The 71,888-nt window shown below is 30.9% G+C and overlaps 8 protein-coding genes and 1 pseudogene across 14 annotated transcripts; 6 read left to right on the forward strand and 3 right to left on the reverse strand.

The window, feature by feature from the left end:
• Positions 1–14,429: 14,429 nt before the first annotated feature.
• LOC114412969 (nodulin-26-like) lies at positions 14,430–18,788 on the forward strand. Its single transcript, XM_028377091.1, has 5 exons — positions 14,430–14,650; positions 15,102–15,326; positions 15,696–15,893; positions 18,294–18,355; positions 18,461–18,788. The coding sequence occupies exons 1-5, from the start codon at positions 14,534–14,536 to the stop codon at positions 18,672–18,674; spliced, it is 816 nt and encodes a 271-aa protein (XP_028232892.1). The 5' UTR covers positions 14,430–14,533; the 3' UTR covers positions 18,675–18,788.
• Positions 18,789–19,159: 371 nt separating this feature from the next.
• On the forward strand, positions 19,160–22,274 carry LOC114412970 (nodulin-26-like). Its single transcript, XM_028377092.1, has 5 exons — positions 19,160–20,050; positions 20,275–20,499; positions 20,969–21,166; positions 21,516–21,577; positions 21,825–22,274. The coding sequence occupies exons 1-5, from the start codon at positions 19,934–19,936 to the stop codon at positions 22,033–22,035; spliced, it is 813 nt and encodes a 270-aa protein (XP_028232893.1). The 5' UTR covers positions 19,160–19,933; the 3' UTR covers positions 22,036–22,274.
• A 741-nt stretch (positions 22,275–23,015) lies between these two features.
• Positions 23,016–25,577, reverse strand: LOC114412971 (seipin-2-like). Of its 2 annotated transcripts, none has more exons than XM_028377095.1 (2): positions 24,364–25,577; positions 23,016–24,260 (listed from the first exon to the last, which is right to left on the reverse strand). In XM_028377095.1, the coding sequence occupies exons 1-2, from the start codon at positions 25,441–25,443 to the stop codon at positions 24,246–24,248; spliced, it is 1,095 nt and encodes a 364-aa protein (XP_028232896.1). In that variant the 5' UTR covers positions 25,444–25,577; the 3' UTR covers positions 23,016–24,245. The 2 variants fall into 2 exon arrangements, with proteins under 2 accessions (XP_028232896.1, XP_028232894.1); XM_028377093.1 differs by having other exon boundaries at positions 23,016–23,750; positions 24,364–25,571.
• Positions 25,578–29,354: 3,777 nt separating this feature from the next.
• On the forward strand, positions 29,355–41,022 carry LOC114412972 (probable LRR receptor-like serine/threonine-protein kinase RFK1). 6 transcript variants are annotated; one of them, XM_028377097.1, is made up of 25 exons: positions 29,357–29,469; positions 29,551–29,681; positions 31,278–31,449; positions 31,679–31,750; positions 31,887–31,955; positions 32,035–32,106; positions 32,345–32,416; positions 32,534–32,605; positions 32,687–32,758; positions 32,895–32,966; positions 33,069–33,140; positions 33,228–33,299; positions 34,181–34,252; positions 34,563–34,628; positions 35,065–35,127; positions 35,393–35,437; positions 35,518–35,561; positions 36,382–36,773; positions 36,844–37,042; positions 38,136–38,285; positions 38,854–38,972; positions 39,063–39,273; positions 39,647–39,878; positions 39,962–40,112; positions 40,241–41,022. In XM_028377097.1, the coding sequence occupies exons 2-25, from the start codon at positions 29,576–29,578 to the stop codon at positions 40,526–40,528; spliced, it is 2,955 nt and encodes a 984-aa protein (XP_028232898.1). In that variant the 5' UTR covers positions 29,357–29,469; positions 29,551–29,575; the 3' UTR covers positions 40,529–41,022. The 6 variants fall into 6 exon arrangements, with proteins under 6 accessions (XP_028232897.1, XP_028232900.1, XP_028232901.1 ...); XM_028377096.1 differs by having other exon boundaries at positions 29,355–29,681; XM_028377101.1 differs by lacking the exon at positions 31,278–31,449.
• A 281-nt stretch (positions 41,023–41,303) lies between these two features.
• On the reverse strand, positions 41,304–43,373 carry LOC114411362 (dynamin-related protein 4C-like). The gene has a single exon (XM_028375065.1). It carries the CDS (start codon positions 43,371–43,373, stop codon positions 41,346–41,348), a length of 2,028 nt encoding a protein of 675 aa, XP_028230866.1. The 3' UTR covers positions 41,304–41,345.
• A 4,505-nt stretch (positions 43,374–47,878) lies between these two features.
• LOC114412973 (protein NRT1/ PTR FAMILY 4.5-like) lies at positions 47,879–52,386 on the forward strand. Its single transcript, XM_028377102.1, has 6 exons — positions 47,879–48,017; positions 48,119–48,266; positions 48,756–48,973; positions 49,793–50,239; positions 50,791–50,918; positions 51,305–52,386. Exons 1-6 carry the CDS (start codon positions 48,015–48,017, stop codon positions 52,179–52,181), a joined length of 1,821 nt encoding a protein of 606 aa, XP_028232903.1. The 5' UTR covers positions 47,879–48,014; the 3' UTR covers positions 52,182–52,386.
• Positions 52,387–60,055: 7,669 nt separating this feature from the next.
• On the forward strand, positions 60,056–63,738 carry LOC114411363 (annotated as a pseudogene).
• Positions 63,739–64,098: 360 nt separating this feature from the next.
• LOC114411364 (F-box/kelch-repeat protein At3g23880-like) lies at positions 64,099–64,857 on the reverse strand. The gene has a single exon (XM_028375067.1). It carries the CDS (start codon positions 64,855–64,857, stop codon positions 64,099–64,101), a length of 759 nt encoding a protein of 252 aa, XP_028230868.1.
• Positions 64,858–66,666: 1,809 nt separating this feature from the next.
• On the forward strand, positions 66,667–67,663 carry LOC114412974 (cyclic phosphodiesterase-like). The gene is made up of 2 exons (XM_028377103.1): positions 66,667–67,139; positions 67,229–67,663. Exons 1-2 carry the CDS (start codon positions 66,803–66,805, stop codon positions 67,432–67,434), a joined length of 543 nt encoding a protein of 180 aa, XP_028232904.1. The 5' UTR covers positions 66,667–66,802; the 3' UTR covers positions 67,435–67,663.
• Positions 67,664–71,888: the final 4,225 nt, after the last annotated feature.

Raw genomic sequence — 71,888 nt, forward strand, 5'->3', positions numbered from 1 at the left:
ATTATCAGGTTTCTGTACTATATAATTATTGTTATATAGGAAACAAGAAAACGATGTCGTTGAAACGAGGAAACCATCACATTCTATTACTCATTAATCATCATACCTTGATAAGACGGGTTAACAAATGTTTGGAGTAGACACAAACTAAATATTATGCAAAATTAAATTATAAAATTTTACAAATTAAATTTCTGAAGAATCTTACTATAATGGAGTATATTTCAAAATAACTTTCTCTGCTATTAAAATATTAAGTCAATTTTAGAAATTAGTAATCTGTCACTAAATTTTAAAAATATAATAAAATAAAGTAACCCAAACCTAGACCAAACTCCATATAATTTTAATATTCTAAGAGCCCCACATGACCTGACCCAGTCACGTTGCAGCCACCACCCCAGTTTCAATCATTCAAACAAATACTGTCTTTCCAACATCCTTTTCCTACATCTGAAGGTCCACTTTCCAATATCAGCTTTGGCTCTGTTGTAAGTAAGAAACTGAGGTGGTTTAGCATTAACAACCACTTTGAAAGCTGAAATCTTTTTTGAGGTTTGCATCATCCAAAGATGGTGTTGAAGTCCAAGGCAGAGTTCCTTATCCTCTTGGTCCTTGTTGTGTGCCAACCCTCTTGTGGGTTGGGGGAGGATTGGTCTACTAGGAGACTCAGTAGGCATAATAATAAGGTGATTCCTCCAAGCTGTGGAGAGTTGGTGTTGAAGTCACAGTGCTCAGAGAACTCAAAGTGCAGGTGGTGCACCAGTGAGGACCTTGATGACATGTGCTTCTCTAAATCTGAGGCATTGAGATTGCCTCACCAGGTTTTCTCTTGTGCCTTCATCCCCTGAGATCTATTCTCTCTTGGATCTCAGGATCTGTGTTGCCTACCCTACACTAACCAATTTTCAAGGACTACTTTTATTTTTTGTTGTGTTTATGTCTTGTTTTTTGTGTTTTTATGTATGACTTGATAGAGGGTGGCGTTGTTGTTGTCTATTCAGTTTATGATTTACTTCAAATTTGAGACATGGTTAGGGTATATAGTTGAAGATAGATAGGAAATCGCCACATTTTATCCTTTTGCTTCATTATCTGTTGCGAAAGCCTCATTCAAATAGCTGAATAGTTCATCTCAGTTCATTTACATGCCTTTTTTGGGGGGCAGCTCAGCTAACAATGTATAAGCTTCAATAAAAACAGCCAAAAAAATTATAATATGTTTTATTTTTCTTCTTAAATTGGATGATGACATGAACACTTTAGTCCCCTCCCCCATTGCTTTGTTTTTCTAGCTACTAGAAGATTACTTTGCCCATTTTCATTATTATAAGAAATACTTGGTGCCATTAGAAAACCTGTTTACAAAACAAACTCCCTGATAATGTTGTTCTTTTTGGCCAGAAAAGAAAATTCTTTTTTTTTAATGCTAATTTAATGTTTTGGCTTGGCTTATCTATGTAAGGAAACTGCTGCCCGCTCTGTTAATAATGCTGATGGTGCTTGGTAGAATTGAAAATAGGAGTTCTGGTTTTAATGCTATTTTAACTCTTAGATATCTAATAAGATAACATCTAAATATAATGCACAAATGACAAGCGAAGGAAATTTCAGGTTTCTGGTTTCATAATAGTTTAATTTGACTTTGAATTATCTTAACTTTTAGGATCCAGGTTCATGGTGATAAACAAAGTTGCAAACCATTGGTTCCAGAATTTTCCATTCTTGTGCCACCAGGAAGAAAATTAAGATCTCTTAAAATGTTAAGTCTTCCCTGCTACATTGAAATTTTTGCTTATAAAAAAAAAAAAAAAAAAGTCTTCCATGCTACATTTGCTCTGTATGTGATTTAAATGTTTAAATTCATTTGTCAATAAGTAAGTTTAGCTTTGATAGCTGTTAACTTATTTAATTAGTCATAGTGCAAAGTAGATTTTTAAAGTGTAATAATCTAGCTTATTTGTTATCTTAGACTTACCGTGACAATTTTGCGAATATTAAAAAAAAAAAAAAATTGACCACTTTTTATCCAGCTTCCTTTCTTTCTTGCCCATTATTAAGCTTTAAGACTAAGAAGTTGCTTACAAGCTTCAAAGAGCAAACAATTTATAGATCTCCCTAAATATCCTTTATCCCAATAATAACCAGCAAGTGGATATAAAATACAAGGATTTTTTTAATTTGGGTAAAATACTAAAATGTTCCAAATCAAGCAATTTTACTCAAGGGGGGAAATGCCATGATGATGAACTTTAACAAGTATCAGCAAACACTTGATTGTACATAGTGTGCCCTCAAGAAATCAGGGTGGTTCAATTCTTTCTGATTTTCTCAAGTTGCAGGCAGACCGTTCAGGTGATTTCATGATCCACAAGGCCCACAATTAGAGTTATATTATTATGTTAAACAAAAGGGGGAGAAGAAAATCGTGGGTAGGTGATTATTTGAAGCCATTCATGAAAATTCCTATGTTATTTGAAACTGCAAACTTGATCAAATCCTTTGAGCTGAAACAATTACTGAAATGTTTAAACTAAACTTATTTAATGTTCAATTCAACTCATTTGTTTTAATAAATATTCAAATTTAACTTTGACTTTGATCTTTATTATCTAAACGAGTCCGCCCAAGTTATAGCCTTGACATTAAAAGTCTATAAATAACTCGCATGTGCATATATAGAATGTTACCAAAAAAAAAAAATTGAAATTTCATGTAGATATGTTTAGTTAATTGTAGTTTTATCTTAAATTTTTATCATTTTTTAATCTTTATGTCTAAATATTTTTCTATTCTCTTTCTCCTTTTATCTTTATGGAAATGTTTATTAAATACTTAATTAAGAAAGGGATTTTTTATGTACATATATAGACGGGGAAATTGAACCTAAAATCTTATATAAACTACCTACATCTTTCTACCGCTAAGCTGAACCTGGTGATAAAGGGATTGTTAATTGTGTGTTTATGAATCCCCAATAGAAAATCTAATTAATAAAGTTAACAAAACAAAAAAAACACTCTAAGAATATAGTTAATATATAAAAAAATCATATTATAAAAGAATTAAGTAAAGTAAACGTAAGCTTTGTATATTTTTAACAAATTTCACTCGTTTTAAATGTATAAATCAATCTTAATTATCATTTTTTTCCAATCAAACTAACTAGTGTCAGCTTTTTTTAGTTATCTTCTTATAAGAAAAAAGTAAGAAAAGATCTCCATATCAATTAGAAACGGGCCAAAAAAGGGCCCAAAGAGAACAATAGACTCTCAAGGAGTGGTCCAGCAGCACACAATCGCTTAGCATAGGATCATAGGCACTTGGGAACTGCTATGCGCACCCCGCAGTTTTGCTGGTACACTCATGCAATGTCAATCCTTATGAGGCACATAGGATTTTTTTTTTATTTTTAAAAATATGAATTAATTTAAAATTAATGGTCTAAACAAAACTCGAACTTGTGACTTTCACATTATTAGCACAACACTCTAACCAACTAAGTTAATAGATCAATTATGTTATAGATTAATTAATATCGCTATATATAATACTAAAATTTCAAATGTATATTTAATGCAAATGTACATTTACATAATAAATTTGGTGATAATTAATTTTTATCTAATAATTAATTTGTTTACATATATAAATTATAAATAAAAATCATAGATTTAATAAAAATTTACATATGTAAAAAAATACCAAATTTATTTAATCATGAATTGTTGTAATAAACATCTAAATACTTTATTTAATTAATATCATATTTGTTTAATTTTCAATCAGTGTAATAAACATTCAAATACATCATTCAATTAAATATAAAATTTATTTAACTATTAATTAATGTAATAAACATCTAAATACAATATCCAATTAAATATCAATTTTTTTTAATTATCAAATTTTGTAAATAAAATAATGTATAAAAAATTATAATTTTTTTTTAAAATCAAACATACTGATTGGCAATCCGTATGATTCATATAGTGAAGTTCAGTAGTTTTTTGTCGCTAGAGAAGAAAAAATGGGTATTAAAAAAATTCAAAACATACAAATTGTCAATCCATATGTTTTGAATTTTTTTAAAATTATAATTTTTTTATACATTATTTTTTTTTACAAAATTTGATAATTAGAATTTTTTTATATTTAATTGGATGTTGTATTTAGATGTTTATTGCAGTAATTAATATTTAAATAAATTTGATATTTAATTGAATGATGTATTTCGATATTTATTACATTGATTGACAAATAAACAAATATAATATTTAATTGAATGATGTGTTTAGATGTTTATTAGAGCAATTTATAATTAAATAAATTTGATATATTTTTTACATATGTAAATTTTTCTTAAATCTATGATTTTTATGAGGACATACAAAAGGGCAAAATCAACATTGTATGTTATATTGGGTGTACCAGTAAAACTGCTGGGTGCGCCTAGCAGTTCCCTAGGCACTTTAGTCATTTGGGCATAGCCTTAAACAGATCATACGCACTACGTCCCAATGACCTTACACAAACAAAGACTTTAGAAAAACCTTAAGAGTGTGTTTGAATGAGACAATTCAAAATTCTAAAGAATTTTAAATTCTGAAAATTTTAAATGTTTCAATTTAAATACTTTCATTTTTAAAATTCTGTATTTGGATAAAAAAAATTAAATTTCTTCATTTTCAAAATTTTGTATTTGGATAAAGAAATTAAATTTTTTCCAATTCCAATTTCAACCTAATCCAATCCATTAATAATGAGGATAATTACACAAAGGCAATTCGAGATATACGAAGGAGGACATCATCTTGGTGCAAGATTGAGGGGGAGAGTAGCGATCGATGGCGTCGGAGGAGAGTCCATTGAGGTTGCCACAAAGGGAGCAGGACCAGGACCACTGCTCGAGCTCGTAGTAGGTGTTGAAGTAGGCCTAGCAGTTCTCGCACCGGGGCAAGAGGTCGCCATCGGAGCCGTATGACAAAGCGCGGGTGTTCTCGCCGGTGGCGGCGAACGACGTGACGGTGACACCCCAGAGCAGGTCAAAGCCCTCACGCGCGTCCGTGTCCATCAGGAAACGTGACACTGTGGACCGCATCGCCATGCTTCTTCTTCCTTCTTCCTCAGCCCAAGCATTGTGCTCGCTTGTTGTGTTGTGAGATCAGTGTGTGGAAACTGAGTTAGACTCGTTCCCCCACTTGACTCACTCGATTATAAGAGCGTGAATTTTGGTTCAAGAGAAAGAAACAAGAGGGAAGTGAGAAGATGGACAAGAGAAAGAGAGAAGTTCAAGAATGAGGTGTGTCTATGTTCACAGAATTTTTAAATTCACTCTCTTGAAGATAGAATTTGAAATTCTATTTTTTCAACTAACTAAAATTTCTTTTAAATTTCTAAAATTTTAAATTCTTTTTACTAAAATATCCAAACAATTACTTTTAATAAAAAAATTTAATTTCCTATAAAAAATATATTATCTAATTAAATTATTCTATCCAAACACACTTTATGAAAAATTAAAATAAGAAGACTTTTAGCAGAGGAAACAAATATCAAGTAACATACATTACTCTACAAGTTAATTATTATTTTCAAATGAATGTAACTTACTTTTTTGGGCTCCACAAAGATAATTTAAGGACTTTAATCGAAAACCTTGGCCTGAAATGAATGGATGGAGTTACACTTATTGAAACTACTCCAAACAATCATTTAATCAAAAGTGACATATAAGAAGCTATTGGAATTGAATTATTAGTGGAAATTTTAAACAGTTTATACTAAATCAAACTTCATTGTCGTTATTAAAAAAAGCATGACATGTATAAGTCAGTGCCTGTCACCCAAATATTAAATTTATTAAAAGTTATCCACATGTTTCAAGTTCCAGCTTATAAAAAAAGATCATCTCTTTACGAATCCATGGGGAAACCCTTTCCAAAATGTTACTGTTCAGATCAGTGACGCGTTATTCCTGACATGTGGTAAAGGAATTGGTGGGGTCAACCCATTTTTTTTCAGTAAACTTAATTTTAACTTTAATTTTAGTGCATTTAGTGTAAAAACAATTATATTACGGAGATCATCTAACGATATGTATAACATTACTTAATACATTACAGTTGATATATTATTAAATATATTGAGTAATGTAAAAATATTCTATTAAAGCACTAAAAAAAAGTTCTATTAAAAGTGTAATTTTTGTAATTCATTAAAATTAAACACTTTTATTTGTTGTTCTTGCAAACATTTTTTTTTTTTCATTTCATGATAGAGCCATGGAAGAAAACTTCAACATGAGATCTCCAATGGTAGTTACGTGTAGAAACTCTAACACTCTCTAGTTAGTGAGAGAATGTGGGAGTGTAAAAAATGAGATTAGATTCATATTTGATGGGTTAGAAAACCTTATAGAACTTATAGAACGATGGTTTAAGTAGAAAGTCAGTGAATCAACCTGATAAGGTCAACGCTAATAAATTAATCTAATACAAGTTGACTACGAAGGAATTAAAGAATAGATACAGTTTCAGATGAATGGATTAGCGAGATAATTGAAAAGAGCAATATAAAGCCGACTTTCTAAGATATCATAAATGAGTAGTTTCTTAATATATATATATATATATATATATATATATATAATTTCATAAAAGCATAAAAAACTTAAAGATGAAAATAAAATTAACTCGATAAAAATTTGTACTTCAATCACTGTTTCAGAAGTCTTATTGATGATAAAGTTCTCGAGAGTTCTTGTATAAAAATGGTTCTCTAGGCTACTAGACACTTCATTTCTCTTCAACGGGGAGAACTAAGCAAAAATAAGTTATTGTTTATAAGAAGTCAATAAAAACTTTGTTTTTGGAGATGGCCTCAATAGGCAATGGCGTCAAACATTTTAGGCATTTTTGTCATCTGCTTACATTTTTTTTTCAGGTTGTGTCCTTTTTTTATTATTAAATTTAGCTAAGATGGTAGATCTTGGGCTTTAGCTTCATGTGTTAACCAAAAAGAATTTGATTGAAAAAAAAATTAACAAGTGTATTTAAATACTAGTTAAAAAATATCAATAAAAACATTTAATATTTATTTTTTAAGTGATTAAAATATTTAATTTAATTTAATAATTAGATGTTTGTTAATCACTTGATAAGACCCATGTTTTAAAAGCAATGGAGTATTTAACATGAACAGTTTGGCAAATAAGGGAAATGGTGAAAACAAAGTCAATATATATAACATAAAATGCTTAGACAAGGTCAAATTAAGCTTGGTGTTGACCATGTGCTCAGTAGTGGGAGTTTTGCATGCGCATTCAATTAATCCCTGTTGCGTCAATGCTTGGACTCGTTGCTAATTTGCTATTGATGAACTCGTTAGAAAAAAGAAGAAGCAGGATTTAATTTTTACTATAACATTCTTGTATACTTATCAAATGCAAAAGTATTGAATATTTTTTTTTATAAATATTTAAGTCATTAATGCGCATTTATTTTCTATCCAATTCTTGTTTAGAAAATATTGAGGGAATTGATAAAAATATATAGCAGTATTAATTTTTCATCACATACCTCTGCTTTCTTTTTTTCTTTTTTTTTTTACTGAATTACATACTTCTGCTATTTATTTTTATATAACTAAAGTATAAATATTAATGAACTGCATAACGAATATGATACAGATTCAAATATTCAATGATGGCATGACAAAGTACTTAAATATTCTCCAACTTAGGGATCTTTTTTTCATTTTTGTCTTTGAGAAGATCAATATGCAAATTCTCGCGAATATTATATATATATATATATATATATATATATATATATATATATATATATATATATATCATCATTTATGCAAGAGGACGTATGTATTTACATATGCTTTTCAATTATTAAAATATTCAGTTTTGGAAAACCTTGCTACTATGATCTCTTTTCTTTTCTCATAGCCTTGGACAGTTGGACTACTATCATCAACCTCGAGTAACTAACTGGTTGATATTTAAATTTCTAGTTTGCCTCGTTTGGTAAAAATATTGGTTCTCATTTTTGTTATTCAATGATTTCATAAAATATAATGCCTTACTCATTTGCATAAGATATTTACTTCGTGTATTAATTAAAATGATTTATTTTGTTTTCATGTTCTTTTACAGGAATTTTTCTTTCATGTTAAAATATACATATTTGTTTGTTTATGTGTGGTGTGATAATATCCACCAAACTTATAAACTTATTTTTAACTATTTTTTTTATTTAAATGAGAGAATAAAAATAAATTCACAATTATAATTTTAATAATTTATATTATAAAGACATAATATTTGGTAATTTTGTTGAACCTTCTTTAAGAGTTTAGTGATATATTGTTTTCGAAAACAACAGATTTTGTGGTAATTATTTAGTTTTTTTGTGTGTGATATTTTTACTTCTTAAAAATAATATATTATAATTTAATTAAATAAAAATATATTTATTTAAAATTAAAATTATTTACTTTTCATTTTTATTTAAATTTTAAATAACATTGTTTTGAAAAAATAATTAATATTTTTATAATTTTAAACGTTTTACTAAAAAAGATTAAAATTTCATTATAGAATTAAAAATAAAAAAGTAAATAATAATAGTAAAGGAAGAATTCTATTGAAATAATGACGATTAAATGAGAAAACAAAGTTAGGAATAGACATATTTTATAATATACTTTCTATAAAATTTATTATTGTTATTGTACACAAACACTTCAAGACCATAGAAGAGGGTTTTTCATAAATTATTCGATTTAATTCACAAAAAAATCTGAATAATTTTTTATTATATCAAATTAAAGTTAAAAAATAAATTCAAATAACATCATTAAAAATTAAAAAGTAAAGGTAAATCATAACAAAAACATAGACAGTACAATTAACCAAGTGATATTTTACAGTAGATATCGATCCTCAAGTGGATAAATGGAATTACAAATAGCCAAGTACGTTGCTATGACAGAAATGTGAGATCAGCCTAATGCTAATTCCTAGGGGTAATGTGAACCCAGTTTATTTTTTTCGGTGCATGATGTGAACTGAATCTTTAGACAAACCTAAGTGTCTTCTTTGGTTTTTAAAATATAATTTTTATCAAGATTTTCATAAGCATGCATTATTATTGTATTATTAACAGATCAGAAATCATTTTAGATATAGTTTTATAATCTGATTATATAATAATCAACCAATTTATTATACATAATTGAAAAACGAAAATCCGTAGTATAAAAATGTGGGAGCATATATTGCTTTTTTGTTTTATCTAAACTAACTCTTCGTATCATTTTTTATTATTTAATTCCTCGTATAATCTTTTTCTTTTAAAAAAAAACTCCTCGCATCATTTACCACTCCTAGGTCCATTTAATAGCGAGCATATAAGAACTATGAAAATGACCAATCTTTTTTTTTTTTTTTATCATCATATGCCCAATCTTATCCTGAATTTGTATTATACTTTTAGTATTCTTTTGTCAACTAAGTCATTTTAGCCCTTCTTGAAACAAAAAAAATTCAAATAAGTTTACGAGATTTTAGTAAGTTCTAAAGATATATATATATATTTTTTTTCCATTTTGGTCCCTTTGGAAACATAAATAATAATAATAATATAAGTTTAGAGACCAAAATGATCGAAAAAAAAGATTAATTTCAAAAACTTCAATAAAATCTTAATAAATTTTAGAAATTTATTTGATTTATTTTTAATTTTAATTTTTAAGAATTAAAATAACAATTAAATACAAATTTAGATACTAAATTAATCGTTTACTCTATTTAATATATGAATGTAAAAAAAAAACGCCAAAAGCAAAATGTACTATTGCCACTGGAACACGTACAAGCAAGGAAATGATCATTATTGATTCTTATACCGTAACACTTTTCATGGTGTGGATAACACTAAGAATTTTTAAACTAGTGATGGAAACTTTCCTTCCTAACCTTTAGCAAAATAATTTTGTAGAATAATATAGTAAAACTTTGAAGAATAATAGTTCGAAAATTCTATGAAAATGACTTTAGTTCTCAGCGAGGAATATGCATTAGGGTGCGATGATATATAAACATTTATATATTATATATTTTACTAATATTTTGACCTAATTATAAGATTAATCATCAATTTAAAACATAATCAGATCTAAAAATTCTTATTTCACATTCTTCAAACTTGAGAATTGCATTTCCTTTGTTGTTTTTTTTTTCTTACAAGGACCATCATCATCTATGATTTCTTCTTTGGTATTTCTTCATTGTTGTAGAACCATCATCACCAATTTGCACCAACAATCTTTAGGTTTAAATCCGACCAATAAAAATTGTTCCAACATCCAATAATATATTTTATGGAGATCAAATATAAATCCTTCATCATCGCAAATTCTACGTGTTTTTAACTGAATTATACACATTGTATAATTTTTTTTTAATCTTAATCTTTCTTATTCTATTACATCAGAAATGTCCAACCTATCGTATTTAGACTTATCGCCTACTCTTGGTAAGCGTTATCCAATGTTGAATGTCTATAGATTATTTTTCTTGTGCTATTTATCAATCTCTAGTTTTGTGTTGGAATATTTGTCTCGAATAGTCCCTGCTCACAAAAATACAAAATTGATTACATAATACTACTATAATAGTATAATTAATAGGTGCTCTCAATTTCCAGTAGTTCGTGCTTGAGTATCAAACTTTGTAATGAAACCTGGATAGCAAAATGATGTCTAAATTTAATCGCCAATTAAATACAATTAAAAAGGTGTCCCTAGATTTTGTCAATATTAAGATGCCCTATATTAATGATAGAATATTTTAGGAAGGCGTTTATCATCTTAAACTTAGAGTATATAATGGAATATATAATCTGAGAGATGTAACTCAATTCCAAAAATTAACTCAAGAAACTGAAGGAAGAAAGAAAAAAATATTCTTCCCTTTAGTTAAGCATCATTAATTTATATAAATGATTACAAATTTAGAGATAAACTAAGAATAATAATAGAATGTCTTATCTTATATTTAGATAATATATTCTATCAAATACACACTAATTAGCTAGGTTAAGAATGCTAATTGAATATATCATATATTTTATTAATTAATTAATCAACCAGCAGTTTTAAGACGACAAAGATATTTTACGTACCCAGATCTTTCTGCTGCTCCGTCAGAACTGAATATATCTGCTAAGAGGATCACAGTCCAAATAATACTTACAAAAATGCCGCATCTGTTTTAAGATTTGTCTGAGAAGTTAACATTAAAAAAAGAAAAAGAAAATATTGTGCGACATTTATTTTATTCGAGTTAATTCTTATTTTGATCCTCAAATTTTGAGATATCGTCAAAAACTCATAATAGTTCTTGAAATTAAAAATGGTAAATATTTTTTAAAAAAATTGAATTATGCAATCATGCTAGTCTTTGTCGTTTTTTATCTACTAACTCCGTCAGTTTAAATGTAATGTGCGTGGGACGTCAGTTACTACTACTTTGGCAGCCATGTAGGCGTTTACACTGTGTATATAAACACATCATGGGGGATTAAAATGAAAAGTTTATGGACCAAAATTTGATAAGCTTTGAATGAAAGATAAAAACACTAATAAAGAAAAGAAAACGTGGAACAAAAACGAAAACAAGTGAGAAAAGATTAACAAAATTGAAAAGGATAAATATATAATAAGAAAATATAGACTGAAATCATGCTTATATATATAAGAGGAAAATCAAGGGTTACGTCCATTTGATTTTTCCTGAATAACACAAAATTAAATTATTTTCCTGATTGAACTTGTTTCTCGTTGATCATGATTTTAAAGCATTAAATAGTGAAAATTTAATAATATGATGAAATGTTGAGATAATTAGTATTGGTATGATGGTACTCAAGACAAATCTTCCATATTTTGTTCTTAAATAAATAAAAACTTACTCTTTAACAAAATAAATAACTAAATAAAAATTATAAATTCGGTCAAATATTTAGTGTATGTTTAAAAATAATTCAATTATTAAACATTGTTTTTGTAAAATTCTCTATAAAATATAAAATCAAATTTTTAGATAAATTAATTCCAAAATATATTTAATGTGTATTTGGTTGTTGTTATTTAAGAATAATTAATTTTTATACAATATGAAACATTACCACAGAATATTGTCGTTTATGAATGAGAAAAATAGATAAGTTATTATAGGAGTAACTCCATTAATATATTTTTTTATCAAGCAAAATTAAACTGTTAGCATAAGCATTTTAATTTTATACTAAAATTGTCATTCACTCTAAAGTTTTTTCTAAACTTTATCATGATCAACTTTCATAAAGCAAAATACCCATTTTGCTAAAGTTTCTATATTAGAGTTCACCAACACCTATAATTCTATTCATGAAACAAAAGCAGCCCATACTATTTATTTCAACTTTTTCTTTTGGTAAATTTCATTTTTTTTTTTGTTTGGAAAAAAGTTAATGTAAATTTTATCTCGTTGTGTTAGCTCATGTTATTAGGCAGTATTTTATTTTGTTATCATGTTATTGATATATTAATTTTGTTAGTAACTAATCTTCGTTACAAAAATATTTTTAAGTAAATTTTTTTCTCTTTCAATAACATGTTTTCGAGACCAAATCCCTTATTACTAAGATTAATGACTCGTTAAGCTTTTGTTGCTAGGAAGCATACTAGTAATATATTTTTAATATTTTATCATTAGGACAAATTTCATACTAGTTACATTAATTTAAATTTGTTTTTGTTTGGTAGAGCTAATATAACATCTTGTGTAATTGTAAATAGAAATAGAGAAAATATTAGAAAAAGCATAAAAATAAGTAGATAGCGTTTCCGTTTTATCAAAGTTGTTGTAACCGCGTGGCTCCCAAAACCCAAAAGAAAAGGAAACGATCGATACGAACGATTTAAATTTGTACATGATAGCTGCGTCCACTCCACCCAAAAGAAGAAAAGGAATACTATCTCAAGACCTATTCTGCTATTCATGATTCTATTTGTATAATCCAGTGGGTAGTTGGTTCAGCCTTCAATGCATTTTTAGAGGCATATTAACCAACCACTTCATATGCTAAATAACCCATTTTGAATATTGATTAATATCAACAGCCCTAAGGCTGATCCAAATCATAATCCACCACTCCTCTTACTTTCTATTTGTATTATCAACTACTCGTGAACTTAACAAGGAATAACATAATTGGTAGAAAAAGTATTTGTTTCTTTCATTGTGTATTGTGTGTATAAAAAAAAAATATTTGAGAAAAATAAAATTCACTTTGATTATTTTTACGCTTTGATGATATCTTACTTTCAGCTAAAAAAGAAACTATCCTTGAGTTGGTATGATTGGAACTAAAATTATATTCTTTAAATAAAATCTCATGTTTAAATTTTGTCAACATGAAAAAAAAAGTAATTGGAAAGAAAAATATTACTAAAAATAATATGGAGTACTTTTATTAGTATATATCAGTAACTAATATGAAAATATCATCTTATAAGAGATGAAAATAAAAAAGAAATTAATGTCTTATATAAAAAATAACAATTTTATTAATAAAGTAATTTTGTATTTTTCTCTTATAACATCATAAAAACCAATAGCATACCATAAGATACAAAACCAATTAATAATCCTAATATCTTCAAAACTACACAAGCCCCAAAGAGGTTCATTTGTCTTCTATCCTGATATAAGTCCAAGGTCTGTGCCTTTTTGTTACCTCTATTTTTTCCCCCTTTTATTTGGAATATCTGCATATAGTATATTCCTCTTTGGCCAATGTCATAACTACTTAAACTATCTTATGAACGATCGTCCTAATATTTTAAAAAGATAATTAAATAAAAATAAATGCATTTAGCTTAAAATATTTAAAGAGACTAGTTTTTATTCATCATTATCGTAAAAAAAAATACTATCAAATACTCAAAAACCCTATCATATATAACTTTTAAATCATTATCATAAAAATTAACAAATTTATTATACAAAATAATATGAAATTAGATTAGTTTAAACTGTGAAATGTATTCTAATTAAATTTGTATTCAGAACATAAGAATTTAATTTGCATAAACTTTCAGTGTAATATTTTTTTTTTATAATATCAAAATCAAATTATGTTAAATATAACTTTTAAAATAGTTATTATAAAAACTAACAAAATCATAATACATGGCAAAAAACATTGTATTGAGCTTAAAAAAAATTGTATTCTAATTAGGATTTAATTCAAAATACAAAAATATTTAATAATTAATTAAGAGTGCAATAAGAAAGGTTGGTTATAAGAATATAAAACTATTCCGTCTCTTTGTGAACAACTTTTTGGTTGTCTATAAATTGGAGTTGTTTGATAAGTGTTTCATTTGTAGTTGAGTAGACAGAGCAGAGTGTCCAGGGCAGTTTACAAAGCCTAATTTTGTTCTTTAGTTGTTTCCTTGTTCTCTGTCACTGATGGCTGATTATTCAGCACGAACTGAATCCTGCGAGGTAGTTGTAAATGTAACCAAGGACACCTCCAAAACAATGGAACCCTCAGACTCCTTTGTCTCTGTTCCTTTCTTGCAGAAGGTGTCTCCTAATCTTCCTTTTGTACCCCAAAAACCATTAAAAGTGCTCTTATTACAATTTAATAGATATAATGGATTGTTATCTCTGCTAGAATCTGTTTTTCTTTTTTGTGTGTGTATATATAGTTTCTTTCTGAATTAATCTATTTATCATATTAATAAGGGTGGTTGAGCAGGAAATATGATATTTCCTTTAGTGTGATGTAGAGTTCAAGTAGCAGGTGGGGTGTCAACCTCGTTGGGATTCCGTACGCTATTTTGAGGCTCCTGCATGCCACCTCTTTTTGATTAAAAAAAATGATTGAACAAAATGCCTGAGTTGTTATATATATATATATATACTTGTCTTCGATACTCACAGATAAAAAAAATCTATTCTATTGATCATATTGAACTAGAAGAATTGAGAATGGGAATGACAATATCATGGTTTTGTTTGCTGATGGATACAGTTGGTAGCTGAGGTGGTGGGAACATATTTCTTGATATTTGCAGGGTGTGCTTCAGTGGTGGTGAATAAGAACAACGACAACGTGGTAACACTTCCTGGGATAGCAATTGCTTGGGGGCTGGTTGTAACAGTGTTGGTTTACACTGTTGGTCACATTTCTGGTGCCCATTTCAATCCTGCTGTCACCATTGCTTTTGCTTCTACCAGAAGGTTCCCCTTGATGCAGGTAATTGACCCTTATAATTTTTCTTAACTTGGTTGATCTAAAAATAGGTAAATGTGCCCATTTGGAATATTGTGTCATTTTCCTTCTTAAATTGTTATCTCCAGCTAGCCCCACAAGGAAGATGGAAGTCTTTAAAGCCCAATTATGTTAGAAATGAAATTATGAGATGCCCATATCATATACAAAAAATAGAAATTATGAAAGTAACTCCTAACTTAATGATCGTTGCCAAAACAAAGTTGCCTCTTTGCACATGCATATACAGCTAGCTAAGATATTTCATATTCACAGAAAAAAAAAATTCTTCTATGAAGTTGTTTTAAAATTATGTGTTCGGGCATGTGATTTATATTGCAATTAATTATGTAGGTACCAGCTTATGTAGCAGCTCAACTCCTAGGAAGCACACTTGCCAGTGGAACTCTGAAACTATTATTTATGGGGAAGCATGACCAGTTTTCAGGAACACTCCCAAATGGGACTAACCTGCAAGCTTTTGTGTTTGAATTCATAATCACATTTCTCCTTATGTTTGTCATATCCGGGGTTGCCACCGATAACAGAGCGGTAACTTCTCTCACATTACTCCCTCTGCTTAAATTTGTACATACTAGTATTATCTTATGAGATTTGGGCGCCTCATTGATAAAGTTTATTAAACCAGAGACAATACCAATTCATACTTTATTTATTAACTAAATTACACTCAATCTGGTAGGACTAAATGAAAAATGTTACATGTACGCCCTTTTATTTTAAACACTCATTTGACACATTTATTCAAAGGGGTTAGATCATCTGTTATCAAGCTGATAAATGAGGTGGAGAGTGTGCACAGGGGCATTCTTGAGTGAGAGGTTTCTAAAAATAAACTTTGGAAATGGGATGATATCATATTTAAATGTTCTTTAATTCATACAATACATATATTTTTTTTACGGAAAATAAATATCCTAAAATAATGCCCTGTAGTGTTTTTTTTCTCTAAAGGTTTCAAACCAATTTGACTGGTGTTTTTGACAGTGCTTTGAACCGTTGTTTTGAGTCATGTAAATTGAATACTTAATTGGATCGTTCATTTTTTAGTCAAAAAGTGACCAATCCAATCCAATTTTTGTAATAATGACACGAAGAAATGGAGAGAGGCATGACAACACTGAGGTTAATGGTTGACCTTTCATGATGATATTTTTGTACATAAAAAACTTACACTATTTTTAATAGTAAAATAATGTAATTTTTTTTATAATTTTTCTTACGTAACTTCTTTTCTACATAATGAATCGACAAAAAATATGCACAATCTAAGTCGGCTAAACGTATATTTAGGTCTAAAAAGAATTTTAAGATGTTTTTAAATTACTTTAAATAGTTTTCTATTTATAATACTACCTAAATTAAAAATAATATTTGTTCCCTTTTGGTTTATTGCATTTTTACCCCCCCCCCCTTTTAATTTTTGGCTAATTTTATCTCAACAAATTAATTTGACATATTTTATCCTAACCTTTTAGAAACGTGAGAATTTTATCTTCCATTATTTTACTCATAACATAATTACAATTTTTACTCTCAATTTTTTTTATTTTTTGACAAATTTTATACCCAATTTTTTTATTTTTGACAAATTTTATTCCAATTTTTGGGCAAATTTTGTGCTTATTATTGGATAAACGATGAAAGATAAAATTTATAAATTTCTTAAAAGTTGAAAATAAAATATATCAAATTAATTTTTTGGAGTAAAATTTATCAAAAGTTAAAAAGTTGGAAGTAAAAAAATACAATTAAGCCTGATTTTTTTTATAAGATGCAATCCATAATGTACCCTGCATTGATTATTTTTAGGCCGAAATATCCCTAATTAAACAAGAGAGAAGTTGTGTACATAAACATTTAGAATGGATATATTAATGAAAATGATATTTTTTGAAAAAAAAAATATAACCTAAATATAAGCTAATTTAACTAACTTACACGAGAATTAATCTAATGACATTTAAAGAATAATCTTTATTTTTTAAAGTGTATTTCATTAGAACTTGATATTAAGAATAAAAAGAAATCATTAAAATTATAATCACAATTAGTTAAAGAATTTTTGGGGATGATATCATTAAATAGGGTCAAAATAGTTAAATTTTACTTATATAGTTTAAAAATATTATTTCTTATATTTAGGTACATAGATAATATAATTTAAGATAAATTTATTTTTATTAACTAAGTTAATCAGTTTCTTTTATTGGTAATTGGGTCTTCTAATAAAATAAATAAAATAAAGGAGGTATGATTTTTTACTTCATAATTTTAAGATGAAAATATTTATTAAAATAATTATAGAAAGTTATATATTAACAATTAGTAATATTTTTAGGAACTTATATATTTTTAAAATAATTATAAAATTACGAGACTTATGAAGTAATGAGACTTAAGGGTTATAGGTGTTTGATTCTCGAATAATGCCCTGTACACGATGTTTAGGTACCATTTTTTATTTTAATATTTAATTACAGGAGACGGCTAGAGGCTAGATTATGGTAGGGGAAAGGCTTCTCTTGTTTTTCATTTCTATAATGATTGCACATTAATTACATGCCTTTATGTACATTTTTTTAATATTTCACATAGCTGCCTATAGTATTTTGTTGCAAAATATATATCTCTAATTAAATTTCACACATCTGTTTATTTTCATTTGAAAGTATCATCCGCCCAATGCATTGTTGCCAAATTAGAACTTGTAATTTTCTAAATTACTCCCAACGTTTAGCAAATTAGGCTTCACATATAAAAAAAAAAGAAGAGAAATTAGTACTACCTAATTTGTATCGTTTTGAATCGCTTGCAAGAATCCTAGAAGTTTACGTTACGAGGCATATCTCATGAGAATCAATAATCCATCCACGAAATATTCTTCTTAAACTCCTTTATTTATATTAACTTGAATTTAAAATTGTGCAGGTTGGTGAGTTGGCTGGGATTGCAATTGGGTCTACAATACTGCTTAATGTGATTATTGGAGGGTAATAGTAATTATTAACCAATCCAAATCCAAATTAAATGCAAAATCAGCATTGTTGAAGTTGTAGGACATAATATTCTTGTGGATGGTTATTCATATTTGGCAGGCCAGTGACAGGAGCATCAATGAACCCAGTTAGAAGCCTAGGACCTGCTATTGTACACGGCGAATACAGAGGAATATGGATATATTTGTTGGCACCGGTTGTGGGGGCCATAGCTGGAGCATTGGTATACAACACCATTAGGTACACGGACAAGCCATTGCGAGAAATCACCAAGAGTGCCTCTTTCCTCAAAGGCCGTGGTGGCTCCACATAATTTAAGCAAATGCAAATCCACTAATGCTAGGGAAAAAGTTACATCAGCACTCTTAACACCTAAAGGAAGAAAAACTATATAAGAATAATAGAGTTTATCATGTGATTAAAAAAATAGAAAAAATGAAAAATATTGTTTAAAATTATAAAATATTTATATATAATTACTCTTAATGTTATCCTCAGCTGTCATGTGGATAGTTAATAACTTCTTCCTTGTAATTGTCTTTGTTACAAATAATAATTAGAAGAAAAAAAATTATGCATGAAATCACTCAAAGAAACTACGCTATGATGTTTCATTTCCTGGTTTTATTAAAGGTCATGCACTTGAATATCCTCACCCTCTTTTTCCTCTCTATTTGGATAAAATAAAAACTGATTTTTGACATTGTTGGTGGATCTTGAAGCTTTGTGGACCAAGCTAGGTTTTTTCTTGTATGCGAGTTATGAGGAGTTGAAGGCACAAGCTTATGGGCTTTGTTGACTCGGGTGTGAGTTTAATCTTGTACTATAGTGAACCCTTTGTGAAGGGTTATGCCATTGGTTAATTTGGTCAATTTTTCAAAATTGTAATATTTCATAACTTTTCCCCACTTCAGGCCATTGAATTATGTGATATATATCCACGGTTGTAGGGATTTGGAGCATTCATATTCACCTTAGAAAATAAGGGGCATGTCATGTTAGGCAGAATCCATAAAGGCGTCGCATTAAATAATTGTCTTTTTGAGGTCTGAAGACGGCGAACAGACTCGGATAACTGAGATAATAATATACTAATCACATAATTACAATTTTTTTAAAAATCAAACAAAAAAGGTTAAGGTTCGGTCTGTTAAGAGTTTTGATAAGTAAAAATAAGTACATGGTAATCCATTTATATGTCTACTATACTTGTCCAGTGATTAGTTACATTTATAAGTCGTTTAACAGATATGACCAAAATTAATAGATTATTTTATACTTTTTCATAATTTACATAATAAATATTTTCTGTTTCTAATTTTTTAATAAATATCCTAAGAATACTAATTAAAAAACCCTATTTTTGAAAGCTATAAGTACAGTTATTTTGGAATGGTGGGAGTATTATTATTATTGACTAAACTCTGTTTCCCCACGTGTATAGTCGTCATCGCTCCAACAGCATCATCATATAAATAGATCACATTCGACTTTGGTTTATTTACTTCTTCGCTGTCGGAAACAGTTTTCGTCGTTCATTCATCAGCTGTTCTCTTCGTTTTTCTGCCTACAATGGATGAGAATTCAGCAACAAATGGAACCCATGAGGTGGTTTTAGATGTAAACAGGGACGTCTCTAGAACAACTCAAGCTTCACGCTCTTGTGTCAATGTTTCTTTCTTGCAGAAGGTGTGTCCTAATCTTTTTTTTTTTTTTTTTGTGTGCCCAATCATATGAGATTTGATTAGATGAAATGTATTGTTATCTCTGCTAGAATCTTATATTTTTTATTATTGTAAAACGCTACAGTGAATATATAGTCTCTTTCTGAATTAATCTATTGACCATATTGAACTTGAAAAAAATGAGATTAGAAAAGACAATATCATGGTTTTGTTTGTTGGTGGATACAGTTGGTAGCTGAGGTGGTAGGCACGTATTTCTTGATATTTGCAGGGAGTGCTTCTGTGGTGGTGAACAAGAACAACAACAACGTTGTAACACTTCCTGGGATATCAATTGTTTGGGGACTGGTTGTGATGGTGCTGGTTTACTCTGTTGGTCACATCTCTGGTGCCCATTTCAATCCTGCTGTCACCATTGCTTTTGCCTCCACCAAAAGGTTTCCCTTGAAGCAGGTGAACCAACCACAATTTTTTTCCTTCAACATTGATTTTTGGTTCAAGTAGGTAGGAAAATTAGAGGTCAAATTAGTTTATCATAATTGAAAGAGAAATTTTGTTTATATTGTATTTTCACACAACTTAATTTTAACAAATAAATAAAAGAGAGACAAGAAGACAAATAAAAAGAAATGTGAAATAAGATGGATGATATAACGGAGAGAATTATTGAGAAAACAATGTGTTGTATACTTATATTGCATGTATAAATATAATATCTCAAATTAAAATACTTATTTGCCTTGACCTTTTTACGCTAGTTTATAATTGGTAAACAAAACGCGTTATTGAACATAGGTAGCAAGAAAAGTAATGGAATTAGAGAAAACCTTAGTCCTCTTTCACTACATCCAATTGTCTCATTTTATCTTGAAATTATTGGCATATTCACGGTGATATAACTATCATCCATGTAACATTGTAGGTTCCAGTTTATGTGGTGGCTCAGGTTGTTGGATCCACACTTGCAAGTGGGACTCTCAGACTATTATTTAGTGGCAAAGAAGCCCAGTTTTCAGGAACACTTCCATCTGGGTCCAACCTGCAAGCTTTTGTGATTGAATTCTTAATCACTTTTTTCCTTATGTTTGTCGTATCCGGGGTTGCCACTGATAACAGAGCGGTAAAGTTTCTTATTCCATCATTAAATTTTGTTTTTTTTGTTTGTTTGTTTGGTTACAATTAGCTTTTATTTTCTATAATATTTTTTTTATTAACACGTGTCTAGCCAAATTGGCTTTAATTGGCTAATCACGTCCCCAAATTCTGACATAAAAAATGGAGTACATAAATTGACTAGTTGTCTAAATATATTTGTAGCGTTTTGGATCACTTGGAAGAATGCAACAAGTTTACACCACACGACACATCTTATACGAAACAAAAATCCATATAACATGTTTGAATATTTGTCTTTCTTGGACCTCAATTCCATGGATTTCATTTATTTATTTTATTTTGAAATCTTGCAGATCGGTGAGTTGGCCGGGATTGCCGTTGGGTCTACTGTGCTGTTGAATGTGATGTTTGCAGGGTATTATTATCTTACCCAAAGCTAATTAATTAAATATAAGTGTAGGCGACACATATTATGAGATTTAAAATATTACATTATTTACTGAAAGATGTTACACCTTTTGGAAGCAAAATAGAGGTCAAAGTATGATCTCATTTGCGTGATTGAATATTATAGGTTTGTGTAATGGTTGAACTAAATTGACAATACTTACTAGATTATGTGAGTTAATAGGTAACTAATGACATGGTTTCATATACGACAGGCCAATCACAGGAGCATCAATGAACCCAGCAAGAAGCATAGGGCCAGCGATTGTACACAAGGAATACCGAGGAATATGGATATATTTAGTGTCTCCAACTCTTGGGGCTGTGGCCGGCGCATGGGTCTACAATAGTATTCGTTACACGGACAAGCCACTGCGTGAGATCACCAAGAGTGCCTCTTTCCTTAAAGGAGTAGCCTCTAGGTGATTTAACCAAATTATGCTAGAAATTAAGGTGTATTCATGTGTCATTTACAGAGAGTAACTTCATTTGGAAAGTAATTGTCTCCAAGATTTGTTACTAATTTATCATGTATCAGGGTCAAAGTATAAGGAAAAATCATTAGTATATTGTTGCAAACACATCTACAGAAAATCAAAATTTCATCTCCTTGTTTTTCACTTTATTAAGTTTATAATCATAAAATCACTGGATTTTAGGCCCCATACCTTGCACAGGTTTTTTTTTTTTTTTTTTATATTGCATTTTAAGAAATACAATAAAATATGTATATATAAATAGTTCAAAACTATTTTTTAAGCTATAATAAAATAAACCAGTATTTTGATATAACAATTTTTAATGCGTGTAATATGTATAACAAAAAATATGCTTATTTATGTGTCTATATAAATACTACATTAATAAAATTAAATATAATAATATTTATTTTCAAGTTTAATACTACATCCATTCCTTTTTATTTATAACAAAAATAAGTTATAGTGTATTTTATTATATATAACTTATTTCTTATAAATACAACCAAAGGTAATAATATATATAGAGAAAAGATATATACTATATTAACATATATTACAAAAATTCTATTATAAAATATGTTTATGTACTTTTTAATACCTATAATAAAATATAACTATAAACACCCAATTTCATTCGGACAAAGAAAAATAAAAATGCAAATTATAAGAAAATTTAAAACAAAAATAAAAACATAAAAAATAGTATAATAATAAATAAATAAACAAAAATCGTCACTTTTCTTGATCTACTACTATCCATTATAAAAATATTGAATTAAAAACTTGCAAATTGTACAATAAAATTTTAGAAAATCGTTCTACGAACATGAATAAATAAACTATTAATTTCAGTTTTGGTTAGACACTTTGTCTGATTTTCTTTTGAAATAAAATTAAGGATCCTTGACAAGTAAAGAAAGATAATAACAAAGATAAGTAAATTAATGATATGGACATAGATTTGGCCAAGTTACATTACAATTAAAAATGTACATACTAATTTGGAAAGGAAATTTAATAAAGAATATTGGAAACTGGAAAGGAAAAATGAATTAAAGTAACGATGCCTCACTAAACAAGATATACATGTCAGAAAGTGCTAGGTTATATTATTAGACGGAAAAATAAATCTCCCATTATTGTCACGATGCCTTGGGAAAGAAACTAGTCTCCTTAATTTGGTGCCTGAAGATTATTTTGGGTACCGGTAACACGAGCAGCACCACTGCTTTGCCTGGTTCTTGGAATAATTATAGGCAAACAACACACTAGAACGAGTAGTAACTCCATCATGAAAGCCATCATTGTGATCCATAAAAATATGCAAATCTTCCCATGCCATATAATCCTCTTGAATAAGGGAAGTTCTGATTCAATAACCACTGATGAATCATACATTTGAGGAATGCCGGCACCAGGTGAATATTCTGCTCGCTGCTCAAGGGTTACTTTTAAGCATGAAGTAGGTACATCCCCTTCAACAAAACCTCTCATCTTGACATTCAGTGTCTGGGTTTCTGATATATAGCCAGTGACAAGAGGTACAATCTTGAGGAATGTCGTGATTAGGCGGATAGGCTCACTTGTGAATTTCAACATGCAAGGTTGGTTTGAACTCCAAATTGTTTTGCCATCAGAAGACAAGAAGTCTACCCTGATCTATAAAATAGACACGTCAAAGAACCCAAAACAAAGCAACAGGAAACTATGAACTGTAATTATCATCATATTAATAGTTCAGATTCTTTAAGCAGAATGATACAAGTACAAGAAAATGGCAATTTTAACAGAGGATCTTCTTCTTTGCCTAATAAATCTAACTATCATCTTAAAGCACTCACACCACAATGATAGGAAACATAGTACATAGACACAAATAAAAGAACCATTCTAGCTAAAAGTTTTAGCTTTTATGTAAAGGCCAGCTAAGTGTCTTAATCGCGACACTTGGCGTATAGAAGCTATTGAACATTTGAACCCCTAATTCATGATATTCTAGAATCATGTTTTCATCATTTCTTCTAACCAAACTACGACAATACTCAAATAAAGCAAATAAAAAGATATTGAGAGTTAAAACTAGCACCAACTTGCCACTCAAACCCTTTAAAGTCGTACACTACTGAGAAGTGACCACAAATAGCCCATCCACCATCAAAGGTCCTTATGCTAGCACAGTAACATTACACATTACTATTAGAACTAGTAAAACATCATGCAAGCAGTTCATGTCATTCTCTGGATTAAAATGACTGAGATAAGTCATAAGTACCTGAAAGATGCCAAGATTTGTGTTGTATTCTGACTCTGGCACAACCAATGAAACAGTGACCTGCACCTTTTGGTTAGCAGGTATAACCCTTCTACCCATCCACTCTCTAACAGCAATGCCCTTCTCAGAATCATGCGCACCCCCAACACCATCACAAGACATCACAGGTACAAATGCAACAGGACTCTGCTTGGTGTAATCAAAATTCAAAACCTGCCTCATCTGAAACGGCTCCTCCACCAACCACCTCACCAAAAACCCACTCACCACAAGTGAAGAAACCAAAAGACCAAACAAAATGCAACAAATATACATTGACCTCAAGAATCCCCACCCACACCTAAATGCAACATTCCACAAGGATTTGTGCTCTTTGAACCACCCTTGAGCTGAAGGATCAATGCACCGAAAAACAAAACACCAAAATTTACCCAAAATCACCACCAAAAGACCTTTCCCCTTACTGATTGTTCCAAAAGGGTCCACGAAAAACAAAAAAACATGTAACATAAACCACACTGGGAATTTCATTAAGACAACGAAAATATTGATTTGAAACACAATTGATCTAATCACCAACCCCGTTACATAATCGAGCGAATTCAAAGGGGAATTACTGAATTCCACCGCCGAGTCAGCGGAATCGGTGACGCCGTCTTCGTTCTCGGCGGTGGTTAACGTCGATTCCTCGTTCCCCTCTTCGGTGCCAACGCTTGGAGATTGAAAGGGACGAACTTTCTCTCGATTTGAATCGCATTTCTCGGGGAAATTCTCATTTCCGTTTGAAGTTCCGAGATTTCGATCGCTCCGAAGGTTCGTGACGTTTCCGGTGGTCGAATTGTGGCTGGAACCGGTATTCGTGGTCTCCCTAACCGGTGAGTTACGGCGGGTTGAACGGCGGCGGATTGTGGTTGCCGGAGGTGGGGAGGGTGGGTTGGGGTCGGAGAGAATTGAAGAAGAGGAGGAAGATTCCGGCGATTTATCGGCGGCGCCGGAGCAATGGTGGAAGGGGCAGTGAGGAAGCGCGTCGAGGAAAACGTCGTCGTTTTGGTTGTTTGGGCCTGAAAAAGATGACTCCATTGAAGATGACGTGATCGGATATTGAACTTCCCAGGCTGGTTAATTTTGAAGCCAAAAAATTGAGAATTTTTTGCTTTCTCAAAAAGGGAAGTATATTTTCGGAAAAAAAAAATTATATTCCAAAGCAACACACACAAGTTTGTGTGGTGCAAAATAATTACATGGTTTTTCGACACAAAAGTTAATTTATAACATTACATTTTCTTAAAAGAAAGAAGCATATATTCATTCATCACTTTGAAAATAAAAACAAATAAGGTATGTTATTTTCATGACCATTAACATTTTTTGTAATTTTTTAGGATATTTTTTTTGTCATTTTCTTTAAATGATAACACGTAATATTTTTTTTTTGTTGGGTGAAGAATGAACATTTAGCTTGAATATTTTTCTCTCCTTTTATGATGATTCATTGTTTTAGATTTTGTAGTGTTATTATGATAGACGCATATTTTTAGTGTTAATTTTCATAGATTGTTATCATATTTTGGTCTTTAGATTAATATTAAGACATTCAAGTATTATGAGATGTATGGTTAATAAGATTTTTTGCATTCTCCTAAATTTATTTTTTTGCATTAAAGAGTGTTTCACATGAAAAAATGATTTAAAATACTTTTTATATTCGAATTTGGGGATGTTGCATGCTAGAAACATTAATCATACCATGGTTATTTTTATAGAAATTTATGTTCTCGTGCACATGATTTCCATTTTGATTATCCTAAATCTTATGCCTCTACAAATAAATTTTTTATGTCTTTCCCATATTATTCAATCTTTAAATTTTAGTTTAATTAATGCTCCTAAAAATGATCAAGCTTGGTGCCCTTTTAGCCTCTAAGCTCTTATTTCTTCTTTTTCTTTATAGCCACTGTCTGCATCTCTACACAGAATCCTTTGCATTATTCTTGCATAATTAATGAAGCATCATTCAATAACTCCTCGTGGATTCTCATTAAATGAAGCATCTCTACACAGAATCCTTTGCATTATTCTTGCATAATTAATGAAGCATCATTCAATAACTCCTCGTTCGTGGATTCTCATTAAATGAACTTTCATGGTCATTGTTGTTCTCCTCCGATCCTTCACATTAATTAGTTGTTTCCTCCAACCATTATTAGTATATGTTTCAACTCTATAAAGGGAACTTCAACCTATGACATCCATTTTCCTCATCATCTTATGCAATAAAAATAAAGTGAACTTTGATACCATATTATAATTTGAAGAAATGATACAAATGATATCATTTTTGCATGTCCACTTATAGCTCAAAGCAGGGGGAAGAATTTTTATAAATATGAAAGTGTGATTAATATAAAAAAAATATTTGAGTTTCATATTTACTTGTTCACATTATCTTTCTATTTATTATTTTTCATCACAAAAGTTTGTCAAATTAATAACACGACAGTTTATATAATATTATTACACGTTAAAAATATGGATGGTGCTATAATACTAAAGAGTCCTATTTAAAAAATTCAGAATTGAACTAAATAAAGTTGCATGTAATAGATATAACAGGTATAGTATACATTTCTGAAACCATTTTTTTACACATATTTTTACAAGTAATTCTAAATCTAAGTGTTTTTTCCCCTCTAAATAGAGATAATTCCTGTTGGAATATGAGCCTAATCAACTAGCTAGAGTCAATTTAATGGTCGAAAGTTTGGATATATATATATAGAGAGAGGGATCGGAATATTTCTCAACATTATGTGATATATATATTCCTTTCTGACTTCATTTAAGGAGTTTTGAGACACATTTTCCTACTAAATAAAAGCTGATGATACTAATGACTTTTAATTTCAATTTTTCTTCCACAATTTCATCGTACGTTATTCAGGTATTGCCAAGTCATAAATAAGAAAATCTTAAAATGCAAATGATCAAAATGCGTGCGATAAAGATAATAATTCGTGCTATTAATTCCATCAAACTAGTTAAGAATGATTAATACTTACCAACTAATTTGGATACTTTGTTGATTACTCCCCTTGAAACGCGAGCCAGTCTTTCAAATACATAGACACTTGCTTTGTGATCAAAGTGTTTCACCTTCTCAATATATGTTTTTCAATCTCCAAAAGCAATTAGCATAGAAGCATCAAACTCTTTAAAGCTCAATCGGCATCTCATGCATCATCAAATAGCATAAATTGGGCTTACTTCTAAATCAGTTTCTAACCCGGAGTTTGATCCACTCATGAACAAGTTCTTCTCTTTTCTTCTAGCTCTTTGATAACGTTTATAATACCTCATAGTACCAACAACACCAATCATTATAACTCAATGTGAAGTGAAATCTCATACTGAGTAGAAGTAAAAAAGTTAAATATCATATAAGAAAAAATAATACTCATAAATCTAAGTCATAAGATTTTGGATTATTTCAAAATCAATTAATTCAAAATCAATTAGGATGAATCTTTATAAATTTGATTTTGCAAAATTATTTTTTGGTTAAAATTAATTTTAAAATTATATGATTTACGTTTAAATAGTTTTATTATAAAATCAGGTTAATAACAAAACTTTGTATACAACTCATGAGAAAATTATCTAAACTTACTTCAACTTAGAATTTATATGGGATTCAAAATCAATTCTCAACTTGCGCAAATAGTTGTTTCATTATAGATTCTCTAGAATCAGTTAAAATAAGTAATTTTTCACAGTTTAATTTCATATTGAAAAATTAATTATGATTTCAAAATGTATTTTGATTTGAAGTAACTATGATTTTAAGTAGCTTTTTTGTAGCTTTTTCGTTAGATAAAAAATTTATACTGAATTTTTTACTTCTAATTTGATTTATAGTAAAAAAACCTAAACATTAATTACATCACTTTAATTTTTTTTTTCAAAATAAATCTTCCCAAAGCGTTCATTCAAACACATGAAATTACTTAAAATCAAGTTAATGAGTAGTGTTTCAACATGATTATGAAGAAATTAAATACATCCTTGTTTCTTGGATCACATTCACTGATCTTTAATCAAATACTTCTAACGTGTTTAAATCCACATCCATATAGCTTAAATATGGATCACATAAGCAACTTGTAATTGCTTTTGTGTATCTCTATGTAAAAATTTGATTAAACGCGAATGACAAATGCTAATACAAACTCGTATTTTGTACCAGCCAGAACATAGAATCTCTATGTTGTAATAATATTAATTCCAATAAACATTTGTATGATAATTCTTTCTTTGCAAGTTGCAACCGTTGTTTCTCTTGGCTCATAAAGTAGAAAGCACAACCAATAGAAATTGATTAAGTTGATAAAGATTAAACTTATATTCCACAAAAATATAAATATAAATTTCACTATCAATATAAAATTTTATTGATGAACCATATGTAAATACTCAGTCACCCTTAAGACATATTTTGATGAGAGTAACTGTATTCAACTCTATCCGCCTAAACTTTCAATTATAAAAAAACAAGTAGAAAGAACATCAATTTCTCCGGCATCTATTCCCTATCCGTAATTTTGTCGTCACAGGGACCGCAACATTTTTATGTCATGTCAGAGACTCAGTGGCTGTAGCTGAAAAGGAGCTTTCATGTTTAAAATGCTCTCTTTTTTGTTCTAACAGTTCAACACGATACAATCAAGAGCATGCTACTAATATGCAACAAGGACCCCCCAGTACCCCACAGATCGAGTGGCCAAGCAGTAGAGTACACTATAAATTATTAAACGGGAAACTAATTTTTTATCATTGAAATTGAAATTAAAATTATTAAATCATATGTTTAAGCGTAATCTTATCTCACATTCTCTCTTCTTATGTCCCTTTGTCATATGACTTTTGGGATAAGATTTTTATATTAATACAATTTCCCTAAAATAATACTATAAGCTATTATTTCTGGTCGAGAGCATCCCGCACAGCAAAACAACATTCACGTGCACATTATCATTTTCCTTTGAATCTTTGATGATATTATTGATCTTTCTTCTCCCATCTGCGTTATTATGCTTTTGCCTTTATCAAGTGCGTGCTACACATTCTGCCAGCTGTCCATTTCCAGAGTCACTTAAGTTATCAAAACAAGACAACTACTTGGTGTTGCAGGTCAAAGAAACATTCGGGGTGGAGGATGATGCTACCTAGGACCTTCTTTGCTTTCTTACTCTTTGCACTGAGTTGCTTCAGATGGCTGGAATACGCAGAATCCAAACTACCCAAACTACCCCAAGAGGAGGGTAAGAATCCGTTATTCATTCCAGTGTCACAGCATCTTGTGTTGGAATCCTGAACAAATTAAAGTGTCAGAAGGGTACACAAAAAGCTTGTGTGCTGCTTTTGCTTGCATCATGCATCTTGGTTTATTCAACACTGTTCTCTTTTGTGTTGCTAGTAACACACATCTCAAATATGGTGAATAAATGTTGCTGTTGCAGCAATGATTGCGGTCTGATGCGCCAAAAACCTTGACTTTCTTCAATATTTGGTAGTATAAGTTTGTCCCATGTTATTAAAAATGTCTTTTTGCCGTACGTCAAATGACAGAAACTGTTCCAATTATAAATTAATTTGACCATATGAACAGTCGCTTGACTTTAATTCACCCTGCTCATCTTAATCAAGAAATAACATAATGGAACTAAAAACGTCTTCTTACTGGTGCACTGGTATGATAAGTTTTCCTCAATTTTGAAGTGTTTTTTCTTTCTTTATTCTATTGATCTGTTTTGAAGAATTCCATCCAGTTGCTTGTTCCTAATAGTTATATTCGTGGTAAGGCAAGTATTAAAGCATATTAAGTCCGGAGTAAAAGGAATTTGCTCCTTCAGTTTAATGCCAACTTGGAAAGAGTTATGAATATTTTGTATCCTTTCTACATTAGATTCTGCACAGGGGTTAGAGGAAGGGAATAGGTGGGGCGATTTTGTTTAGTCTGTAGTGATTTTTGGGATCAACCTCGACTGGTTTGCTCTGCGAAAGACTCCGATACCTTTGCATTCCATGAATACTCTTTTGTCTATGTAACAATGCCATCAAATGTTCTTGAAATTTGAATTATGGCCTAACTCAATCCCATAAGTCAACTCAGAGTGATTTGATAAGCCATATAACAATTACAACTACTAGGATAAATTGTGATACAATCTTAAAATTTAAATTTGATCCTAATTCAACTTGAAAAGTTAACTTTTGAAGTGAAAGTGAAACTATGAAAGTTGCTCCTAATTTATATATATTATTTTAGTCATATCACTTTTCAATGTGGATCTCCAGCAAGTGTGTAAGAACTAAGAAGTAAGAAGCAACAGTGATAGAAATAAACAGTTGATGTCCAAAATTTCACGGAGTAACTGAAGTTTTCACAGAAAGAATTCATTTGAGAAATCAATTTTGATGGTTTTAATTCTGGGCCGGTATTATTTGTTCTAAACGGTGTCTCATTCCTTGTAGGAAACTTACAGTACTGTTTGCCTTTTGGAGTATAAATATCCAATCGATCCTTGTATACAATTGATAATCGACAAAATATTTTATGTTCAATTGACAGGAGCTGCTCATGTCAACCTCTTTGGTTAATTTGCACCATTATTGTAGTTGGTGGCTAGCTACTAACAAGCAACAACACTTAATCACTCACTGAAATGTTTTTACTCCTCCATGGTCAATATCAAGTTAAATAGTGAATCTAGTGTCAGTCCCCCTAATTTTATATGGAGATACCTTATATCAAGCTTTATTAAGTTCTAACATCTAACTTTATTTGTTATTGTTTCCTTTTCTTATACTGTACAACTTAATTGTTATATCATAATTATAGTGTCATTTTTTTTCAGTTGATGCTCTTAAAGAAATCACTAGCACGATGGGTGCAACCTATTGGGAGTTTGATAGCGATTCTTGTCATAGTAAAATGCTGAGATTAACACCAGAGCCACCTAAAGGATCTCAAAGCAGCATTGATTGTGATTGCACTTCTGAAAATAACACCTGTCATGTAGTTGGGATGTAAAAATCTCCTTATCTTATCCTGAATGCTTTGAACTTTGAAGTAGTTTATGCTTCGCTATATTTTCTGATATAGCTAGATTTTAATATATTTAATCTATAGTTTCCTTATAGTCGTATGTATGAGAAATTCATTGTGGACTTTAAATTCTGAAACACTATTATTGAATCTTAATACTGCTTGTCTGAGCCTATTTATTTATTCTTAAACAATTTTTCCATGTTTTAGTACCTTCAAACGGCTCAACCTTCCTGGCATGCTTCCACCTTATTTGGCTAAGCTTCCTAACCTCACACAAGTGTAAGAACTATGAACACCTTAAAAATCTGTTGTTTAACGTTAAAACTAAGAATTTTTTTTTTCTCAACTAATTTTGTTCCCATTTTGGTGGAACTTGTCACCTTGCCAATTGAAATGAAATTTGCTTTGATTGTAGTGATTTTGCTTTGAACTACCTAAGTGGTACGATTCCAAAGGAGTGGGGTTCAACAAAACTAACTAATATGTAAGTTCTTATCAATTAATTGAAAGTTTTCATCTAGTTACTTGCCTTTTGTATTAAATACGGTTGCTATACTGTGCAGCTCTCTATTTGTTAATCGTATATTTGGGGAAATTCCTAAGGAGTTGGGAAGTATTACCACTCTAACATACCTGTAAGTTTATTAATAAACTTTTCTTATTTTTTTATTTTCTGATGATTTATGACTTTATGTTGATTGAAGTTAAATAGTGAAACTTCAGGCTCATTTTCTTGTGCCATTATATGATTCTGGAAGTTTCAAGCAATATTTTAGCCATGTATTGTGATTATTTACCAGTACCTAGTTATAATTAATGACATAGTGCATTTATCTTACTTTTTTCACTTTTATTTCTCTGACCTAAAATCAGGAATCTCGAAGCAAATCAATTTTCTGGTGTTGTTCCCCACGAACTTGGAAGTCTCTCTAACCTGAAGACTTTGTAAGACAATGAATTTCTATTTATTTTCCAACATTCAGTAGTATTACTGTCAGAATAAATTTGAAAGATTAAACACTCCTTATCTGATTGTTTTTACATGCAACATTATCTTTGCAGGATTTTATCATCCAATAAATTATCTGGGAAGTTACCGGTGACATTTGCTAAGTTGCAGAATTTGACAGATTTGTAAGTTCCGATTAACTGTTTCACTTAGAAAGTAAATACTTACACTTTCCCTGATAAATATCATTTCATGGTGCACTGCAGCAGGATAAGTGATAACAGTTTCAACGGAGAAATACCTAGCTTCATACAGAATTGGAAATCACTTGAAAGATTGTGAGATAATTGCAATTCATTTTTTTTATTCTTGTTTTCAACAATACTTCAAATGCACTCTAAATTTTCACAATAGATAAAGCCTTCATTATGGTTATTAAGATGGATATTCTCATTATAATGCACATCATTGAAGAGATATGCTTGCAAGTGGAATGGAGGGCCGTATCCCATCAAATATATCTCTTTTGAGTAATTTAAATCAGTTGTAAGTAAAATGCTTACTAATATTTTTGTTTGTTTAACTAATGTTTTCTCTTGTTTGTCTTGTTACATCTATATTTAGCTCATGGGGGAAAATTTGATACAGGAAGATTAGTGACATAAATAGTCCAAGTCAGGATTTTCCTATGTTAAGAAACATGACAGGAATGACAATATTGTATGTTGAGTTCTGTGTGTTAAAAAATAGTTGGCATATGTTCTCTGCTATTGTTTAATTTAAAGTAATTCAGGATTTTCAATGTAGAGTTTTGAGAAATTGTCATATTACTGGGGAGCTTCCTAGTTACTTCTGGAGCATGAAGAATTTGAATATGTTGTAAGTAGAAATTTTGAATTTTTTGTGTCAGTTTTCTGATCTTTTCAATTCTTTTATTATCGAAGCAAACACAAATATCATATTTCTAGAAAACAACACATGTATGATTGATTCTATTCCCCTATAAAACACATATTTAATATGTTACTGCTCCTAACTGTTAACAGAATGAATTGGTAAAATGAATTCATCGATTGTATTCATCAATTGGATAAGTATATATATAAGTCATTTGACAGTTATGCTAACAGCTGTACTTGAAACTAACTAACAGTTGTACTAATCATATTAACAACAAATTATAGTGAATTAAATATATTAACACTAACTTCCTGCCCTAAACTGTCAGCCGCATCACAGTTACTATTGAAAATATTCTAATAATAAATAATTGCTAATGATAGTATTATTACATATTTTGATAATTAGTGCCCCTACTTTCTACCAATAACTGTCATAACTGCCCCTAACTTCCAGTTCCCATCAGCATTCCTTCGTTTTTTACATATCCAACGAAACATGCAGTTTTATTAGTTCAAGTTTGTGAAAGACATATGATAGGAGATGGAAAATTTTGTCCACGAACAAGGGGACTAAATGTTCATAAGAAATTTTGAGGAAAATCTAAATTTATGTGTAAGGTAATATCAGAACTTTGGTTAATTGCGTTAAGTTGAGCATTAATTTGGAAGTAAAAGTTGGTTTCATGTATGCTAGGGTAGATATATAGCACGGCAACATGCTAATTTCATTGATGAATGTACATAAAAATTAAACGCTAATGCATAAGAAAAAAAATTAGTTGTATATTCACATAATTCTAGTTCGGAATTCAAACTTTTTAACCCTGAAAATTTATACTATTTCTTGAACATTTGAAGGGACGTCAGTTTCAATAAGTTGGTTGGGGAAATACCAGTCATCGATGTACCTGTGGGGCATCTGAGATTTCTGTAAGCAAGCTTCTCTAAATTTTAAAATATGCTGCATTAAACTATAAGTAGAATAAGTAATTTATCTTCTTTCTCCCAACAATCATAAAAGAGATGAAACTCATCTAATAAAAACCAATGCACCGGCAAGAATATCAGCAAGTGTGGAGTGAAGGAGGTATTATTTTAATATTTACCCTCAAGTTGAGTTTGTGTTTAGAAAGAACCATGTAAGCAGACACATACAAAAAGTGTTCCCTTTTATTGCCTGAGTTAAAATGTTGTAATAGTAAACCCTTTTCCATTGTTTTTTTTTTTTTTTTGTTTCCAGCTTCCTAACTGGCAACATGCTAAGTGGTAATCTACCTGAGTCACTCTTGAAGGATGGAAGCAGTCTGTATGTTTCTTACTCAGTCAATTCAACTTTAATATTGCAAAAAGTATATTTTATTGTTCCAATGCAAGTGTATTATGAGCTGCTGATATTCTTGCAATCAGTAGGATGAGGGAGCTAGCAATTTAAATTTTAAGCTCACTTATATATCTTTCTGCTTCTCTGTATAGGAATTCTTAAATTTGTTTTGTGAGAAAATTATTTTTATTAGGTTACAAATTTTTCTTGTTTATAGATTTTTTTATTCCTCTGCAACACACTATGTACCAAAGTTTTCTAGCCAATGAATCTGTTATAAGTCTTCTGGTTCAACTGCAGTAAAATAGCATCTTGGATAGATTCTGCATGAACTGAAGAATATGATTGTGTATATGGTGGTACAATTAAAAACATTTGACTGTTGATAATATACTTTTTTTTTTCTGATATTTGCATGCAGTGACCTTTCTTACAACAATTTTACGTGGCAAGGACCAGATCAACCTGCTTGTAGAGATTACCTGTCAGAATGCAAAGTCTTTCGCAATAATTATTCCTGTGCCTTTGTTACTTATACGCCTTAATTCTTGCACTTTCTACATACTTTTTCTAGTTTTGGGAAATAAACATAGTGTATGTGTGTGCTTGCATGTATGCACAGTAGTGTTTTGGAATGTGTGTTTTTTCTGTTTTATTATAGGAAAGTGGCATAAAAATGATGTATAAATAGCAATGTTTTTCATGTTATTGTAAAGCTAATGATTGTTTCACCTTGTCTAACTTGGCAGAAATTTAAACTTAAACTTGTTCCGGAGCTTCTCAGGGACCAAATTGTAAGAAACTATCTTTTTCTGTTGTTTTAAGCATTTGAGTGAACTAATTTGGTACCACTGTCGATGTCGATTCTTGACAGACGGGGGCTTCTTCCATGTTCAAAGATCTCCAATTGTCCTGCATGTAAGTATATATACTTATTCTATATTTGGGCCCTTTTGCTACTTTATCAAGTCTCAGAATTTACATGACAATTTCTTTTGCATACTAACATGCGTTATAAGGTCCCCTTTCCTTTAAAAAGGAATGATCAATTTGAAGTTTGATGCATTTCAGCTTTGAAAGTTATAGAGCACCCTTGCACATCTGCTACAGCGTATATGCATGTATATATCCACATCACAAATAATTGAACATACATATAGATGGATAAAATGGTAGGTGTTGATGCTTGGTATGCATGTATGATGTATCTATCCATGTGCATATAATATTCGTTTTTCTTTTTTTCCTTTTGATTTCAATTTTTTTTCCTGTTTTAAGTTAATTGCTTAATCTTATTTTTTTTATATATATTATTCTGCATCCAATCCGGATTTTGTCAAGCACATATAGTTTGATGACTTTTTGAGTTATAAATTCTATAATTTTTTTTGTTCCTGGATTTGTTATTTTCACAAGATACACACGGCTGAACGTGAAAAGTAGGAAATATAAAATTGGATAAATTTATCACTGAATTAATTCTGACAGCTTAAATTCATTCAAGAAGCCTAGAAGAGCTCAACTTTAATTGAAAGTGTATATAACTGTATTATTTTATTGGCATATAGTGTACTGATTGTCATTATTATATCTTAACTTTCAACTGGTTTGAGATTTGAACAACCAAAAAAGAAATAGTACACCGTGATCATCCTAGAATGTAATTTTTTTTCATTATGGTTGATGCACAATTGTTCTGTGATATTTTTTTCCTAACTTCATTTTTCTATTATTGCAGATTCACACTGTTTTCATGTTAATTGTGGTGGAAAGAATGTAAAGGTGATGGAAAATGATGAAAATATTCAATATGTAGGAGATGATGGTGCGTTAGGTAGTAGTGCTGCTAAATATTTCATTGATTATGAAAATCACTGGGGATTTAGCAGCACTGGAGATTTCTTGGATGATGGTGATTACCTAAATTCACGTTACATTAGGTCTTTGCCGTCTTCAAATTTGCCTGAACTATATAAAACGGCTCGTGTTGCTCCAATTTCACTTACTTATTTTCGCTATTGCATGGAAAATGGGAAATATACTGTAAAACTCCACTTTGCAGAAATACAATTTTCAAACGATAACACATACAGTAGTCTTGGGAGGCGCTTATTTGATATTTATGTTCAGGTATTGCTCAAAATATTGGAATTGTGTTTTGCTGGCCACATCAGGATTTAATAAGATTGCTCTGTTTCAGGGAGCATTATTTAGGAAGGATTTTAATATTGAAGGTGAAACGCATGTTGCTCAAAAACCGTATATACTGTCCTTATATAATGTCAATGTAACAGACAATATTCTGGAGATTCAATTCTACTGGGCTGGCAAGGGGACTACAAGGATTCCTGTTAGTGGAGTTTATGGTCCCCTCATATCAGCTTTCTCTATTGTTTCTGGTGAGTTGCATGATGATTCAGCTTGTGTATTGTAATTTTAATATGGATGACTTTTTGTTAGATATTGGATTATAAGATAGCATCTCAACTGCAGGTCATTTTACGTATTTCAGTTCCTCTAAGGGATATTTTAGTGTATGTAATATAAAAACAGGCTACTAGGTTAGTTATGACAGGACATCTTTCCTCAGTTTTTCTTGTATAACTCTATTAGTATTTGTAAAAAAGTTCCAATTTGAAAATTCTTAGCTCCTCACTAACAATGATTAGCATGGGTTGAGTACTTTGAGTCTGAGCCAAACTTAGATGGAGGTAGTCCAACCACAGCTACTCTTCTATACTGTTTTGTGTTCTCAACTTATCTGGGACTAATTACTGTTTTTATATTTGTATGCTCAAGAGTTCAGTAAAATGACACCCTTACCTGCAACATTAGCAATTGTATCAACTCATTATCTAGTCTCATTAGCTTGTGCGAACTTTCAGAGTCAGTTAGATGTAGCAAACCTAGAGCTTTGTAAAATTTGTTAATGATTTCTTGGGCACTTTATTTTCAACAATTATAGATAGTAACCTTCAACTTCACGATGGTGCTATATTTTATCTGGTAATCTTTATTGTTTAAACAAGTTTATATATGCATAATGAAAAAAGGCATTGCAGTAAGACAGCTCTCTTATTCTCCACAACCATCCTTTATTCATATAGATGGATAATGAGCTTGTTTGTTTAATTTTTCCATTTCACTGGTATGAGAAATAAGCATAATTGTCCTGCCCTTGCTATATGGAAGAATTTATGGGATATTTTTTATACGAATAACATTCAAAGGGAACGAAATGGAGTTGTGATATCTTAAATTGTTGGAACTCTAGAATTTTTCTTACACGCTACAATTTGTTCATTGTATTATTGAATGGGACTTGGAAAGTAAACATGCTTCCCTATCCATTGGGCAAGCCAATTATGAATTTCTCTATATTCGGCATTAGAACTAAGCTTCTTAATATTTGAAAGTTGTAGTTCTAATTTAAATATTTTGGCACCATTTTCTTGAGATAATTAGATCTCATGATTTTTTTTTCTTTTCCAGATTCTAAACCTTGTACAGACCAAAAAAATGTAAGGCATAAGATAATCGTTGGAGTTGGATTTGGAGTTACAGCTCTATGCCTTGTCATTATCATAGTTGGAATCTTTTGGTGGAAGGGCTACTTCAAAGGAATAATTAGGAAAATAAAAGGTAAATACTATCATGTTTTTACCATTCTGAAATTAGTTCACTTGATTTGCTTCTTAAAGATTTCCAAGTTCAAACTTCCCAAAAAGTCAATCACTTGACTTAGCGTCTTGGAACTGTGAAGTTAGCTAGGTGCTACAAGACGTGGTCAGGTAAGATTGAATATAGTGCCCATAATGATAGACCTCCTTAGGGATTCACTATGGCCAAAGTGGGTATGAAGGTTAAGATAATAGGTCAAAAGCAAAAAACTTGCCTTAATTTTTTACTATGGCCTCCAAGGCATCCAAGAATGTGCATTTAGAAAAGTATTCATTCTTGGATCCAATAGCCTTTGAGGATTGGAGATAACGATTTATCTCTTATGTGGGTGGTGTTTTATGCGTATGAATTATTTGCATCCACTTATTGCCTTTTATGGTGACAAGCATTTCTATGCAGTTTGACACATAACAAGCATTTGTACTTTCCTCAAATACTCTTAAATAATGCAGATACGTTTAACTTACTACGTAAAATGAAATTGGTTGTTCCTCTGGAACACTTATTTTACGGCTGACATATTGAACAGATACTGAAAGACGAGATTGTTTAACGGGGACATTTACGTTAAAACAAATTAGAGATGCCACTGAGGATTTCAGTCCTGATAACAAGATTGGAGAAGGTGGTTTTGGTCCTGTCTACAAGGTATTAGAGTGAACGCCCTTTTTTCTTCCAAGCATAAAAATTGATGTTCCTCTCTAACATTTAGAATTCTAAACAATTGTTGGATTGCAGGGTCAATTATCTGATGGTACATTGGTAGCAGTCAAGCAACTCTCATCAAGGTCACGGCAGGGAAACGGTGAATTTTTGAATGAGATAGGCATGATATCTTGTTTGCAACACCCTAATCTTGTGAAACTTCATGGATTTTGCATTGAAGGGGATCAATTGATATTGGTGTATGAGTACATGGAAAATAATAGCCTGGCTCATGCTTTATTCAGTGAGTTTCTACCCAGGAGTGCAAACTATTATGTTTGTCTTTTGCCTTGTCATTTATTATATGTTTTGTAAGATAAGGTGCCAAGTGTTCATTATGAGAAATCACTAGGAGATCTGATTAATCTGAGGAAGTTTGTTTCCCACCCTTTTCCATTTTTCAGGATATAAAATAAGGAATGAATGAATGCTACAGCTAGTTGTTTTTCCTTCCCCTTTTTTCTAGACAAATTAATTCAATTATTACCCTGTGCTTAGATTTTTATACTGTTAAACTTTTCCTTTTTCCCATTTCTATCACTTTAGCAGCAAGGCCAGAGAATTTTGCAACCGTGATTCATATTAATTCAACCATAATTTCTTTTTGCATCTTATAGGCTCAAAAGATCAACTTAAACTTGATTGGGCAACAAGGCTTAGGATCTGTATTGGCATAGCAAAAGGTCTTGCATTTCTACACGAAGAATCAAGACTCAAGATTGTTCATCGAGACATCAAAGCTACTAATGTGTTACTGGATGGGAATTTAAACCCTAAAATATCTGACTTTGGGCTGGCTAGGCTTGATGAAGAGAAAACCCATGTCACCACCCGAATCGCTGGGACAATGTTAGTTATCTCTCCCTTGATGATAAATACTCAATAAAAGTTTTATTGATCATGAATTGTAATCTGTTAATTTTGTTTTGCAGAGGATATATGGCACCAGAATATGCATTATGGGGTTACTTGTCTTACAAGGCTGATGTTTACAGTTATGGGGTTGTGGTCTTCGAAGTTGTTAGTGGGAAGAACTACAAGAATTTTATGCCAAGTGATAATTGTGTTTGCCTTTTAGACAAGGTATTCTACTATGCTTCAATCCCTGATACATTTTTGACATTATGAATCCCTTTTGTTTTGGTAGTTATCCAATGCAAATATCCATATTTTCACCATTCTAAAGAAAGATAACAAAATTCCCATTGCAGGCATTTCATCTGCAGCGTGCAGAAAATTTAATAGAGATGGTTGATGAAAGGTTGCGATCAGAGGTAAACCCAACTGAAGCTATAACTTTGATGAAAGTAGCTCTCCTGTGCACCTCTGTATCACCTTCACATAGGCCTACAATGTCTGAGGTTGTAAACATGCTTGAAGGGAGAATCAGCATTCCAAATGCTATCCAACAACCAACTGATTTTAGTGAAGATTTAAGGTTTAAAGCCATGAGGGACATTCATCAACAAAGGGAAAATCACAGTTTGAGTACAAGCTAAACAAACAAGTCAACAGAAGTCCTTACACTTAGCTCTCCCTAAACATTTGGCAATGACCATATTGCAACATGAGATATCCTTAGAGCATAGCTGAGAATATATTTACATCTAGATCCGTGTAAATTTATAATTGCTCTTGAAGGGTACTTTTTTTTTAACCTTGGTATTTCATTTTGAGAAATTATTGTATGGTTTGGTGTAATCCTAGTTAATCTTCATATGACACAATCTCATGTTTCCAATTTATGAAAACAAAAATTGGCGTGTCATGTGAAGATTTCTTGAACTAAAATGATCACGGACCATATACTAATTTCTCATTTAAGAGGGACATATGAACTCCTTTTGTACATACGCACCCTTGAACTTGGGTGTTATAGCAAATATCATTTTTGAATATTAGGTTAATGCGTGTCTTATTAATCTTTGGGTGACTGAAAACCTGTTTGTTATATCAACTTAAGAACGTACGGCACATTGCGTTTCTCCTTTTTGTCAGCTGTGTACTTTTTTTCTCTTTTGGTTTAAGATTGTTTATGAAAGTATTTTATGAAAGTATGTTTGTGTTGCATCTTCTTCCTAAAATGATCACGGACCATATACGCACCCTTGATTCTAATCCATTATAAAGGTGCTGCAAACTTGTGTATAATCAGGTATTTAGGAAGAAGATGCAACACAAACATACTTTCATAAAATACTTTCATAAACAATCTTAAACCAAACATACTTTCATAAAATATAACTAAAAGACAACTTAAACTACTAACGGTTCGCTCGGGATAATATAGAGAATAGGTAACATTCACGAACACCTTCAATGGGTTGCAATTCGGTCAATTATGTGAGCAACAGTTTCCTTGCTCTCCCTTAGGACTTTGAGACTCCTCTGCAGCTTTTCACGCTTCCCAGAAATTGAAGGTGACTCCTCCAACAACCTCTCTAACCCACCACTACTAGGGGATAACAGATCCTGAACAATCTCCTTCTCCAAATCCTCGTTAACAAGATTGTTAATACTAAGCATAAGATGTAAGGCAATTGTGTCAATCAATCGTCTCTGCACTATCTTCCAGTACGAAATCATCCTAACCTTCAAATCAAATGCTTGAGCAAGCACAGACGATGGGTATTGCCTCAAATGACCAACTTCAATGTTGCCCACACCTTCAAGATTCACATGTGATGGATTATCCTCATTGTTCAAAACATCATTCAGAAAAGCATCTTGCTGAGATATTAACTTGTTGTATTCCTTCACAAACTCAGGATTACAAGTGTAATCAGTATGCATCTCCATTTGGATGGCCTCTCTTACATGTTTTGTGGAACTTATCTTCTTCTTAGAAATAAGAACCTCACTTGCACGCCTGGTAGACATCAAAAGCTGGTAGTAGTTTTCAGAGTGACGCGTGATAACTGAAATCAGCACATTTTCCAGATAGTTCCACACATTTTCAACAAAACCTATAGGCTTGTTGGCAATCCCATTCACCTTCCCTTGCAATATAGAAAGAAAAGCAGTGCGAGGCATGAAATTTGGAAGACCAATCCACTTTGCCTCCTCCAGCACCTTTATCTCTTGCATAAGAAAATTCTTGCTTGCATCACTTTCAGCACAAGTGTAAAGATCATTTGTGAAGGAATCAAGCATCTCCACCAACCGGGCAGTACAATGCATGTTTTTGTCTTCCATATACTCATCAAATTCTCCTCTAAGAAGAATTCTTCTAAGAGATTCCTTAGTCAATCCGATAATATGCATAAAAGCTGTCATGGCATCAGCTACTGAAGCCAAGTTTGTTGGCAACTTTTCCAACTCAGACAAATTGTTAGCTAGCTTCTCATTGATCTTTTTAACTATTTCTGGCAAAGTTTTAGATATGCTGATTGCCTGAATCTGAACCAGTTTCTGTGCTAAAACTGGAACACCCACCATAGACTTGTCTATTTTGGAAAGAAGTGGATGGGACTCAAACAGCATCTGTTCTTCCACTCTAGCATCCTCATAAGACTCATCACCAATGCGGTTTCTCACACAAACATAACCAAGACCTATGTTCACATCATCAGCAGTAACTTTTTCTAACAAGCCCTCAGGAGACTTGTCTGCCTTTGTGACCACAGCCAGTGTCCTGAGGCCAGTTTTGTCAACACTCTGAGACATTCTAATAGACTCACATGTAGTGAAATCAACACTAGCAGAAAGAACATTCAAGATAATACTTTCTTCTGGCTTAATGTACTCCATGATCATGTCTTTAATCTGGTCATAAATGTTCTCAGGTTGACCATGAACTGGAACCCGAGTTATACCAGGAAGATCAACCATTGTGAGATCAGGAACACCATTCTTCTTCACCAGCAAAGTCAAAGGGTTGTTGGAAATCCCTTTACCATGGCCTGCAAGCTCTTCTGTGGCAGCATTTATGGCATGAGAAACGTTTGCTTCATCAGTGGAGACGATTTTTCCATTGAACTCCAACATAAGCTCTGGGGTTGGAAAAGGGTGGTTTTGGAGCCTCATGACCAAGGGCACCCTAGTGCAAATGCCTTGGCCACGTGGCAAGTTGATACCAGCAAGAGATTCAAGAACACTTGATTTCCCAGAAGATTGATCACCAACAACAACAATGGAAGGAAGCTGAATTCCCTCCTTTGAAATGTTAAGGCGCCTGAGATTTTCCATAGCATCAAGAACTGGACGTATCCTCTCATTATAAGAGGACACAATTGGTGCAACAATAGCAAGAGGCTGAGGCTGTTCTTCAGATGGGTCAGTTTCACGTCGAGTAACAGATGATTCAACAATAGCCTTACTGATAATTCTCTTTCCTCCAGCCATTTTCAATCACAATCACAATGGTCAAATGTATGCTTATGCTTATGATGAGTGAGTGAGTAAAAAGCCTGAGCTTAAATGCATATTTATAGATTAAAAAAAACTAAGAGGAAAATGAAAGGAAAGGACAGTTGGTTTGGCATCTTGAAAGTTGAAAGCAAGCGTGAATTGAGCTTTTCATGGGAACTGCAGTTACAGAGCTGTTGGGGTCTTCCATGTTTAGGTAATTGAAAGGTTTCAAGTTAAATGCATGGTAGTAATTGAATTGCCGCAAATATTTACATTAATTAATTCAATTCAAGTAGTTGTAGTAAAACCAAACCTGAAGGGGAATATGTACTAAAAAAAAAAACTGAAGGGAATGTAGTTTAGGAAAAGGGACTATTAATTTTATAATTCATCTGAGGAAGCTGTAAAGTTTTACTTATAATTATGAGTAGTTATTACCAATGATAACATGCTTCGTAGTCTCTCACATACTATGGCATATGTATGGTCGTGACCTACCTGTGACTTGTGAGAAAATCTTTGGCTATTGCTTTTGTTGTCTTAAAATAAAATAAAAATTAATATATGGTGCTATTTAATTAGTATGGAAAATGGTGACAGGAAAAGGAAGGGATAAACAGAGAAAATACTAGTAGATGATAAACGATGCGATGGAAAATAAATAAGTTTTCATCATTGATTAAAAAAAATACTACTACTATTTAATAATAATATAAAGTTCTCTTAATATTTGGAATTTTAGAATTAAGAAAGAAAAATTAATTTGTTTCATTTTTATTTTTAAAGAATTTAAATTATTTAATATAAACTCTAATGAAATAAATTGTAGAGGTTTAGAGTAATTCTATTCTCTATAATTATGAAATTATGGGCCATTTATTTTTAGGAGAAGAATTTTTATTTTTATGACTTTTAGTTTTCGATTAAATCCTAGTAAAACTAAAAGTTTATAGTACTTTATTAGTTATCTAAAATCGTATTTTCCTTTACAAACAAAGGGGCAAAAAAACAAAACAACAAAAATACGATTCCATACAACTAAATCTTATTTTTGTTATTTTTTATGTTTCTTTTACCCTTAGTGTTTCTGTTAGATAAATGGAGATGAAAAAATAAAACACAATTTCAATTATGAAGTATACAACAAAATTGTAATTTTATTGTATTTTATTTTTTTTATTTGATGTACGTAATTGAAACACATTTCGGCTGTGTTTCCAAAGGGACATTTTGAAAATATAGCTACCCACTTGGGTAGTGCCAATACGCAATACTCTGTGGAATATGCAAAGGCCCATGATTTTCATTCTTCTACTGGGCCAACACAAACAACCTCGGGACCATCAATTTTATATGTTCTAGTTAAATCCCTTTTTATGGCCCATGATTTTCACTTTTTCAAAAAGTTTTTTTTTTTTAATTTACATGTAGTATAATTTAATTTTAGTTTACCAGATAAAATAATTTATTTTTTCTTATTTCTTTCTTCTATAAATTTTTATAAAAAAGTTTATTCAAAAGGACCTTAATTAAAATAAATTAACTTTAACCCATTTTTTTAACTTTCAAAATAATATTCGGTAAAAAAAAACTATCAAAATAATAAAAAAAAGGAAATTTTTTTTGAGAAATTTATAACACCAATTAATCATGACTCGTGGCATTTGAAAGATCACAAGATTAATAAGTTTCAATAACAAAATAAACCTCGTTTCAAAATAATAAAAAAATAGTATTTGCAAATTACAAAAATTATGAATACAATATTTATGCTTTATTTCTCTCAAATTTCTAATAAAAAATTTGGAATTTAATCCCATAAAAATAATAAAACTTACATTGATAATTAATTATACACATATTTTTTTAATTACTCCTTCCGTAAAAGACATGTGTATAATAATGGAGGGAGTATAATATCAACAATTTTTTTCATAAAAGATACTCCCTCAATCAAAGAAGTGTTATCCTATATTGTTCACACATATCAATAAAAATTAATAAATAAATTAAAGATAATAGTAATTTTTAAAAAATAACTTTAATATTAATATTTATTACATTGAAGAATTACAGTGACACTTAATGATAAAAAATAATTAATATTATATTAAAATTAAAATGCAACACTTATTTTAAAATAATTTTTTTAGGAACTTTAGAAGATAGACCCTTGTACTATTCTACAATCAAACATAAGTCATTTCCACAAACACATTGTATATTATCATCTGAGTTATATTCATTCCATTGGATAGTGAAAATTTTATACATTCCTATGTTATAACATTCATAAGTTTAAGATTTCATTCTTAAATAAAACTATAAGATTGATTTTAAGAGTTATTCGATTCTTCGTCTAATCATGTATGGCTTCTTTTCCATAGACTATTGAGCATTTTATTTTACTTTTTATAATTTTTTATTCTTCTCAAATACTGTTACTCATTTTTAGTTTTTATTTTATTTCAATTTTAAATTCTAAGTTCTTTTATATATATAGTTAAATTTTAGAGTTATTATAATCTTATTCAATGAAAATAAATTTATTTTGAATTTTAGCATTATATTATATATACCAATAATGATGATTTGTTTAAACTCAAATGATTATATGATTATGATTCATTTCCATAATTTCCTCTCCAATTTGGAAAGTCTTATACCTATAATTTATTCCTATTTAATATAACAAAATATTTCATTAATGATGAAAATACTGATATTCTCCTTAATTTTTTTCATTAATAAATTTATGAAAAATCATACAGTGTAAAAAAATATTAGAAATATTTCATCCATAATTGAACAAAATATAAAAAATAATTTAAATATACTGTCATTTAATTATTTAATTATAAACTACTGCATGTATGATAAAATTGTTATTTTTTATAATAATTATTTTATAAATTATAAATAAAATCAATTTTATTAATTTCGGATTGATAGCATAAATGAAAACTAAACTCAAACATAAAATTACAGGTATAGTAAGCTGGCTAATTATATCCATGCCAATTGCTTGTGTGAGTAAACGAACATGACGAATCGATGATACAATATTTTAAAGTGAACTCAATCAACTCATCTTCGCAGTCATACTATTATTTAGCCGGCTATAGGTTGCTAATTGAATTTGTAATAGATTGAAACATCACCCAATGGCTCCAAGTATCAAGCTAAGTGGGGTTCTGTTCTGCTATATACCCTACCTGAAAAGAAAATCAATAAAGAAAATTATTATAATTTTCACCATCATCGAAATTTATATATTGTATGATGTGATGTGAACCCCATGATATGTCTATAATGTCTGTTGGTACTCTTTTAAATTTTATGTAAAGTGTATGAACAAAATTCTTTTCTTTGTGACATTCATGACAGACTGGAGTTTATAAGTTAATTAATTTATTGCCCAGTCAGTATTAGGAAACCATTTTTCTCAGCAAATTGTTTATTTTTTAATAAACAATCTCCAAATAAGAAGTTTTAGTATGCTATATTTTATTTTTAGCCGTGAGTAATTGCCAACGATTCAAAGGGTGCCCTGGCGTTATGCAAGAAAGGGGGGGAAAAGAGTTAAATAGAAACACTCAAGTGTCGGGAAGCTCTTGTCTTGGATGATCCCCAAGTCTTTTTCTTGCTGGAGAGTTGCTTTGGTTACATGCATAACCTACAAAGAAGATTTCAAATGCCTAATATTTTATGGAACTTCTTCCATGACTAAAAATAAAGTAATTAATCTTAGTTTTTTTATAAGAAAATTAGCGGATAATTTTTTTAAATATATATGTATGATTTGTTATATGTGTATACACACGAATATATATCAACTTTATGTTGATTTTCTCATTAGCAATAAAAAATAGTTATTTTATTTTCTAAAATAATCCTGTAGTTTAAATTGGACTACACTACTGAAAACAAGTACGTGATGAATCTTTTTGATAAAATATGGTTTTTTATCTTTATAAATATCGTTACATTTAATTTATTATGTCCTTTATTTTTATTTTTTTGGATTTGATTTTGATAAGATTTAATAGTAAGTTTTTTTAAACAGATATATCCCTCCCTCATCACTTAATGATACTTGTCAGTCAGATTTATATATATCTATGACACTAAATTATGTCATTTAGTAAGAATTTAATGTTTTCTTTTTATTCGTGTGGGAATCAAATTCAAATATCATCAAATTTGTATTCTTTTCTTATTGTAGTGCTTGAGAATTGAGATTCACTTTGTTATAATCATAATTTGAGATCCACCAATCTATTTTGGTAGGAAATAGCCATTTTGTACTCGTCATTATGCTTCTAGCTGACGCTGATGGAAAACTACCTTCGAATCTTCCTGTTCTAGAGTCGGCGAATTCCCATGTAACTCAATTTAGCTATCAACCAAGAACACTACATTCTCCTTCCGCAGAACTGGTCACAAGCCAATAAATGATAGTGACCTTATTAATTAATTATGAGGCATTTGGTGTGTGCATAATTATCTTTTACACATGCATTGCTTAATTGGATGAATGGATGTATGTATATATAGGGGAGAGAATGTTCTTCCCTTGTTGTATTTCTACTTCCATTTCTTTTGAATTGGCTATTACAAGTTTTCTACAGAGTCATGGTATTTCATTATTTTTGCTTAATTTGTTTATATTATTGCATGCATGTTCCTTACTGTCTTCAAGTTTCTTGCATGCCACTTACTACTTTATTTGCACGCAGGAAAATCGTGTTGTTGACGGGAATGTGGAGAGGATGCAGCGGGAGGAGAGAGCAGATGAGCTGGTTGTTCATGGAAAAGTTGATTGGAAAGGAAGAAAAGCTTTGAAACACAAACATGGGGGGATGAAAGTTTCATTGCTCGTACTTGGTAAGCTAGGATTGTGACATATATAGTATGAGTTCATAAACAGTACTTAACATGAAAATGCATGTGTATACATATACTAATTAATGGGTGGATTAATTATACTACCTCGTAGTACTAATTAAACCCTGAAGTGATGGCAAGTCCTTAATTTAATGACCACTAACCGTGTGTATATAAAACAATACAAGTTTCATTACATATTGTTGTGTCTTTAATGTTTAAAGCAATTAATTAATTAAGGCAAATGGATAATCTTGAGACATTAAATTAAAAATATATATTTTTATTAAAATACGTAAAATTGTGTCTATGATGTTTTTTACATTCTTTTATAATTTTTACATTATATAAATATTTTTTAATTCTTTAACCAATATCTAAGAATATTATTCCACAAGACTCATTAATTAATTGTGCACAGTGCATATACACTACTCGTTCATTAATTGATGCAGCTGTAACTGTTAATTTGGGTTTGCATGGGTGCAGCGGCATTTGGTATGGAGAACTTAGCAACTCTGTCTCTAGCAGTGAACTTTGTGTCATACTTCACTGGTATTATGCATTATGAACTAGCAGATGCAGCTAACATGGTCACCAATTACATGGGTGTTAATTACATGCTCTCCATTGTGGTGGCCGTTCTTGCTGACACTTGGATTGGTAGATACAAATCCGTTGTTATTTCTGGAATCGTAGAGTCTTTGGTAAGATATAAAATTACCTTAATTCCTCATTGCATAATAACATAATTTACTAATCGTTATTGGTAAACCCCAGATATATAGATGTTTATGTGAGTTTGACCAAATATAGCAACGCAATCTATTTTTTAAACCCACCTTTATACCTATTCTTTTTTTTTCCGATTACCTCATTTACTATTTTTATTACTTTCTTTCTTTTATCTCTCACAGTATATATATAAGGAATAATAAACCTAGACTAAAAAAAAAAAAACCCCGTTGACTCTCAAGTATATAGTGGGAAGAGATATACATATAAAGAAAAGAGGGGGGAAAAATAAATGTGAAAGATTATATGATTGGAAAACATAAATAAAAAAAGTAAAATAAATATAAAAAGTGAAAAGTATATGGTGCTGATTTTTCTCTATCATGCTCTTGACCAATATATTTACTTGAATCATAAAGTGTTATTAATTCATTATTTCTTACAAAATGTTATATTTAAATATGTGTTACATAAATAGTTGGTTGTCTAGAATCATTTAATAAATTTTTTTTAGTAAATATTTTTACAAGATCTCTCGTTGACAATGCTCTGATAGTCATACACTAACTTATATATTGTCCTGATTATAATTGACTTGTTGGTATCACTTATAAGTTAAGTTATTGGAAAACTTATCATACATAGTATACAAATGTTTTACATATTATCTTTTTTCTCTTTAATAAAACCAATTGAAAGTAAGCCCAATTTATAGAAGCAACTAATTTACGTACTTTAAATTTCTAAAGCTTATTCAATCACAAGTGCATATGTGCATGAATGTGTTGTAGGGACTGGCATTGCTTACGATACAGGCACGCGTGGGTAGCCTGACACCACCCATTTGCGACCTGTACAATGTGAGAGATGCACATTGTGAAAAGCTTAGTGGGAAGCAAGAAGCATTTCTCTTCATTGGCCTCTACTTGTTGGCCTTTGGCAGTGCAGGTTTGAAGGCTTCCCTGCCATCACATGGTGCTGATCAATTTGATGAAAGAGACCCCAAAGAAGCAATGCAAATGTCGAGCTTCTTCAACGGTCTCTTTTTAGCACTTTGCGTTGGTGGTGCAGTCAGCTTAACATTTAATGTGTATATACAAGACAATAATGGATGGATCTGGGGCTTTGGGATCTCCACCGTTGCTATTGTTTTGGGCACCATTATCTTTGCCTCTGGATTGCCACTATACCGAATTCATGCTGCACATACAACAAACGGAATCTTGGAGATCATTCAGGTATACACTCTTTTGCAAACCTTATTTTGTGCTGCATATATTTCAATTTGAAAATCATATTTTTTTTTTTTACCATGATGATATTAGTGTGGAACATTTATTAATTTTACTGATAATCAATTAATCTTTTGCCAAAAAATCTATTTGATTGTCTTTAATAAAAAGAAATTCAATCATATTTTTTTTATCCACAAAATTTAAATTTGAGACTTTGTTTAAAAGAACAAAATCCAATACTACTCACACTAAGATTTGTTGGTTGAAAAAGTATACTTTTGAGTTCATTAGGCATGCATTCTGAAAGTAAATTTTTTTTATACAAATTGTTAACCAATTAAAATTCATTCTTAGGATGACTTTTAAATAGTATATTATAAAAGATAATTTAATAAACTTTTATGAAAACCCTTTACATTGTTGGTAGATATATTACTTATTCTATTTTTATTTACTTATAGTCTGGTACAATACAATAGTTGAACTTTTTAATTTAGCTCGATATTGCAATTATCAAGCGCATTGGTTTTGAATTCTTCGCGTCTATTTTCCAGGTCTATGTTGCTGCAATTCGCAACAGAAACCTTCCCCTTCCTGCCAATCCTATCCAACTATATGAGATTCAACAGGACAAAGAAGCCGCAGTGGAAATAGAGTATCAACCTCATAGAGATATTTTCAGGTTCAATCCGACTGTAATATGAGTGAAATACTATATGTTAATTGTTGATAGCTAAGTATTAAAGAGTAATGATAAATGTATATACCATGGGGATTCTCCAGTGTCTACCTGTCACACATGGCTAACCATGTGTGCAAATAAATATGATTGTATACAATTATCGATTTGAATTTATAGTGTTTGTAGTTAATTAAATATGTCTGCAAGTGGTTAATAGTATCACGATCGAAGTTATGAGGTTATTGAAATGTTTAACGGTGGTTAACTTTACCTCACAAGTCAGAACTGATTAATAGGAAATGAACTTGTATATATAATTATCATTATGTACTATTGACACAAATAGTTAAATATGTCTCACAAGTGATTAATTTTCTTTTGCACAGGTTTTTGGACAAAGCAGCTATCAAAAGTAGATCTGATGAGCAACCTGAGAACCAAGAGACTCCAAACCCGTGGAAACTATGCAGAGTTACCCAAGTAGAAAATGCTAAAATCATTCTAAGCATGCTCCCAATATTCTGCTGCTCAATCATCATGACCCTTTGCTTAGCACAACTTCAAACCTTCTCTATTCAACAAGGCTCCACCATGAACACCAGGATCGCCAAGCATTTTAACATCCCACCTGCATCTATACCAATCATCCCAGTTGCCTTCTTAATCGTTTTCGTCCCTTTCTATGATCGCATTTGTGTTCCTTTTCTACGTAAATTCACCGGTATTCCCACCGGCATTACACACTTGCAACGCATAGGAGTAGGCCTGATACTCTCTTCCATCTCCATGGCAGTTGCAGCAATCATAGAGGTCAAAAGAAAAGGAGTTGCTAGAGACAACAACATGCTTAATGCCTTGCCAGTATTACAGCCATTGCCAATTAGTATATTCTGGATTTCTTTTCAGTATTTTGTATTTGGCATAGCTGACATGTTTACCTATGTTGGGCTTCTTGAGTTTTTCTATTCAGAGGCACCAAAAAGCCTTAAATCAACAGCAACATGCTTTCTCTGGTGTGCTATGGCCCTTGGCTATTTTCTAAGTTCCATAATGGTTAAAATTGTGAATAGTGCAACCAAGAATATTACTGCAAGTGGAGGTTGGTTACAAGGGAACAATATCAACAGAAACCATCTGAACTTGTTCTACTTACTCCTTTCCATATTGAGCTTGATCAACTTCTTTGTCTATTTGTTCGTTTCAAAGAGGTACAAGTACAGGCCTCAACACCCTGCAGTTACTGGTGGCAATTCAGAGGAGTGAATATTGGGAGATAAAGGTTTAGCTTAATATGATTAATATGGAACAGTGAAGATTTGGTGGGTTGTACTTTTCTTTGTTTGTTAAAAATGTACGTGAGTAAATAGATAGAGGACTGCACCTTTATTTTTCATGTAATGTCTTGGGTTAGAGCTATAGTTTCCAAGAAATCCATGTGAAGTTTTTATTTTACCTCTGCATTTGGTTACATTTGATTTCTATTTTCACTTTTGCTACAAATTTTTAAAATTCACGAAAAGTTGTATTTTTAAATCAATAATAATTGTACAATTAAATTTAAAATAGTTATTTTGAAAATCAATACATTAGAATTTCTTAAGATTTTTTTGGTTTGAGATGTAGTGTAAAGTTCATTTGTATAAGTCGTCTGATTCATTAACGGAGATCTTCCTAATATTTTATTGTTTGCTTTCCTAACATCTTTTTTTTCCAGACAAATCCTAACATCTATTTGATCATAATTTTGAGGCATGATTAATTAATTAAAGCTTATTAATTATTTTAAGGCTTAAATATATTTTTAGTTCTTGAAATTTAAATAATTATTTTTTATAGTCCTTAAAAATAATATTTTTATTAGTCTTCAAATTTTTTAAAATTTACTTTTAATCCCTCTTAATTCAATGTATTTGTAGTTTCACAAATTACAAGGATTTTTAACCGCCAAATTTTTTTTATATTTTTTTTAGAAAATTGACAATTTTAAACCGATGAAATATTTAACTCGTATTGTTTGATGACCTTTTTTTTACATATTTTTTTTTTTGGTTTTAAAGAAGAAAAAGAAAAAGATAGATGTATAATTGTCATAAATTTTTTTTACAAATTATTATTGTTTTAAATTGTCACAAATCATTTTAAATAAATTAGTTTTTTTCTAAATTATGACAGTAACAAATTATCACAAATTGTAACACCATTAACAAAAGAATGAAAGGACTAAAAATAGTTTTCTAAAAATTTGAACAACTAATAAAAATAATTTTTTTAAAGGATTAAAAAAAATTATCCAAATTTGAAGGATTAAACACATGTTGAAGTCCATTTTTAATATAATTTATTTATTTTTTTACAAAGAATATAAGAAAATTAAAAACTTAAAATTTAAAAAAAAAATCAATTTAGACATTACATCATAGTAATATTATAATATAAAGATTATTAGACATATTGGTGATGATGATACTATAATGAAGAATAAAAGTATTAAGGGTGAGGCTCTGCAACAAAATCAATAAAAAAAAAAAACTCAAGTCTTTAAGGCGTTGGATGCGGTATAATGGTGGATTCCTTTTATAATATAATGTAAAGTAATACCAGGGAAGTTGTTTTTTTTTTTTTTAAGGATTTTCTTAGACTTTTGTATTTAAATGAGGCTGAGTCAAATACTTATTTATTTTTTTCTTGCAAGAAATTTCTTTCTTTTAAGTTTGGGCTCACATTCGTGGTTTGGTTCCTTCCACACTTCTTTGCAGCATCGCATTACTGACTTTTTGATAAGGGACAGATCCACATTAGATGTTCAAGGAAAATTTCATTTGTCTGGCTATAACAATTACAGTCTAGTGCATTTGGCTGTTTAGGAACAAGCTGATTGTTAAAGATTATTAATTTTCTATAATAGAGATTATTAGCAAGATTAAGTTTCTTATGTATAGACAAACATAAATGTTGCATTTGTTATTTTAACATCTTGATATAGACCTTCTTGTAATAAGAAGACTTTTGATTACATTTTTTTTCAAAAAAAAAAAGTAATACGAGTAATATTTCACCTATATATCCGTACAAAATAACGAAAATAAGATAAAACTACAGGTAGTAAGCTAATTATATATATCGAATTGCGTGTGAGGAGTAAACGAGCATGATACGAATCAATGACACAACATTTTAAAGTGTGAACTAATCTTAGCAGACGTAGTGCCATACTATTATTTAGCCGGCTATATAGTTAATAACTAGCTAATTGAATTAGTAATAGATTGAGACATCAACGATCGAGTGGCTCGAAGGAACAAGTGGCCGTTCTGCGCAAATTATTGTAATTTTCGCCATCATCCAAATTTATATATTGTATGGCCGATGTGAACCTTTGATTATATGTCTTTATCTGTTGGCACTCTTTTAGATTGATGTAAATAAAATGTAACAACAAAAACTTTCTTTTCTTTGTGACACTCATGATACACTGGAATTTTTAAGTTAAATATTGCTTAGCCATTATTACTCGAACTTTTCTTGGCAAAATGCCAATTTTGTAATATAAAAGGTCTCCAAACAAAAAGAATAGCTAGTTAAATAGAAGCACTCAAGTGTTCGGAAGCTCTTGGACTATCCCCAAGTTTTCTTCTTGTTGGAAAGTTGTTTTGGTTACATGCATAACTTACATAGAAGATTTCAAATGTTAATAATATTGTATGGAACTTCTTCAATATGCCCATATACCCGTCTGCAGATTTTATTTATTTATTTTGGATTAGAAATTATGGATGTTTTCAAATATTATATGTTAAATTATTCATTTGACCCCTATAATTTTATGATTTTTATCTTTTTGGTGTCTATAGTTTAAAAGTGATTTTTTTAGTCCTTATAGTTTATATTTTAATTCTTTTTTAGTTCCTATAATTTTGAAAGCGGTTTTTTAGTCTTATAATTTGTATTTTAATTCTTTTTTAATCCATATAGTTTGAAAGTAGTATTTTATATACTTTATATTTTAATTCTCTTTTAGTCTTTACCATCAAAATATGAGTAATATTATTAATTATAATTAACTATAAAAATATTAGCAAGTAATTCGTAACTAATTTATTGTAAGATAATTTGTAATAAAAAAATAATTGATAATTTATAACTAATTTGTAATTAATTATTTTTATATATATTTTTGTGATAAGGACTAAAAGGTAATTAAAATACAAATTATAGGAATTAAAAATATTACTTTCAAACTATAAAAACTAAAAAAAAATTAAAATACAATCTATAAGAACTAAAAAAAATATTTTTAAACTACATGGATTAAAAGAGAATTAAAATATAAATTACATAATTAAAAAAACCACTTTCAAACTACAAAGACTAAAAAGATAATAATCGTGAAACTATATGAACCAAATGAGTAATTTAACCTTCACTGTATTATAAATTAATTTCACTTGTAGCATAAAAAGATTTTTCATACTATAAAAATTAAATATAAATTCTCTCACATGTAAACTCAATAGAATATCCATATGCAAATTTAGCTTCTCTAAAGTGAGTAATTATAAAATAATTAATCTCAGTTATTAATAAAAAATCAATCATCAATATTCTGATACATAAAAAATTTGTTATGAATGTATATTTACTAACAATTAATTTTTAAATCAATGACTTATTTTTATAAACAAAGATATTTTATTTATAATAGAATATGGCAAAAACACAAGTTGTGTCCAACAATTAAAAGTGCAACCATACACAACAATCCTCACAATTAACAACTAATATTACTTACTTTACCTTCTAAAGTGACACCGTAGTTTAAATTTACCATGAGATTGACTAGGCCACAATTATGTGATTTTTTTATAAAATATGTTTTTAATTTTTATAAAAATAATTTCATTTCATTTCATATTAGTTGACTAATTCTTTTTCTTGGATTTGATTTTTATAAATTTTTAAAAATGTTCCCTCTCATTACTTAATGATCACGTGCTATATATATCAGGTGACAATGTTATCGGTTATCCCGTAATGGTTGCCTATCGACAAGTGATAAATGTCTTATAGTACATTATAATATGTGATAATTAAACATTTAATTATGAGATGGATTTTTTTTGAAAAAAAATATAAATTATATTAAACTCAAAATGATACAACAATAAATAAAATATAACTCGTAACAACGAAAATTAAAAGTCTAGGGATTCTTGAACCTAGGCCTGCCGTAATTGATAATTTTAAGGAATTAGGGTTTTCATTGAGGAAAAGCGTTGTTGAGTTTTCAACTACAATTGTGAATTTGGTATTCAAATATACTTTTAGGACTTGAAATAAGACGAGTGTCTACTGATGTATCATCATAGATATGTATTGCTTTATTTTGTTTTGACTTCTGTTGACTGTTGGTATTCCCGATTGTATAATGTAATTATAGTAGTGCAATAAGTTGAAATCTATTTACACATATACGTACGAAATACCTATATCAAAGAAAAAAACCCCATTGGAGATTGCAAATTAATGTAGATTGAATCACTCTCTCATTGTAGATGACATATATGTCTTTTATTTGTTACAAATGAGATGTGTTAATACAGAAACTCAAAAAATATTCGTCTCAACAACAAAGAGTCTTTTAAGTAACATTTAAAAAATATTGTTAAATTATAAATAAATATTGTATAAAATCTGTTATTAATTAAAGACTTTTAACAACATATTTTATATAGAGAGACAATATTCTAAAAATATATATTAATAATTTAGATATTTTGTAATATTCAAAGAAAAATGCTAGTAGTATTCTCTTTCTAAGCTTTTATTTTTATGATTGATTCAAATCAATTTGAAATCACAATTTTGTGTGACTTTGGCTTCTCATTTATTGATTTTTAATAAAAAAAATTTATTAGTGATTTTCAATAAATTATAATGATATGTCGCTAACATTTCTCATATATATTTAAATATGAGAGCAAAACTTGAATTTAGTCTTGTGTGGCTTATGCTATAAAAATTATGCCATATAACAGATAAACAATTAGATGATAGACAACCTTGTGAAGTAGAAAATTAAATAAGCAAAAATTGAGTAACTAACTGGATATAGCCATTTTGTACTCGTCATTATGCTTCTTTTTATTGATGCTGACAGAAAACCAGCATAGAATCTTACTGTTCTAGAGTTGGCAAATTCCGTATACACTCAATATCGCTACCAACCAAGAACAGTGCAATCCCATTTTCTATTTTGACACCTTTTACTACGACATGTGTTATATATATATATATATATAGAGAGAGGTAAACAAATTCATATAGGTAAAAAGTTTACATTTACTGTACTATTATCAATTAAAACTTATTAAAAACATATTCGCCTTAAAATAAAATCGTCAAAATTTACAAAAATATTTTGTTAAATCAGTGAGGTAAAATAAAATAAACTAACATTATAAATTTAATATAAAAACTTATGTCCCAATGTCACATCCTATCAGAACATTGTGTCATGTCGTCGTTTAACACAATATTCCTTAAAGCAGTTCACCTAGTCATTTGCTCCCCCGAACACAAAGTTGAATATCATCACAGGATCCAAACACAAACAACAAACTGGAAGTGAGTTATCACATTTTTAATTACTAGAGAGAAACAAGACAACATATAATAGCCAAATACAATTCACTTAGCATAACTCACATTATTGCACCACTTTGTCATTCAAAATTCACTTTTCAATCATCAATCATACCTTTCAATCATCAATCACAATACACAAAAATCACACACTCTGATCAAGACATAATAACACATCAATTTCATAATAAACAATTAGCAAGCGTATGCAACAGTTATGCTAAGACTCAAGCTTATATGCAATGTGGTACCATGTCACTCAAAAATCTCGTCGGGCGTCTAGAGTACATGACAAGACAAACTACACACTAGCAAGTCAAGTCACTCTCACTAGTAATATCATAGGGAGACCAGTCAGGGTCACAGTGTTTTGCGAGAATGCTCCAACCATATGGGATTAACATAGGCTTAAAGGAGCACTCAAACTGGGTGACCCCCAAGGCTTACACTCCGAAGAGTCCGCCCGGGCCTCTCCCTCCTAATTCAGGTCCAACCCAAAAAATATTTTAACACACAGACTCTATCTATGATTTGTACAAAACACACGACTCCTCAATTGTTCTCAAAATAGTTTTAACTCGTCGCTCTTAAAGAGTTTTATAATTAACTCACCGCCCGTAAAGGGTCTTAAAGTTGTGTGCTTGTACAATTCATAATTCATAACTCAATGCAAACAACATCACAATCACGTAATACTCAATTTATCACATACACTCGATCTCAATCACAATGGTATAATCTCAATTTAACATGTCACCACACTTCATGAATCACATACACTTTACCTATGAACTATGCAATACACACAACTACTCAATTATTTTCAAAATCATTTTAATTTATCGCGCTTGTGATTAAACTCGTCGGGTTTCCACAATGGATCCCATCACAATACCTGTCGCGCAAAACCCGTCATCCTTAAAGGGTCTTACAGTTGTGTGATTGCACAATTCATAACTCACAACACAATATACATCTCAATATACATGTATTTCATCATTCATCACTTGTTCAATTCACCACATACTCACAATTTGAATCATCATTTCATATCCTCAATATAACAATTTATACAAAAGACTATCACAACCTGGGGAATAAAACCCCTCAAATAATATTACACAATTATATCAAAATCATAGGTTAAAATATACAAATATCAAGAGCACAATTTATCAAGCAATTCTCATTAGAACATCAATATTTTATTTATAATCATAAAGAAAAAATTGCAATTTAATAAACAACCCCAAATAAAGCTCTAATTTAATCCTATAAGGACTCATACACATGTTCTTACTAACCTTCAATTGTGAATAACTGATTCCTTACCTCTAAGCGGACTCACGTGTCTTCCGACAGTGGTAGCAGAATCTCTAATGGTTTCCTGAGATTCCTCCAGTTTTTCTTCCGACTGCTCCGATAGAGTTCCCAAACGTCAGAGAGACGGAGAAGGGATTGAAGCTTCCATTTGTACTGTCTTCATGTGATTCCTTTTTCTCCCTCTACGATTATTATCTCGCAAATCCCAATGGTGAAAGTGTGCGAAATTGAGTCTCGAACAATGTATCAAAATTTCGGAAAAATCCAACGGTTAACGAATCCGGAATCATAGTTTTACCGAGACAGCTTTGAGTTTCTGCGAAAAAAGAAAAAGTCACGATGCGAACAATAGTTCTCTCATCTCCAACATCTTTTCGTAATTCCCAACGGTGAGAATGCTCGGAATTGAGTTGTGAACCATTTTCTTAAATTTCACGACGAACCAACGATGAATGAGTCCGAGATCGTCATTTTTCTGAAACAGATTTGATGGTCTGCAGGAAAAAGCGAGGGCTTTGAAAGGAGAAGGGAAAAAAGGAAAATGAGGAAAAAAAAGAAGCACCGTCACTAACGCTATTTATAGTTAGATTTACTCTATTTATTTATTTATTATTTTATAAAAACAAACTCTATTTTATTCTCTATCAAACAAATAAATAAAATATTTTTTTTATTTTCTCTCAAATCATTATTTTAATTAATAATTATATCTCCTTATTTATTTATTTATAAAATTTCATCATTTTTTAAAACTCTATTTATTTATAAATAACAATTTTTTTAAAATTAATTTACGAAAAATGAAATGTTACACTAATCATCATCCAACATATGATGGTGACCTTACTATGAATCATTACTCATTTGGTGTGTTCATAATTATCTTTTATAAATACATATATATTGCTAATTAAGTTTGAAGTATATATAGGGAAGAGAATGGTTTTCTCCTATTGTATATTACTTTACTTCTTCCCTTTCTTTTGAATTGGCTATTCAAAAGTTCTCTGCAGAACCATGGTATTTCGTTATTCAATTTGCTTTGTTTATATTACATGCATGCATGCATGCACCCCATGTACCTAACCGTTTTCAAGTTTTCTGAGTGCCACTTATTCAGCTCATCATCTGCACGCAGGAAAATCATGTTGATCGGAATGTGGAGTGGATATATGCAACAGGAGGAGAAAGCAGTGCTGGTTGATGGAAAAGTTGATTGGAAAGGAAGAAGAGCTTTGAAACACAAACACGGGGGATGAAAGTTTCATTGCTCATACTTGATACGTAAGCTAGGACTGAGACAGATTGAGTTCATGCACATCTTCCTAAAGATTAACATGCATGAACATGTAACTACACTAATTAATTATATGGTGTGGGTTAGAGCAAGAAATATGAATATACACTTTTTTCACTCCTTTTCTCTTTTTTCCTTTTGGAGTCACAGATCCCAGAAGTGATGACATGGTAACCACTAAGAAAAGTCCTGAATTTAATGACCACCACTAACCATATATGTATATAAACTTAAACCACATAACTTATAAGTTTCATTGCATACTGTGGTGTTTTTATTGTTCAAAGGAATTGATTCTGCCATGCATAGTGCATATATACACTAATCGTTTTGGGGTTAGGATTGTCTTTGCAGTTATTTCTGTTGATTATTATATTGATGAAGCGAGTGTTATATAAATATATATATGAGTATATTGGGTTTGGGTGCAGCCGCATTTGCTATCGAGAAAATGGCAACTCTATCACTAGCAGAGAACTTTGTGTCATACTTCACTGGAATTATACATTATGAACTAGCAGATGCAGCTAACATAGCAACCGATTACATGGGTGTTAGTTACATGCTCTCCATTGTGGTGGCCGTTTTTGCCAACACTTGGATTGGCAGATACATGCAAATCCGTTGTTATTTCTGGATTCATTGAATCTTGGGTAAGATCCAAAATTACGTACCTTAATTCCTCATTGGGAAGAGAAATATAAAAAGAAAAGAGAGAAAAATGATAAAAGTAAAAGATGATATGATTAGAAAAAAGAATAAAGATTAAAAAGACTGTAATACAAACATAAAAGCCAGGTGTGTAAAAAGATATATATGCTGTTCATAAGTAGCAGAAGGAAATGCGTATTAAATTGAATTTGACTATAAAGTCTTCAATGTTGAATAGATCTGATTTTTTTGTCCAGCAATAGTTTTATTCCCTAATCTTTTTTATATAAAAAAACATTTAAAATATATTTTATTGGACAAAAAAAGAAGATATATTTATGAAAAAAATATTTATATAGTTTCAATTGCCTTATTTTGATTTTGGGGGTTATTTTTAAAACTATGATATATAAACAATTGAATGAGAAATATAAATAATTATATATAATATTACATACGATATCAATCATTCAAACAATTAAATGGTAATGCATAAATTGTTTCAACCTACATATTCACTTTACTATAATGTGACAATGACTTTTCTATATTTGAAGATAAGAGGATCAAACCTTGTTTCACCGCATCCTTATACTTCTAACACATAGTAGGTGTAACCGTGCAGGGAACTTACTTTTTGCAAACCTTTTTATTTTCCTACATACACCCTTCCTCCTTTTTTTGTATTTTTTCTTCTTTTTTAACTCTCATCGCGCCAATAATAATCAATGCATTCTAATTACTATTATTTTTAATTTAAACAAATAAATTAGATAAGAGATACTTTTAAGAACATTTTATGTTGAATGAAAGTAAGCTAAATTTATACGACTAATTTATTTGAACAGTTTCAAATCAATTTTGAGGATCACTGAAAAATACTTCCACCTCTTATTGTTCTGGCTTATTTAAAACTTGTTCAGTTACAAATGCAAGAATGTGTTGTGAATTGTGTTGTAGGGACTTGCATTGCTTACGGTACAGGCACACATGGGTAGCCTGACACCACCCATTTGCAATGTGTATGTGAAAGATGCACATTGTGAAAAGCTTAATTAGTGGGAAGCAAGAAGCGTTTCTCTTCATTAGCCTCTACTTGTTGGCCTTTGGCAGTGCTGGTTTGAAGGCTTCGTTGCCATCACATGGTGCTCCTCAATTTGATGAAAGAGACCCCAAAGAAGCAATACAAATGTCAAGCTTCTTCAATGGTCTCTTGTTAGCAGTTTGCATTGGTGGTGCAGTGACCTTAACGTCTAATGTATATATACAAGACTGCTATGGATGGGACTGGGGCTTTGGAATCTCCACTGGGGCTTTGGTTTAACTTCTTGTTTTCTGTTTGATATATTAATTTTGGGCACCGTAATCTTTGCCTTTGGATTGCCACTATACCACTATACCGAATTCATGTGGCACATGCAAAAGGACGGCATCATTGAGATCATACAGGTACATATAGACCCTTTAGTAATTACCTTCATGTTTTAATTTGTTCTGCATATGTAGTAAGTAGGAAGCTCTTGATATCTTTGTCTAAGTAGCTCAAACTTAGACCATACATGGGCTAGATTTCATATTTATACAAAACACCATGGCAATACATATGAATTGATTTTGTTAAAGTTTGATAGATACAGAAGAAAAATGTTAAAGTTGGAATTGTATATTATGTGCCTTCATTGATAGATTCTCATGGAATCAAATTTATGTCTTGATATTGCATTGATCTAGCTGTTTGTTTTAAATTCTTCGCTTCCATTTTGCAGGTCTATGTTGCTGCAATTCGCAACAGAAACCTTTCCCTTCCTGAAGATCCTATAGAACTACAGTGTACGAGATTGAAGAGGACAAAGAAGCTGCAGTGGAAATAGAGTATCAACCTCAGGGATATTTTCAGGTTTAATCCCACTTGTGACTAAAATTATATGTTACTTGATGATAGCTCAAGTACTAAACCTGATGCATGATTAGAGTCAATGCTTCATCTGCTGCTATATCACTCCAATTCCAATGCATCTAGTTCCAAAATTTGAGGTTCTTTTTCACAGGTTTTTGGACAAAGCAGCTATCCATAGAAAATCTGATGTGCAACCTGACTCCAAACCCATGGAAACTATGCAGAGTTACCCAAGTAGAAAATGCCAAAATTAATCATTCTAAGCATGCTCCCTATATTCTGCTGCTCAATCATAATGACCCTTTGCTTAGCACAACTCCAAACCTTCTCTGTTCAACAAGGCTCCACCATTGGACACAAGGATCACAAAACATTTTAACATCCCTTCCAGTCATCCCAGTTGGCTTCTTAATCATTATAGTCCCTTTTTATGATTGCATTTGTGTTCCTTTTCTACGTAAATTCACCGGTATTCCCACTGGCATTACACACTTGCAGCGCATAGGAGTAGGCCTAATACTCTCTTCCATCTCCATGGCAATTGCAGCAATCATAGAGGTCAAAAGGAAAGGAGTTGCAAGAGACAACAACAAGCTAGATGCCTGCCAGTAAAACAGCCATTGCCATTGAGTATATTCTGGCTTGCTTTTCAGTATTTTATATTTGGCATAGCTGACATGCTTACCTACGTGGGGTTTCTTGAGTTTTTCTATTCAGAGGCACCAAAAGGCCTAAAATCCACATCAACATGCTTCCTTTGGTGTTCTATGGCCCTTGGCTATTTTCTAAGTTCCATATTGGTGAAAATTGTGAACAGTGTGACCAAGCATATTACTGCAAGTGGAGGTTGGTTAACAGGGAATAATATCAACAGAAACCATCTGAACCTGTTCTACCTGTTCCTCTCAATATTGAGCTTGATCAACTTCTTTGTCTATTTGTTCGTTTCAAAGAGGTACAAATACAGGGCTCAACACCCTGCGGTTACCGGTGGCAATTCAGAGGAGTGAATACTGGGAGATTAAGGATTAATATGATTAATATATGATGGGTTAAAAATTAGGGGGTTGTACTTTTCTTTGTTTGTCAAATGTATGTTAAAAAATAGAGGACTGCATTTCTTTTTCACGTAATTGTCTTGAGTTAGAGCTATAATTTCTAAGAAATTTATCTGAAATTTTTACCTCATGCCTTTGGACATATTTGATTTCTATTTTTAATGTTGATTGCAAGTCTAGGAATAGAAAATTAAAATAACCTCATCTAATCCAAAGATTTTGATACAACCATCATAACAACAGCAAATAGAATCAGCCACCAAATAAGTCAAACTGCAAAATTGGCAAGGTTCTAAAACCACTTACTTGTTTTTACATAATACTTGATTTAACGTAAATCCAGATAAGCCAAGCATTACAGAGGAGTAAGCCAATTACGATAAGGAAAATTAAACTTTGAACATAATCAGTGGAATTCAACCAAAGTTCTTGGTTGAGAATTTTAACATACTCCGTGCTGCTATCTCTATAGTGATAGGTAATAACTAAAAGACCATGCAATCTGTCCATCACCGTAAAAATGACATCACCATTTTCAGTCATGATCAATGGAGACATCCGAAGAGATGGATCCCTAAGATGAAGTTGAAGACAACTAATGTTCAGCAACGAAATCCAAGACTCTACAACTCCAAACTCCTTCATTTGCCAAAAAGAAAAATGTTTTCCGTAGCCATAATAATGAGAAAGACATAGGCAGCCCCTCAAAACCCCAAGATCTGGGTAAAGATCCAGCATCACCAAGGTTGTATAAAGGCATTCAAGAGGCAACAAATATCTGCATGTCTCATTCCTTAAATCAAAGGAACAAATTACAAAAGACAGATAGCGAGTATCAGCTCTGGACTTAACAGCAGCTACCCAGTTAAGATGGCCACTCACATAGTGTCCTCCATGGCATCCTTGAACTGTCATTAGTTTGGGAAATCCATTCCAACTTACAACCTTTCTCCAACAATTATCACCCATGCAGTGAACTCTCACTTCTGCTGTTTCCGGTGAATATTCCCCATCGCCAACCACTGCAACCACTTTGTAAGTGTCACTTGAATTGTCATAGCCAAAGCCCATATGCAGAAAAGTCCTAGGATGTGGATGAGTTTGTAAGCAGGGTGACTTTTTGGATCTTAACCTTGTAGCAGGGTTCCAAAATCGGACCCATAATACTTCTTCTTCACGAATTACAGATTTTAATCTCAAACAGATCAATCCATTGCAGTCCCCAATAAGTTGGAAGTTGTACTTGATTCATCAACTGTGAATGGTGGCTCCTCCAGTAAACATTCTACGGGGCAGCAGTGTAGGAAATCTGGTAAGTGGATATGGGAGTAGTTGACTAGCGTGAATAGGATTGGAGTGTCTCTGAGAGATCTTTGAAGGTGCAGTTTCACGAAAGTAGGATCGAAAACATGGAATTCCAAGACTTGCAATTGCACCTGAATCGCATTAGAGTCTTCACAAGAAGGAACAAGAAGATTTCCGCGACAAGTTCCGGAGGGAGAACGGGAAGAGACTTTTTGGAATGACCGATGCAAAAACAGAAGCGCTATATATGCAGAATCCCTTCATCGTGCAAGCAAAAGATATTCCTTCGTCTGAGCCAAGTAAACCAGTACTGTTACACAAGAAATGATAGTTGAAAGTAAATGTGTATCAATAATGTGATGCCAAATAAAAACATCATCTAAATACCAAGGATCAGACAAAAGGGAAAACAGCATGTTGCACCCCAATGATCAGCTTTGTTCATAATAAAAAATCTATAGGCGTTAGGGTTCACAACTGTACAGAAAATCATACAAAGTGTCGTGAGAGCAGCAAAGGAGAACTGGTGCATGGAGAAGAGAAGCGATCAAGTGAAGCGTAAGGGCTAAGGCAGGGCTGCATGTTTTGTTTGTGTTGGGCTAATTAAGGCTTAGGAGAATACAAGTGGCTTAGGGGTGTTTGGTTTGTCTATGATAAAAATGTGTTTGATTGGATTTTGGAAAATATTTTTAGTGAAAATAAAAACAGAAAAACAACCAGAAAATGAAAACAATAAATTTTTTTTTTAATGGAAAACATAAACCTCATCTTGGATAAAATGAATATAATTTTAAGAAAATTTAAAAATATAAAAAAGATAAAAAGTCAATATATCAAACAAAAAATAAGAAATCAAATTAAATATATTTTCAGAATTTTAATATGAAAATAATTTTTAAAAAATAAAAACAGGAAAATGCAAACCAAAAAGACCTTTATTTATCACCTATTTCTCTTTTCCTTTTCAATTGGTTGGCTTTGTCTTGCCTTCACGACTACTTCCCGTATTCATCTTTTAATCAGATTTCGTCCTCAATATGAATAATCACTATTACAAAAATGCATAATAGCCACAATTTTATTTCCGTGTTTTTCGACCGAATTGACCTTAGAAGTAGCGACGGAATATTTTCACTCGTTGATGAACAAATATTTGTCATATGCAATGATGGTAATGATTTTTTTGTTTCATTTTTCACTGATTTTTCAATTTGAATAGTTTTTTCATTAAACAGTTCTAACAGATTTTATTTTATTTAAAATTTTGTTTGATTGTGAGGTCTTAAAATAGAACTTCAGTTTTGCAATATTAGAGTATTATAATTCTGCATATGAATATGTTTTGGCCATAACATATTTTTTTCATTATTGTATCCCCTGTATTATTCTTGCTTGCAATTAGCACATTTTTTACTAATTTTTATAATTAAAGATTTAACTCTTATTATAACTCACCAATTTTGAATGTTCAGCATAATTTATCCGACTAATTAACAAGAGACATAATTTATCCATACTCTTATTATAAACTCTCTCTCACATTATTCTTGATTATGATGATGGTATATTGATTTCTAAAGTGAGTGGGAGAGAATAGAGTATATACTGGGAATATGCCTTATGGCACATTACATGGTTGGATCCAAGCATAACTAACCAAGACAGTCGATTCCAAATCCTAATCAATCTGGTTCCAGTTTGAGTTGCGATTATGGCAAACCAGGCAGTGTATTCGGTGTGGGCGATTCCACCGGAAGACGTGGGCGCCAGATGCGCTAACCTCATGACCGCCCTCCGATCCGAGTTCGGCGGGCCCCACTTCCACCCCCACATCACCGTCGTCGGAGCCATCAAACTCACCCCGGAAGACGCCGTGACCAAGCTCCGATCGGCGTGCCAAGCCCTGAGGCCCTTCCACGTCACCGTGGACCGCGTGGCCGCCGGCAGCTTCTTCTACCAGTGCGTGTATCTCCTCCTCCGCCCCGACCCTCACCTCCTCGAAACCAGCGCACACTGCTGCACCCACTTCGGTTACACCAATTCCACTCGTAATTGCCTTTCTCTTTCTCTAATTAATTATTCTTCGTTTTCGAAAGAAACTTTAATTCGCGAATGTTGATGATTGATTCCTTTGCAGCTTACATGCCACACTTGAGTCTTCTATACGGAGATTTGAGCGATGAAGAGAAGCGGAAGGCGCAAGAGAGGGCTAATGCTATCGATGACACGCTCGGTGGCTTGACCTTTCAGATTACGCGCCTTGCCTTATACAAAACGGACACTGAAGACAAAACGCTCAAATCTTGGGAGAAAATTGCTGAATGCACTCTCACTCCAAATTAGTAACTTCTTAACTTCAATATTAGCAAAATCCACAACTCTGATTAAGTTTTTGGTTTTCTACACTCTCTAGCTGTCTTCTTAGTCTTTCTGAGTGCTACTGCTATGTGCTTACTGCTTACCAATTTCCAAACTCTATATATAATAATGTCAAATAATAAGGCACTAGTACTTCTTGTTGTTTCTTCTTTTTTAAGGCCCATAATTATGAAGGCATTATTAATCTGCATAAGTTTTGCTGTTGGTAAGAGATTGTTAGACACCCTTGGAATGTAGACATCAACATAGAGATAGGAAAAGAGAAGAGATGAGTAATTGATATGATTAGTGATGTGATTTGATAAGAAGTAATAAAGGGTAGTGCCAGTTGAGTATTTGCAAATTTTGAGCGTCCAAATATCATGACTCTTTTGTTGTAACATTATTGACAATTAGAATTAGGGCAGTTACATACATACAGTAAGTTTTGTTGCAGCAAGAGAAATGCTTGCAACAAAATCTCTCGTACTCTATTTTCAACCTAGTATTTTCTATAGGGTCAAATTCATGTAAGTCTCATTAAATATATACATCTCATTTGGTAGGTCTCATCCTCAAGCTAATCATACTTGAGTGAACTTTAACTAACAAGAGAAAGTATGCTACTAGTATACACTAAGTTATAACAATATGCATGCATACTGCAGCTCTGTACAGTTGTGTAATCAAATATTGTGATACTAGTTTGATTGTATATATGCCAAGAGCCTTAATACAAGTAGCAACACTAGGTCTCTTTAGGTATTGCTTCATGCACCAAAGCCGCTTTTGCTTCACTAGAGCTTCTTTATCCTTAAAATACCCCAAGGAGGGCAGGGCTAATAGAAGAGTAAAAGGTTTCCATGAGATATATCTGTTTGAAAAAAAAATAAACAAAACTATTAGACCTGTATTATACCAAAAATCTCCGTTGTGGAAGGTGGTAGTATGGATTAGATAAAGATAATGTCACAGCGGAACAGAGCAGTTGCAATGATGTTGGATGGGGCAAAGCTCCATGTGGTTCAATCTGGTTTATGGTTCATCATGGCATGATTTTAGTTAAATTAATCAATTCCTAAAATAAACTAACTAGTCCATTAAAACCAGGTTTCCTTGAATAAGAACTGTAACTGTACACTGTTTCTTATGCACGAGCCGAAGCACAAAAAAAAAAGCAGTTAATCTCAAAGAACAATGATATATGAATATATTCTTTTTAAGTACTTAATCAACACCCATCATATTTTTTTTTTTATCTCTTTTCTCGTATCACATCATATAACTTATAACACTTTTATATATATTTTGTTCTCTTTTTTTCTCTCTCACCAATTCATGTTTCTGTTTTGTTTATGTATCTATCGAGTTGTAAATAAAACCAATCTTCTATAAAGTTTAAACTAGTTTGACATAAAAATATTTTTTAGATATTTCTTCCTTTTTCTTTTTATGAACAAAATAATTCTCTTATGACCAATTAATTTAAATATCAACAGAACCTTCAAATTTCAATTCGTCAATGACGTGGGGTGTGGCAGTGTGGCACGTTACTTGAACTGTCATTATTGTGATGATTAACACAATCGATAATTTCGTTATCCCAACATCTTTCATATAAAAAAAATGACAACATGATGATTAATAACTGCGGCTACCGTAATTTAAACTCTTTATTGATTAACTACTAAACTAAGCCCAAATGCCCAATCACTGAAACCAACATTGATGACTTATGTAGACCTAAAGCAGCAAAGTTAGCAAACGGACAATAAGAAGAAGGGAATAAATGGTTAAACAGATCAAACTTTGTTATATTAGTAGCACAATTTTCCATATCACCAAAAAAAAAAGTAGTACAATTTTCCAATTAAAATCAATATTTCATCTGGTTTCACGCTTTTGGTTACTAGATGAAATTAGCAATTACTAAGATGATATAATAATTTTGATTGGAGAACCACTATAATAATACTTAATGGGTACTATTACTACTGTTAAAATTTGTACTAATTAATCAATTCTACCGTATGAACTATAATTGCGGAGTGTTGGTGGTACTTTCTCGGCTTATTTACACAAATGGGTAAATTAAAAAAAAAAAAAATACAACAATCGGTGGATTTTGAAAATATTATGAATATGGATAAGTGGTATTTTAAAATACGACTTCATATAAAAAAACGTGTTTGAAAACATCATTTTAGAAAGTCAATCTTTTTTTTTTATAAAAAATACTAAAATCATGTTTTAAAATCCGACTTCAAGTATTATTTAAAAATAAATATGAACATGAAAATCCCGACTTTAGCCTTTTGTTTTTTTTTTTAAAAAAAAAATTGAATTCGTTTGTTAAATCATGACTATAATTTTTTTTTATTTGAAATATGAAAGTGGCGTTTATTTTTTATGCAATAGGTATTAGTGTTGTCTATGAAATATATTGTACGTATAATTGTATATATTTTTATTATTTTATAAATGTGATAATTATTTAATGAGTACTTTTTTAATTTGTTGAAATATTAATTATTTTTAAAATGGTAATAATATAAAAAATAGAAAATTAGTCATAGAAATGTAATAAAAATTAACATGAAATATATTATAAATGCATGAAAAATAAAATTATTTGTAAGAGGATATTTCACATATTGGTCTTTCCATAAGTTAATGTTGACTTAATATTTCAAATAATTTTTTTTTAAAAAAAGATTAAAGTTGTGATTTAAAATACAATTTCAATATTTTTTTAAAAAAAGACTAAAGTTATTATTGTAATCACAACTTCATAATTTATTTTAAAAAAAATAATTCTTGAAATCATGTTTTGAAACACGATTCAAGTAATTTTTTTTTTAATTTGACTTTTTAAAATTATGTTTTAAAATATGATTTTCTTTATATATAGTCATGTTTTAGAATATAATTTACTTATACTTGTAATATTTTCAAAATCTATTTTTTTATAAAAAAAAATTACCCATTTATGTAAAAAAAGCCTGCTTTCTCGGTGTCCATGGACCATGGCTAATATATAGGTAACATGTACTTGCTACGTAACAGCCTTTAAATGCTTGTTTAACATGTTTGCCAATAGGTGTGGATAGGTGTTCTGTGCCACAATGAGTGATGAGGCACAATCCATGAATAGACCAAACTGTACCCACTAGACAATTTCACTTGCTATGTCCAATCAAGTGAAATATGTGGGAGTTGCATGCGTAGTTGGGACGTGGATGGATGGTAAACTCAGGTTGGGATAAGCTATACCTTATGTAAAAAGAATTAAATCAAATAGCCAAGATCAAATCAACTATTGTTAGAAATGACTCTATTTGTCATATCACTCGATTTTAGCACACAAAATTATTGTTAGAAATGACTCCATTTGTCAAATCAAATAGCCAAGATCAAATCAACTATTGTTAGAAAGGACTCCATTTGTCAAACATTGAATAAAATTAGAATGAAACAATCCACCCTAATCAACGTTGAGGAATTAACGCTGTGTTCGATTTGCAAGACAGAAATAAGGGACAAACAACGGTAATGGGGACCGAGTTTGGTTGGCATGATTTTGGAGAGAGTAAAGTTATAATTTGTGGGATTCATAGCTTAAAATGTCCGTCTTTGGAATAGGGGTAGCACTAAGTGGGAGTTTAAAATTGTTGGTAAAAAGATAATAGTAACCTTAAAAAATCAATTGTTTAGGGGAAAAAAATCGATTTTCTTTGGTTATCATACCTGTAGGGGACAAAAGGGATTATCTAGTCCAATACGAGCCGGTCGAATTCGAGATATGAATTATAATGGGTCGGATAAAAATAAGTTTGGATTTATCTGACCCAATACTCAGACTTTTAATAGATTTTTGTGGATTTAGTCCGTATTGAATCATGATTGGTTAGACCAAAAAATCTTCATTTAATTTGAATTAAAAAATTTAAACTCAAAGTTCAATGTTTCATCATCGGATGGATTTGGATTGATTGGACTAGCTCAATCCATTTTTGTCACCTTTACTCAGGCCGAATCACATAAACACCCAATAATTTGTGGGATTCATAGCTTAAAATGTCCGTCTTTGGAATAGGGGTAGCACTAAGTGGGAGTTTAAAATTGTCGGTAAAAAGATAATAGTAACCTTAAAAAATCAATTGTTTAGGGAAAAAAAATCGATTTTCTTTGATTATCATACCTGTAGGGAACAAAAGGGATTATTTGACCCAATACAGGCCAGTCGGATTCGAGATATGGATTATAATGGATCGGATAAAAATAAGTTTGGATTTATTTGACCCAATACTCAGACTTTTAATAGATTTTTGTGGATTTAGCCCGCATTGAATCATGATTGGTTAGACCGAAAAATCTCCATTTAATTTGAATTAAAAAATTTAAACTCAAAGTTCAATGTTTCATCATCGGATGGATTT

This window comes from Glycine soja, chromosome 5 (assembly GCF_004193775.1).
Source record: "Glycine soja cultivar W05 chromosome 5, ASM419377v2, whole genome shotgun sequence".
Lineage (NCBI taxonomy): Eukaryota > Viridiplantae > Streptophyta > Magnoliopsida > Fabales > Fabaceae > Glycine > Glycine soja.

Excerpts from the sequence above, each read along its gene's own strand:
- LOC114412969 (XM_028377091.1), top strand. The coding sequence starts at position 14,534 with ATGGCTGATTATTCAGCACGAACTGAATCCTGCGAGGTAGTTGTAAAT. Across the intron at positions 15,327-15,695 it reads GAAGGTTCCCCTTGATGCAG|GTACCAGCTTATGTAGCAGC; the intron begins GTAATTGACCCT and ends TTAATTATGTAG. Across the intron at positions 15,894-18,293 it reads TTGCCACCGATAACAGAGCG|GTTGGTGAGTTGGCTGGGAT; the intron begins GTAACTTCTCTC and ends AAAATTGTGCAG.
- LOC114412970 (XM_028377092.1), top strand. The coding sequence starts at position 19,934 with ATGGATGAGAATTCAGCAACAAATGGAACCCATGAGGTGGTTTTAGAT. Across the intron at positions 20,051-20,274 it reads ATGTTTCTTTCTTGCAGAAG|TTGGTAGCTGAGGTGGTAGG; the intron begins GTGTGTCCTAAT and ends TGGTGGATACAG. Across the intron at positions 21,167-21,515 it reads TTGCCACTGATAACAGAGCG|ATCGGTGAGTTGGCCGGGAT; the intron begins GTAAAGTTTCTT and ends GAAATCTTGCAG.
- LOC114412971 (XM_028377093.1), bottom strand. The coding sequence starts at position 25,443 with ATGGAGTCATCTTTTTCAGGCCCAAACAACCAAAACGACGACGTTTTC. Across the intron at positions 23,751-24,363 it reads CAAATCTTGGCATCTTTCAG|ATCAGGGTAGACTTCTTGTC; the intron begins GTACTTATGACT and ends TCTATTTTATAG.
- LOC114412972 (XM_028377096.1), top strand. The coding sequence starts at position 29,576 with ATGATGCTACCTAGGACCTTCTTTGCTTTCTTACTCTTTGCACTGAGT. Across the intron at positions 31,450-31,678 it reads ACCTGTCATGTAGTTGGGAT|TACCTTCAAACGGCTCAACC; the intron begins GTAAAAATCTCC and ends TCCATGTTTTAG. Across the intron at positions 31,956-32,034 it reads TCAACAAAACTAACTAATAT|CTCTCTATTTGTTAATCGTA; the intron begins GTAAGTTCTTAT and ends TATACTGTGCAG.
- LOC114411362 (XM_028375065.1), bottom strand. The coding sequence starts at position 43,373 with ATGGCTGGAGGAAAGAGAATTATCAGTAAGGCTATTGTTGAATCATCT.
- LOC114412973 (XM_028377102.1), top strand. Across the intron at positions 48,974-49,792 it reads CTGGAATCGTAGAGTCTTTG|GGACTGGCATTGCTTACGAT; the intron begins GTAAGATATAAA and ends AATGTGTTGTAG. Across the intron at positions 50,240-50,790 it reads GAATCTTGGAGATCATTCAG|GTCTATGTTGCTGCAATTCG; the intron begins GTATACACTCTT and ends TCTATTTTCCAG.
- LOC114411364 (XM_028375067.1), bottom strand. The coding sequence starts at position 64,857 with ATGGGCTTTGGCTATGACAATTCAAGTGACACTTACAAAGTGGTTGCA.
- LOC114412974 (XM_028377103.1), top strand. The coding sequence starts at position 66,803 with ATGGCAAACCAGGCAGTGTATTCGGTGTGGGCGATTCCACCGGAAGAC. Across the intron at positions 67,140-67,228 it reads CGGTTACACCAATTCCACTC|CTTACATGCCACACTTGAGT; the intron begins GTAATTGCCTTT and ends ATTCCTTTGCAG.